General features: G+C 37.3%; 4 protein-coding genes and 1 long non-coding RNA gene across 6 annotated transcripts in view; 3 read left to right on the forward strand and 2 right to left on the reverse strand.

Moving 5' to 3' along the window:
- The first annotated feature begins 3,123 nt into the window (after positions 1–3,123).
- Positions 3,124–11,042, forward strand: LOC113677318 (nuclear receptor subfamily 2 group E member 1). Its single transcript, XM_027194117.2, has 4 exons — positions 3,124–3,443; positions 4,121–4,354; positions 7,339–8,100; positions 8,714–11,042. The coding sequence occupies exons 1-4, from the start codon at positions 3,392–3,394 to the stop codon at positions 8,953–8,955; spliced, it is 1,290 nt and encodes a 429-aa protein (XP_027049918.2). The 5' UTR covers positions 3,124–3,391; the 3' UTR covers positions 8,956–11,042.
- A 641-nt stretch (positions 11,043–11,683) lies between these two features.
- LOC113677292 (sodium/hydrogen exchanger 6) lies at positions 11,684–30,420 on the forward strand. 2 transcript variants are annotated; one of them, XM_089210754.1, is made up of 16 exons: positions 11,684–11,982; positions 14,578–14,765; positions 15,669–15,746; positions 16,286–16,362; positions 17,445–17,551; positions 18,368–18,473; positions 19,299–19,437; positions 19,791–19,896; positions 23,128–23,216; positions 23,764–23,877; positions 24,574–24,685; positions 25,367–25,520; positions 25,830–25,887; positions 26,954–27,036; positions 28,005–28,113; positions 28,846–30,420. In XM_089210754.1, exons 1-16 carry the CDS (start codon positions 11,721–11,723, stop codon positions 29,023–29,025), a joined length of 1,962 nt encoding a protein of 653 aa, XP_089066880.1. In that variant the 5' UTR covers positions 11,684–11,720; the 3' UTR covers positions 29,026–30,420. The 2 variants fall into 2 exon arrangements, with proteins under 2 accessions (XP_089066880.1, XP_089066881.1); XM_089210755.1 differs by having other exon boundaries at positions 25,830–25,878.
- Positions 30,421–32,775: 2,355 nt separating this feature from the next.
- LOC149043838 (uncharacterized) lies at positions 32,776–33,930 on the reverse strand. Its single transcript, XR_016188004.1, has 3 exons — positions 33,693–33,930; positions 33,395–33,485; positions 32,776–32,881 (listed from the first exon to the last, which is right to left on the reverse strand). It is a non-coding gene; the product is annotated as an uncharacterized LOC149043838 (long non-coding RNA).
- A 753-nt stretch (positions 33,931–34,683) lies between these two features.
- On the forward strand, positions 34,684–56,964 carry LOC113677306 (sodium/hydrogen exchanger 6). Its single transcript, XM_027194102.2, has 16 exons — positions 34,684–35,015; positions 43,303–43,496; positions 44,364–44,441; positions 44,973–45,049; positions 46,057–46,163; positions 47,204–47,309; positions 48,135–48,273; positions 48,624–48,729; positions 49,552–49,640; positions 50,236–50,349; positions 51,044–51,155; positions 51,861–52,014; positions 52,329–52,377; positions 53,517–53,599; positions 54,578–54,686; positions 55,649–56,964. Exons 1-16 carry the CDS (start codon positions 34,739–34,741, stop codon positions 55,784–55,786), a joined length of 1,932 nt encoding a protein of 643 aa, XP_027049903.2. The 5' UTR covers positions 34,684–34,738; the 3' UTR covers positions 55,787–56,964.
- Positions 56,965–71,227: 14,263 nt separating this feature from the next.
- Positions 71,228–71,749, reverse strand: part of LOC113677298 (trace amine-associated receptor 7d) — a 4,298-nt gene continuing 3,776 nt past the window's right edge. The window contains exon 2 of the mRNA XM_027194091.2: positions 71,228–71,749. This exon is cut by the window's right edge and continues 2,414 nt beyond it. The gene's annotated coding sequence lies outside the window, so the exon portion shown is untranslated.

Below are 71,749 nucleotides of genomic sequence, written 5' to 3' on the forward strand. Positions count from 1 at the left end.
TCGTTACTAATACAATACAATACAATATTTATTTGCCATATACGACATTTACAGATGGAAAAAAAAATTAAGAAAATTGATGACAGAGAATAAATGGTGATAAAACCTGAAAGAAACCACGAGGCTTATAACAAGTTAGGCTTTCTCACTTAAAATAACTAATCTTATATTAGAATTACAATATGGACTTATGGTAATTAACTTTGAGTACAGATTACTAATTACAGAGACGAGAATTAATTATCAGAACTTAGGAGTTAAAGGGTTAATTTATGCGCCTTTTGGTTAATATTTCTGAAAAAGCATTATCTAGTGAATTATTCCATACCAAAGCGAGCCTCTCATTTCCAATGGTGCTTGAAAATCATTGTTTTTCGCCAATTGTTACACCATTTCCTTTCGTTACTGTAGAAAGGGTGACTTCTCTCAGTCAACTTATTCAAATCATTTGGAAATAGAGGATCGCCTTCTTTCTGTTTAAAAATAGGGAGCTTTTTTTATGACTCGACCATCACCAGCACTGAAGCTCTCTTTCTATACCCACAATTGGCAACAAGAAAGGAAATAGAAAGTTACAGTGCAGAATGCTCACGAGGTTTAAAGAGGGTTTCACTATTTTCCTAGCATCTACAATTTAATGAATCAATACCACTATAATTTTGCAATTTGGAAGTCAGTAGCGGCACAAATTCTTCACCAGAATCACGCTGCTTTAGGTCATTTCTTCGACGCAAGTTACTATAGCAAAAAACAAAGTCTTCAAGAAACACCCTTAATGTTACCAGTAGGCGCCTGAACTTGGAAAAATTGCGGTAATCCCGCTTTTTATTTATTCTTTTTTTTTTTCTCAAGTTGTACGATAATTTCCAATCAGCATATTAAGACTAGTTTTATGTAAAGTTTTCAAAAAAAAAATTTTATAGTGGGAGCAACAGATTATAAACTGTTGCGTGAGATCAATTTTTCGTTATTCTGAGGAAACTACAAACCTTCCCAGGTAATTCAAGTGAAACTGCGGCTAAGTGTATGATAATAATTATAAAAAACGTAGACAAATTTTAAAATACATTAAAAGAGAAAGCTCGCAAAAAGTTTGCACTCTCTCCAATCCAGTATGTCATTATTTCATTTTACATCACAGTCATTTCATTGGATCTCTTTTGAAGGTAGAGCGCATGAAATAAATATCATTCCGTTTTCAGTTTTGGCCTTCTTGACAATGTGCCCAAAAAGAAATGCTTAGATGAAAGATCTAGTAAACTTAGGATTGTTTAGGACTCGGTTTTGTTAAACAGCGGCTAAACTATGTTTAAATAACCGGCCCATTGGCCTCTGCTCTCTTTGCCGTTTATTTGTCCACGTATACCGCCCTATTGACTTGCTAGATTCTCATCGTCTGGTCGCAGACAGTCTGATAGGCTCATCTCTAAATGGTTCCCTTCGATAAACCAACCCTTGCGTCTTTGTGGGAACACAAACACGTTGAAAGGTCACAGTCATTGATAAATAAGAGCTATTGTATTTCAACCAAATTTTTCTCTGGGCCGACGTTGTCAGAGAAAATTTTTTCGTCTTTGTAACATTTTTGGTTTGTCCTGGTCGCAAAACTGGTCGCAAAAAAAAAAACCCAATAATTTCGTAGCCATTGGATTTCAACCAAGTTTTCACTGGACCGACGTAGTTAGGGGGAAATCTTTTCGTCTTTGTAATATTTTTGGTTCGTCCTAGTCGCAAAACTGGTCACAAAGGACAATAATTTCGTAGATCAGAAACATTTGTGATATTTTGGTCTACTTCGCTGTGGGAAATAACTTTACTCGCTGAAAACGTGTACGTAATAAGGTTGCAAAACTTGATATCAGCACTCTCCGTTTCAAATAACTGTTTTGATAACACAGTGTGTCGAAGGGAATCGCCAATAAAGTAAAAAAAAAAAAGGTTCATTCGTAAAAAAGTATTATTTCCATATTAGAAGGCAAAAGCCGTTGTAAATCATCTTCATTTTCATTGAAATAATTTCCTCTCGGTAAAATTTCACTTACAGGGGTTGGCGGTAATTTGCTTTTATTTTCTTGCATCAGATTAACTTTGGCGGTTTCGTCAGAGATTTCCAAAGACGTGAAAACATCAAGAGCCTTTGTCATAAAACTATCAAGATTTGTTATCCTTCAGTTGCCTTTTTAATGGCTTCATCGATTACAAGATCGTATGGGCATCTTATATAAATAAAGCACTCCGGTTTTGGTCTTAGTGGGGCAGTTCGGAACATCTGCAGCCTTTGGAGAGAGCCTTTTAATTAGATCAAATATTCCTGTCAAAGCATCTTTGACAGACCACTAGGAAACATGACCGCACTACTGCTGTTTACATTATAGGGCAATTTTAAAATTAATAACAATTTTTCCTTTGAGGGAGCTAAACCTGAAAATATTTCACAACTGGCAAAATTAGGCTTTTCGCCGTGGTAACCGCCTGTATTTCAACTGAAAAGAGACCTTAGTGACAATTAAGTGAGTTTAATCTTGTTTAACGGTGGTGAATTTTATACCTTCGCTCATTAAGCTCTTTACCTGCCAAACTTTGCATAAATTTTTAACAACTTTGTTCTAGCAATCGACGGTAATAGCGAAAAGCTGGACATGCGTGGTGCGCTTACTGCCAGGTGGAAAATGATTAGACTTTGTGTTCTTCGCTGCACGTGCCAGTAAAAGAATTATAATGGAAATTCCACTGGTTTTAAATTGTCTTCGATTCTTTTGTATTAACAAAGCTCTCTCGTTCCTTCGCCTGCGTCTTTGTCAGCGCAATTTTTAAAGGAAGCCTTCAGAAGGAAAAATAATTAATCTTGAAAAGATCTCATTAAATCTTATGCAATCAGTCGCGATGAATAGATTCCAAGCTCTTTGGCTTTGTGGTTTATAACCCTTGATGCAACTTCTCGCACACAACGCTTCATGCCAGGGAACGGTGTGATTTCGAGCTTTCAATTCCACGCTTATCTTTGAGTGCAATAACGCACGATCCGTTGCTACATTCAATAAAGAAACGGCGTAAACTATTGATGAGTAATCTTATTAGCATGTAAACAGATATACAGTTTGTCGCTATCATGTCTATTTCTACACACGGCAATCGCTACCTCTCTTGTATGGGCAAACGACTACTTCTTCCTCTCTAAGAGCGGCCAATGGGAAGCGTCGAAATGTCGCAATAATCACCCAGTGACCAATCAGGCTGCAGCTAGACGCCCGCACCTGTTCGTTTTCATTCCCGTGGATAAATTTCACTTAACTTGTCCGTTTGCCTGGAGAAATCGCTTAAACACCTCAGCTGCTTGCCTAGTAAATTAAAAGCAAGGTGTTGTCTCTTAAACACAACCAAAGGATCGTTTATGGAACATTCTTCACTTCAGCTCTCCTTGGAAACACAACAGACAATGCAAGGTATGCGAAGATGTAACAATTTTAGTGACTCTTTTTAACTTGCCTTTTCACGCCGGTATTTAGCACGTGAAGTCAATGAACGGTCTCAAAGATATTTTTACGTTGAATTTCCTCTTTCTGTGATGCACCGCAAATAATTAAGCTAATTTCCTTTTAACTAGATGGGAAGCAACGTGTGGAGAAATGTATCTAGTTTTGAAAAGATGAACTTTAAGGCGTGTTGCATGCTGGCATCACATTCTTGTTTTGATTCTCGCCCGCTCGAAATATCGACGCAAAGTGTGAGAAGAGTGTTGTTTAAAAAAAACAAGGCTCGCATTTAGGGCCAACGAAGCTCATTTGAGGCTATTAAAAGAAATCGCAAAAAGGCTGCAAAATTTTCTGACTTCTTTTGTTGTCAGGGATGCGCGATTTGTTCGCGATTACGACGCGGTTTTTCATTCGCACTGATTTCGCATGGCCACTAGTTGATCGAATGAAGTCGCAAGCACTTCTTAGAGAGCAATAAGCCAGATTTGTCCTCATCAACATCTTACCTTTCATCTACGGAGCCTTTCTGCAGAAACAAAGCGCGGTTTCCAGGAAGGTGATTGGCTCACTTCGGCTCTTGTTGAGAAATTTTTTCCAAATTAGCGCTGGTTAGCTACTGAATAAAGCTACTGAATTCGTTCTTTCAGCCTTAGATCGCAAGCCCATCATCCTGTGCCGGGTCTGCGGCGACAGATCTTCTGGAAAACACTACGGGGTTTTCACCTGCGACGGATGCCGAGGTTTTTTCAAGAGAAGTATCCGTCGTAATTTAACATATCAGTGCAAGGAAAGAGGCAACTGTACTGTGGATGTAACGCGACGAAATCAATGCCAGGCTTGCAGGTTAAAGAAGTGCTTTGAAGTTAAGATGAACAAAGACGGTAAGCGAACAAAGTTCAACACTATTTCTTGACTTATAATGGTTCTTGACCGTCTTGTAAAATTTGGCCATCGATTCTGCAAACGCCGGAAATTCGACTAAGTTGTTTTGGGTTTGCGTGTCTTGGTAAAATCGCCGAGGCGTGCAAGCACGATGCAGAAGTTTTTATTTGGACGCAAAACGGAGCGTACAAACTGCGAAGGTTTAAAATCTATTTAAAGTTCTCTAAATGAAGCATAATCGAGAACTAATGATCTCTCTTTGTATCCGAAAATCTAATTTGAATTATTTTGAGGAATTTAACCGGACTTCTAACTACGAATGGCGATCAGTGCTCGGCAAATCTCACCCGCGTTTAAATTAATTGTTTACTAAGAAGAAAACCGTTTCATCATTTCTCGTTTTATCTACTTCTCCGTGAAAATGCAGTTAAGAAAATTGATTTACTGCGAAAGAAAAAGATAAACTTGGAAATTTATTTTCACGCCCAAACGCATCAGCTGGACATCGCGGATAAATTTATCAATTTCATCACAAGGCTTGTAATTGTGTTCTTTATTACCTTAGGGAACTCATTTAGCGCCCAGGCGCTGATATCATAAGGTAGAAAAAAATATGGATGGATCAAACAAACGAAGTTACAAAATGTTGAGTCTACTTAATAATTCTACGATCGAGTTTAGAAGAAATAAATCGTTCTCCGCTCAGCTCGAGAACGAAGTTCCGATCATTGCGCTAAAGGAAACATCTGCATTTCAACAGTTCAAACTATAGAGAGCGGGTCTCATTTATTATTAATGAAATCTTAATTGCAGATCTTTCCCTTTTTCCCTTTAGAACTATACTCGCTAATGAAAATGTATCGAATTACGTTTGAGTTCTGCTCTCTTTTTTCAAGTCCTTTGGCATGGCACTATTTTGAGCCGGAGTTCACTTTGGAATTCCTTGCTTTATAACTGATGCCTGCGGCCGATAGGCAGGTATCAAAACATTTATAGGCTGCGGTTTTCGGCGACCTAAGGGGTGTTTTTGGTTTAGAATCGGTCGGTGTTTAATAATTCACAAAAGCCTCGTTTGACTCAACATTCAGGCGTGATCAAGTCGTGCGGGCGTCAACCCAAAAGCTGGAAGAAAACAAAAGTTATGCTAACAACTGCAGGTCTTAGTGGGCGTATTCAAACCGCGAATCGTGCACGACTTTGTCGTTTCTTTGGCATCATAAAGTAACGGAACTCTGCCAAATTAAAGATGTTGTCCATAGGTGCGACAGATTACTAATCTGCCAGCCTGTTCATTGTGTATCTTCAAGACCCGTTGCTTAGGCTTTCAGAAAATTTATTTGGCAACTCTTCAATTTCAAAAACAAGCCATTATCTATATCTGCTAAAACGATCAATGGTGTCTCCAAAAGACGGCGCAATATTAGTTTTCATCTAAGGGTCATGGCAACCGAGTGTAATTTTCCCAAATTAGCAATTCCCCCCCCCCCCCCCCTCGATCGTTGATTTACATCTGAAAAGACATGGTTTCAGTTTTAGAAATGTTCTACTAATCCTGGTAATGCCTGTGAAATTGTGGAAAAAAATACCTCTAAACCGATCAAAAAAAAAAAGAGGAGTATGGTAAATATTCTGACTTTTATAAAGTGTGCTCGATATAGATCGAGTGTCAACCAACGTCAAGCTGTTGTCGGCATAGAAAACACCTTCTAAACTTCCTGTTTTCAGAGCATCAAAATTTTTCAGTCTTTTATCTTTCCTTTTCTCAAACGCCCTGAGTTATTGTTTTTATGACAAATCTCTGTCTAGCAGTCCTGATTAAAGACCAAATGAGAGACACCTCGATTTTGCTAAGCTTGACTTTGGAACTTGTTGTTGTTGTTTTTTTTTTGGATAATTTTTGCTAATACAACCTTAACAATTTTAATGATAGCTCTCATCCAATTATGACATAATCCGTTTTCTGAAGACAACTTTATTTTGCATTGAAAAACTGGCGTAATTTTCATTTGTGCAGGCTGTCTCTCAATTAAACTTCAACTATTAGGATTCAATGCCAATAGAGGGATTTAAACGAAAATTTTGCTCACGTACGTATTTGCCAAAGAATGACTTAACCTTTTCTTTTTTTTCCCGAATCTGTTGCGAGACTTTAGTGGGCGCTGTATTGCTATCCAAAAAAAAAAACGCTCTCCTTTCATAATTTCCAGCTCGCGGGGTTTTGTATTAGGACTCGTGTTGCTCTCTCTAAGTGTTATTTTCCATGGATACGAATTAAATTAATAATTACAAAGAGAATATAAACTGTCTATATTCTCTTCAATTACCAATCTACAGCGCATACCTCACGGTATCTACGTTACGAAATATAGAAAAAGTTTGGTAATTTCAGGGAGCGATGCGATGCGGTTTTTAGTTGGTGGCTGTAAAAATAATTTGAAAAATGATAACGACGTTAATATTGCGGTAAACATGTGAAATTCTTTTTGCCTAGGGATAGAGAAGTTTTACAGCGGAGTAAAGCAACGTAGTGACTGATTTCATTCTAAGACATTTTTTAGTGAAGTTACTTATTTTCAAATGAAAATGCAACACTTTAATTTTTAGAGGAAAGGAGGCAAAAATATCGCCCATGGATGAAACTGTTGATGCAATACTGTAAGACAAACTGTTGGGAAGAAATACGCTCGGACCAAATTGGCGAACAAAGTTAATTTTATGATGTTATGATCAATTTCGCAGACGGGAACAAATTGAACAGACCTTAGTGCCGCGAAACTTCAAGCAGACTTTTAAGAATCTCTTCAAAGAGACAATCCCTATCTGTTTCGCGATCAAGTTATATGAAATCGTTCTTGAAAAATATATATATTTTTGTCCAGTTCTGAACTTTGAATAACCGATACCGAGTTTGACCATTAACATGTAAACATTGGATAAAATTTCTGAGTTTGAAATTTGTTTTCTTGTTTCTTTCTTTCTGCAGCCGTCCAACACGAGCGAGCCCCACGCTCCTCGCAGGTTGTCCCAGTTGTCCCCACGTGCTCAGTGCTCAGTGGTTCGTATGAACAACCTCCTGCACACGCTATCCCAGAACAGCTATATTCTTATTCCAAAAGCAACCCGGGTGACAGATCACAGCGCCGGGGCAGCCCTGAGCGAGAACTGGACTCGAACAGATCGAGCGACATATCACGCTTCTCGCCCCCAGTCCCTCAGTACCACGGCCAGAATAACAACCAGTCACCAGACTCCTCCAAGAAGCGCAACTTTCTTTCCATAGCAAGTCTGATCGACACAAAAGACAACTCTGCGCAGCCTTCACCAAGTACTACTGACACTAGCCCTAAACACGAGAGTGAAGACCCCAGAGGAAGGTCACCACTTGTGTACCAGCCCTCCCCAGAGTCTGTATACGAGTCGGCTGTGCAGTTATTGTACATGTCAGTCACTTGGGCAAGAAACATACCAACATTTTTGGATCTTCCTTTCCGTGATCAAGCAATCTTGCTGGAGGAAGGATGGAGTGAGCTTTTCGTTCTGAGTGCCGCCCAGTTCTCTTTACCAGTAGATATGGGGCCACTTCTGTCTGCAGCTGGTCTACAGGTAGATAAAGCTCCCACAGATAAAATCGTGGCGGGAATGGCAGACATCCGTCTGTTACAAAATGTGGTGGCGAGATTCAAGCGGGTGGAGATTGACTCTACTGAGTATGCGTGTTTGAAAGCCATTGTTCTATTCAAGCCAGGTAAGAGGGAATTTTCAGCTTGAGAATGTCGTTGAAAATAGGAATTAATGAAAAGTTGGTGGTCAGTGTCTTGTTTTCCTTCCCACTCCTTCTTTTGTTTTGGGGGGATTTTTTTTTCCATTTTGATTTCTGTAAACGTGCGAATTTTTTGCTCATTGCTGCACAAACCTGTTTCTGTCAAGTCGCAGTATTTCTCGGATATTTTTGTGCTGTTATGGACGCTTTGATATTATTACTTTCTTCAGCTGGCGTCGATTTAGCTAACAGACCATGTGTTATAGAATAAGATTATGAGCCCGTGATTTCTATCGGATTATGGTTGATGAAGTCGAAGACAAAACCAGCAATCGCAAATAGAAATAGAGATTGAACAATCAAATGGTTTTAGTATAAATCTAGCTACTGTTAAATAAAAAACTTAACAATCTGTAAACAAGACAAGTTGATCTTTTTCTTTTGTTCTGTTTCCAACCGCACACTGTTAAGTTATTCACTGTTTACCACGGAAAAAATGGTGGCTGACCAGTGAAATTGCGGCATTTTGGTAGAACGTTGGTAGATTTATAATAAAAAGCGATTAACTACCTTGCTCTGTGTAAATTTTTCATTGTAGACCTTCGTGGTCTCCGAGCACCTCACATGGTTGAAAGACTTCAAGATCAAGCACAAGCCATGCTGGGAGAACATTGCCGCAGCCAAAATCCTGACCAGCAAGTGAGATTCGGAAAGCTGTTGTTGATGCTACCATCATTACGATCAGTCAGTCCCAAGATGATAGAAGACTTGTTCTTCCGCGGAGCTCTTGATAACGTACCCATCGAGAGAATGCTGTGTGATATGTTTAAATCTAGCTAAGCTGAATGGTATGCTTTCGTGCAAAATACAGTGCTTCTCGGTTTCCGTTATAAAGAGGTACATGTTATTCGTAAGAAATGTTGAATAATAATTAACTCAGTAGGCCTAGATGATATCAGCTATCAATTTCAAAAGAGCGCGAGCTCCAACAAAGCACTCGTGTAGTGTGGACACCCTGTGCCGGGCGCGGGATACGAGTGGGGCCTTTGCGCTAAGCGCGGGAAGCAAGGGGGCTAACTGTGCTAAGCGCAGGAAATAGTTGACGTCAATTCCAAATTAGTTGAAATCGATTCAGTTGAAATATAATTTAATTTTAGGCCTCACGTTTGGTAATATTGCAAAGAATCAAGTTAAAAATCAAAATAAGTCGAAAATAACTGTAGTATGTGCACATGTAGACAGTTACTTTATTTGTAGTTTTCTGCATGTTTCGGTACATGTGTTGTTTTTTATGGGATGGAAAACAGGTAAGCATCGGTGTTTTTCCTTTGTCATTTTCTACCAACTTTTCAGCTTTGATATCTCTATTTGAAGGCTTTTAAAGCGACGTTTTTTGGAATAGTCCATGGTGTAAAAATTTTTTTTGTCTTGAGTTCAAGTTTTGTTTCGTAAACATTAGCTTAAAAGATTCATTGCCGAGATAGCTCGCAAGCATTCAGTAGATTTAAAGCTCTGCGAATGCGAACAAATGTAAATTATCTCTTTACTGTTCAGCTGAATTGTGGGGATTTCCAACAAGAAATGAGTTTTATAATGTTCCTATCTAACGATATTCTGGATGAATTCCTTTGAAATGAAAAGGATAAACTAAAAGGAGAGTTTGTTAAGATAAACGAAAACCAGAGTAATAAAAGTATAAATAAATATGAAGAGTCACTTCGACTGAGAGCAGAACTTCGTAAACATTTTGATAGGAAATGTTCACTTTGTATCTGAAAATTTTTTTTTAAACGTTTGGTTACGAAGTATTTATAGAATAGCGAAAATATTTAGTAAACTTATGTATATAATGTAAAAATTTGTAGCATACAGTATTTCAAAACATTTAAGTGGATGTATCAATTTTTTTTTTTCAACTTGTCTGATTCTAAGTAATACATTCTATTATTTCCGCCTGATCAAATGGAGCGGTTTTGTAATAGATGTAGTGAGGCTGCGCGGTAAAGACTTCAGTCGAGTTTTTAAATATATATTCATAAGCATTTTTACTGCAAATGGTTGCTATGCCTAATGAGAACCTGCATTTGTAGCTCTGAGCCTCCGTTTCCTTAGATAAAGACAAGGGAAAAAGTAAAAGTCTTTTATTGCCTTCTAAGGGTCCTTCAAAGAATGACCCGACTAAGGAAGAAGAGTGTCACAAGGCCTGAAAGCAACCTCGTACTCAGGCTCCTTCCGAAAAAATGGAGGTCCATAGCAACGAGGTTGTGCTAAGACATTGAGCCAAAATTTAAAACGACACTTTTGATTTTATTAAATCTTCTTTATTCTCAGTTTTACTTGTTCCATCTTAGTCTTTTGTTCCCGTTTGTGATTTCCTGTCTCACCCATAATATTTTAATCTCGTCTTGAAGTTTAGGGAAGCTATACATAGGGCTAAAAATAACTTGAAATATTAACACTTGGCCTCTTTAACTTCCATGATTAAATTTATCAATTAGCTTAAATAGCATGCTACAAATTACGCCTTAGACAAGTTTTATCTGGCAAGGAAACACCAAACCTGGCCCATTTTTATTAGATATTTAAATAATCGAAAACCCGACGAAGTCTGCCGTTCGTAAAACGCAGTCAGTTCGCTTTTGTTTTTTTGTTTTTTTTTTTTTTTACATATTTGTAAGTTTTTAGTTAGTCTGGTTAAGTTTGTCTTTTTTCAATTCTTACTAAATTTTATTACAAGTATATTGCATTTCAGCGACTATTTTACGCAACAGCTTTAAACTGCTTTTAATAACAATTGATAAAAAAATCTTGTGCTTGTACAAAGGGATTTTTCTTAATGTAAATAATAGATATTTGCAGGAAATAAGCACGACATAAACGCTTGTGATAATATTTATTGCTGAAATAAAAATCATCATATCTTGCAACGTAGTTTGTTATGAAAGCTATTAAATCGGTGGCGATCGATGTTCTTATAGTTCAAAAAGCCCATTCCGTTTTCATTGCCGTGAGCTAAATGTACCTTACGTTACATCTTCTGAATCATGGTCTACCGGCGGTATTCGTGATAAATATCTAAAAGTTTTGCTCCATTGCAAGATCCTCCTCTTCAAATTTTCCCCTATCTTTAAAGAAGATGAAAACGAAGTGTCCATGTTACCAAATCCTACTTGAAATGAGCTTAACTTAGAGCAGTCAGACTAGCTGAAAAAAAACGAAACAAAACAAAACTAAACAAAAAACCAAAACAAAACAAAACAGCAACAAAAACGAAACAAAAACAAAAAAAAAAGATATGTTTGAGTGATTTTTTTTATTTAGCCGCAAAGTTGGCTTGTAACTTCAACTTCAAAAATCATTTGAATGCACAATAATCCTCGGAAAAGACCGAGCGAATGCTCTTTGCATTAGGACGAAGGGTAAAATCTGGTCGTCTTAAATCTACCCTACGGTCTCAGATGGTGGGAAATAAAACTAAAACCATCGCAAAATGACAGAAAATTGCGCACTATCTCCCCTATCGATAGACCCAAGTTTCGAGTTAATGCCGGCGGAATTTATTGGCCGTGAGAGCCTGAATTGAGTCCTGTCACCGGGGTGTCAAAATGGCGGTCGGCCGATCAAGGTTATCGTTCTTAGCTTATTTTTTACTAGTTTCATTTTCCACCATCGTAGAAGCACAAAATGAGGACAGCGATTTAGTCAAAGAGAAGGAAGCTGCGGAGAAAGAGAAGAAATACAGTGAGATCGACACGGCATTCCTGCTTGTCATGATGTTTTTGTTGATTATCACCGTGTTAACTGTATGGTTGTTTAAAGTAAAGCGTTTCCGCTTTCTGCACGAGACGGGAGTTTGTATGATATACGGTGAGTTTCCTATTATAAGTTTGTTCAGTTGATGAACTGGTTGGCATTGCAAAGTATTTGAACAGAGATGCTGGCGATGTGTGAGCTCTTGATAGAAGTGAAACCTTCGTCACCTGCACCGATTGATCAAGTCCGCTCACAACTGACCACCTGACGTTTCAGATATCCGGCATATTGCCAAAACTTGCCTTCGAAACTGATAAATTTGTCTTCGTAGCTTGCATGCATTTCAATGAATGTTCAACATCCGTGGTAAGCTTTCATTAAATTTTTGTGGGAAAGGCTTCAACCCTTGCGTCTCAAATTCTGCACTGAGTTGTCGCCACCAATCACCAAAAGCGCAGAAGACTTTACGAGGTGAAAAGATCGTATACAAACAAACACAAAACAACAACAGCAAAAAAAATAGAGTTCATTTTTCAAATTTAGTGGTTAAAAATATACCAAGAAATGCAAATGTTTGGAGTAATTTTCAGAAAAAAATATTTTCCTGATAGATTTATTTATATAAATAATAAAAATTCCATAGAAACAATACTTTTGAGAATTTACCTGTTTAGGTCTGCTGTGTGCCGTTAAGCTTCCTAAGAATAAATACCCAGACAAATTTTTCTTTTGATGTTTTTTTTTCTCGTTTGGACTAAGTCACACAGGATCTAGTTCTGAGAATAGTCTGAATGCATTTAGACTTACTTGGATTTCACAAATATTCCAATGAGAAGAAAAGAATCATTTGTTCAAATGATTCATATTTACAGTGCTTTTGTACATTATGTCATTCAATTGGAATAGAAGGGCAACTAAAATTTATACATATTTTAACCCTTTCACTACCAAGATATCTTTATTTATTCTCCTGTCTGCCATCATTCTCACCATGTTTGTTTAGAGAATTTGGTATTGGATCAACTAATCATACCTTCATTGATATTTTTCTTTATTCTCATCACTTGTCTGTTTGATATTGTATTAATGTTATGGGGAGAAGTTCTGTCTTGGTCACTTATGGGAGTTAAAGGGTTAAGCCCTATTCAAATGGTCATGATAATTGATGATAGCTGATGATAGTTTCAACTTTCATTCACTTTGCATTCAAACAGTCCCTAATATGTGATGATAGTTGAGAAAATCATGCCATGATGAGATCGTGTAATTGTAAACAAATATGGGGCATGCTGATATCAGTAATTTTGATGGTATTTAAAATTTTAGTTAAGAAGTTGCAGTTTGAAGATACATGCACTGAAGCCTACCAGGAGAAGATGAGATTGAATCATGAGAGAAGATGAGATTGAATCATGAGACATTTTGCAAAATTTTTACCATCACTTTTGTCATTTTAGCATTTGCCATTTAACCAAAAAACTTTCATTCACTATCATCAAGAATCATGTTGAATATGAACTTATCCAAATTGCATGATACTCAATGACAGTTGATGATAGTGCTTGATAGTTTGTGTTCAAACACATGTGACCATTGAAACTATCATCAACTGTTTGTTTGGGGCTTAATTGTTACCATGGATTCCTTAAAGATGATTCTTAGATTATGATTATGTGGTGCAAATCAATATCTAAGCCAAGTTGAAAATAAGAGGGGGTCAGGGATGCAATCTGACCTAGACCTGACCTTCCTTTTTTGACCAAACCAAAACCCCTCGCTTTTTCCACTGTGCCACCACTAATTACTAATAACTTCACACCTATGCTCTGTTTTACTAACTGAATGCCTGGAAAAGGCTATGTTCCAAAGTTTGTTTTTACCATTTCTGGAACAAAATAGTTGGCAAAGAGATTGCAATGTTTTGGAATAACAAGCCAAATCTTTCTCAAATATGATAGTTTGGTTTTATCACCTGAGTTGATGATATGAATTGACCACTGTAAAGAGTTTTTGAAGGTGGCATTCAAGTATCAGCCATCTGTTAGAGCATCATTTTTATTTTTCAGTCATCCTGACAAAGGGCCAGTGCTCTAAACATCAGATTTAGAAACTTCTGTTGTGGTCAATTTAGATTATTAACTTAGTTTAATAAAACCAAATTATCTTGTCATAATTCCAATTATAAAATGTTCAGAGAAATGTGTGTGCTGTGATTGGTCAGAACAAGCATGCGCCTTACTTCACATGAGTGCACTTTTTAGATATAATGCATGCAGCCTATGTCATTGGTATGAGCTCGTGCAATTCACAATATCGAGAAGTGTGAGAAGCACTCACCTTTGGCTCGTGGTTCTCTGCACTTCTCATGTTCTTAAAAATTCCTGTGTGCTTATATAACTCAACAATGCACTTGGTACATTTTTTTATATCTTTGTTGATGCAGCACCGCAATTTCTGAAACTTCCCTCCAGTATTTTTTTCCCAAAGACCCAAACTTTCATCCCCTGCCCCTCCTATACAATATTACTCTTTATTTTCATTGATCACAAAACAGCGAGTTAAGGGAAGCAGGGGGGGTGGGGTGGTTGTATTTTTCAAATTTCACTTTTTAATTCTTCCTTTAAATTTGCAAGGTGCATGATGTGTTGCCTACAGTTGGCATGGATTGGTTGATGGGTAAATTGTGCTAAGTTTTTGTTTTTTTCCCAGGTATGATAATTGGTCTTCTCATAAAATATTTAAGTAGAAATAAGAGAGTGGAAGTTACTTACCCAAACTGTACCATAAGTACTGCAAGAAAGAAGCTGTATATTAGCACTTCAAATGGTTCTCAGTATTCATATACATTGTCTGGAGCAGTGCAGAATTCTGGTCAAGAAAGTGAACTGGAGCAGATGGTAGGTACAATGAAGAATATTTACATGCTGATGATAAGCTAATACAAGGTTTCCTACACACATTTTTATGTTTTTAAAGTGATCCAGTTCAAAAAGTAATATGTTTGCAATCTAATTAGTATTTTTTAAAAGCAATGGTGCATAAAGGTCTGTCCCAGGACAGAAAACAGGAAAACAACCTCAAAAGTTTTGAAACCTTGTAGCTAAACTTGGTAGAATGAAACTGCAGGTCATGTTATGTATGCACATGCATACATAAGGATTTTTGCCATCATGGTAGCTCCTCAAGAACTAGGTTAGACTTGCACATGTGCTATGTTGTAATACTGTGTTGTGCTCACCTTGAATCAAGCAAGTCTTTTCATCAAGCTAACAACAGTTTGATGCAAATCAAACTAGTTAGCTGCAAGTGTTTTATAGTAAAAAAAATTTATACATGTTGTGCTCCCACGACGAACAGAGAGTACAAGTGAGAAAAAAAAGTCAGGGTAAAGGAACAATGTATTAACCCTTTTCACCCAAACATCAGTATAAATATTCTCCATACTATTCTCTGTACACTTCCTAATGTGCTGACAAGGAGAATTGTGTTAACAATCAAGAGCTTCTTTGTTTGGTGATCATTTCCTTTATTCTCATGACCTTAATGTTGGATTCAGGGGTAAAATTGTAAGAAGAAATTAAATACTAATCACTTTAAGAGGTCAAAGGGTTAGATAACTGTAAACTCTTAAACAAATTTAGAGTACAAAGCATAACATGCCAGGTAGTAAAGATCTCAGAATTTTTGTTTAATATATAAATGATCATTTAGTATCAGTAAAAAGCACTTTGTTGATCAGAAATGAGAGTTGAAAGCCTTTTGAGATGTACAGTTTACATTTTCCAATTTTTTTCCTGCAGGCTGTTTTTGATCCTGAAATATTTTTCTATGTTCTACTGCCGCCAATTATTTTCTATGCTGGATATGACATGAAAAAGGTGATAACCAAGTGAACTTTTGTTATAATCTAAATGTGTACTTCACATATTTCCTTTTACATGAATATAATTAAAAAATAGTATGAGAGCACACTGACATCTCACTTAAGAAAATTATTCAGAGCAAACAGAACAAGCCCCATGACCTTCTTCTTGCTTGTAACACATCAAGTACTTTGAACCTTAGAAACAAATGGAGGTTTAGGCCCATGGTCAAGATGAAAAACTGTTTCAATAGTTTTATCACGTTAATGCCCTTAAATCCTAAACTATTTTACTTAAATTTTATATTTATTTTACATGTTTTGTTTACAAACCTAACGGAAATACAACAAATTTTTCCCCACTGAACTTGCTGTAAACTACTAGTAGTTCTTGTTATTATTGATATTACCTTTGGTAATAATTGTATTATTCAATTTGTTAGTTTCAGAGAAATTATATGTAAACTTTTTATTTATTCATCTCTCACACCTTCTTGTATAGAATTAGTACTATATAGATTTATTTATTATTTTTAATCTATAATACGCTTTCAGCGCTTTTTCTTCCGGAACATTGGTGCCATCCTTACATATGCATTTGTTGGAACAACTGTCTCGTGCATGGTGTTTGGGTGAGTAGATTTGGTACCTACTATACACAGTGCTGTGCAACTCAAAGATAAGGGGGTATTGAAGACTAGTATGGTACCATTCCCTCATCTGATGTGCATGTGTTTGCATACAGACTGTTATTAAAACATGTTACGATGAAGTGTATGACTGTGCTATTGTTGCTCATTGTCATGTAACTTTGCCTTGTGTGCCATTGTGTCCAATTGTGTCCCACAACTAAAGCGATGGTAATGTGAAAGGGCCAGTCCGCAAGCATGAAATTCATGAAGTAATTATGAAAATTGTTGAATACAAATTGTTGAACAAATGAGTGGGTTAATTTGGAATCTCTTATACTTTTCTGTAAAGTTATGAAAGGAATGGCTTATGAACATCAAGCACTTGCTGGAACAGCACAACTCTAACTCTTTGTTTGATGTCATAATGGCATTAAACAGGAATAGTGGCTGATGAGGAAACATACATACACATACATTTACATGTAAATTAAGCATGTAAAAGTTACAGATATGATGATGGCTAAGAATTCTTTTCCTAAACTGCATGGCTGATTAGCATTTTTGGACTTGTTATGATTTCATATTGATAGTATTATAATAATACTTAATATGCTTTTTGTTGTTTGTTTTTCTAATAATATAATAATGCTTCTGATACGCTTATAGTACTAATGATATTAACCCTTGAAAACAGTCATCTCTCTCAATTCAGAAGGAAAAGTATGATTGTTGGAAAGGAAAATAGTAAATTAAATTGTGTGCATTTTGATTAAGTGATGTGAAATTAAAACAATGTTATTGCAACAGCCAATCATAGGGAAGGAATCACAAAAAGCCAATGAGAATGTTAAGGAAAGACAAGTTGCAATTTGTTTTAAAATTGAGTTTGATTGGCTGAGAGGTTGGTACAACCTTTTTATGTCAATCACTGAGTAAAGTAAAGCAAATCCAAAGAAATCCTGGATAAATAAAGAAACTTGCTTTTAAAGTTTGAGAAATTATTTTAATATACTTTTACAATACTTCCTTACAATACTTCTTGCCAGCTGTTGTGTAATGAATTTGTACTGTCTGTTAAACAGGGGGACAATGTATGCCTACACAAAGTTCGATTCTCGTCATGTACCCAAAGAATTTGGTTTCCTGGAATGCCTCTTATTTGGAGCTCTGATATCAGCCACAGATCCAGGTTTGTTGGTTTGAATTACTCAGAGCAAGGAGCAAAATTTTCACTTGTATTACAGTGCACCAGTAAATAACAGATTAAAAATTCAACTATTATTTCATATTCATAGTATTTTAGCTTTTAGTTTGCAAAATGCTCCTACACCCTTATCTGGGCATCTCATTGTTTGCATAAGGCATAAGTGAAAGAGGAAAGCAACACAAAGGAAACCATCTTAGTGTTCTTTGTGACCATCAACAAAATCTGATAGACTTAAGAGCTTGTTTCTTACAAAGTTAAGCCTAAAAGGCCAAAAAAAAATTCAAAGTTTGAATCAAGCAGCCAGCCATTTTTTTGCACCTGTTTCAGTAAGTGTAATACTGTAGCATAGCTTGTGTGTTTGGATTCCCCTATATGGTAAATTATCGTAGTTCCACCAAACAGTTCTGGTGTATATGGTTCTCTGAGTTTCACAGTAAGTACACCGTGTCCTATTTTCATAAAAAGTTAACTGCTTAATCCCTAGCCTGCTGAATATTCCATGTCAATTTATCTTTCTATGCAATGATAGAATTCATTTGATCAAAATGTTCACTGCATGAATTTATTACTGTTTATTTGCTCTTAACTCCCAATAACCTGAACTTTCCATCACCATCTCAAACATTTTCAGTTTCTCTTTAAGTTTCAAATTATTGGGAGGCAACTCTACTCCATCACTAATTGTGAAAAGTTGCTCTTTTCCATTACCCTTCTCAGAGTTTATTCTCTTGTTTGCACCTTTTGTACAGTAGATCCATCAAAAACTCAAATGTAATATTACTGTGATTTTTTTTTCAGTAACAGTGCTGGCCATTTTTCATGACCTGCATGTGGATGTGGATCTGTATGCTTTGGTATTTGGTGAAAGTGTCATGAATGATGCTGTGGCAATTGTTTTCTTCAGGTAGGAAGTAGTGTGGGTGAGAATTTGGATTAGATATTTATTGTAACTAATAGAATTGTTTGTTGTGTCAAGAGCACAGCACAGTTGATGAAGCAGTATTAGCTCACTTTTGGCAAACATTAGGAAACTACTATAATAATATGTGGTTTCTTAATGATCCAAAAAACAAATCAAATACAATACTTGTGACAGCTCTTGTGGTAGAAAGATACATTATACAGCAACTGTAAAGAGTATGTGGAATACAGATATTGCCATCTCAATTCTTACAACATGTGTGAAGGTATTTTTGGTTGTGAAGTTGAGTATTTCAAGGCAATTTGACCAAGAAACAATGGACAGGAAGACTTATTGAGCCACCTCCTGAATTGTCCACTGTTAAATCATTATTTATTTATTTAATATTTAATTATATTTGAGTGTGACTCTACCTGTCTCCACCCAAAGAATTGTTTTTGAGAGGAAGTGCACCTGACACATACATATATTTTCATGCCATGTCAGGCATGGTTTGAATTAACAAATAAAGAAGCCTTGACTGTGCTCTGTTTTGTTGTAAAGCACACAGGAAGTAGCTAAAGCATTCAAGAAGTGTAGGAAGAAAAAACGAGACATGATTGAATGAAGTCCGCAAAATGGTCTGACATAGTACAAATTGGCAATTGGCGTGACTGAGCTTTAGCTCAGTTCTGTGTTTTGTACTATCACTGGTAGAGCACGCTCTTTCAACCAATGACAGCGTGCATTATATCCGAACTTTTTTATAAATGAATTTAATCAAAATTAGAAGTCTCAATTGTTCTTCAATACTGCTTGTCTTTTCAGATCTGTAGAGACGTATCTGTTGGACAACGCAGGCACTGGATTTCAAGTTGATAAGTTCTTTGAGTCAGTGGGTGTTTTCATTGGTGTTTTCTCGGGTTCTTTCTTTCTCGGTTTTGCTATGGGTCTTGTTACTGCTCTTGTATCCTTTCAAAAGTTTATTTAACATTATTATAAACAATGGAGGATAAAATCTTGGGACACTTACGGAATCTTACAAAAATAAAATCCATCCCCTTTCCCCTCCCCCCCCTCAAAAAAAAAAAAGATGAATTTTGTGTGCTTTGTAAATTTTACCGAGATGTGGTGACAATTTTTTTTGAGGGGGGGGGGAAGGTGATGGGAAGTTTTTGTTCATATGCCTGAATTGGCAAAAAGTGGTGTTTTGTAATATATTTGGATATAGAATTTGTTGTCAATATCTGTCCCATGGAGGTTTGATGTTCGTTATGAACATTTTGTGGTTTTAGACACTTAACATCACAACAAAAACAGGTGACAAAACTCACCAAAATCTCAGACTTTCCTCTCTTAGAGACGGCTTTGTTCTTCCTACTGTCATGGACCACATTTCTCATGGCAGAGGCAGCCAATCTAACAGGTAAGTGTCTAAAAGTTCACGGAATACCAAAGAAATGGAGAAAACCTTATTATCATATTAACTGCAGTGTCATACAGGAATTTCCGGCCCTGGGAAAAGCCGGAACAACACACGTGAAAAAATATCGAATTTTTTTTTTTACGTGTGTTGATATAGCCAATCAGCTGCTGACACGTCACACGCCTTTGGCGCCACTCGGTCAGTTTGATGAATGAACGGCAAAGCCTTCACGATTCACGAGAGATGCCATGTAATATCCTCTATTTATCACATAAACTGCGGTGTTATATATATATGTTATTTGCCGGCTGGGAGGTCCGTATGGTGAAAAACTGTGACCGAGGTCTTGAAAATACTGAAAAAGCATTTTCAAGACCGAGGTCACAGTTTTTCACCATACGGACCGACCCTTAGCCGGTAAATAACATATTTATTGTCTTTAAACTTGACGAAATTCTCGCCGAAAGATTCCGAATGATTTAGGGCTGTTAATACGGCAAGATCTTCCATAAACTGAACAATTTTTGAGCGAGTAAATGGTAGTTAAAATAGAGGTGAAGCAAATTAAAGAGAGATGCCTCAGCGAAACATTTTCATTTCCGTAACGATAAAGGTGATTTAAAAGGCTTCCAAACAAACTTTGAAACATTATTTTTACAAGTATCTGTCACAATCTGACACCTGTCAATTAGAGAGCGCGTAAGAAAAAAAAAAGCATAAGAGCATTTGAAAAACAACGGAACTAGTTTGGCAAGGACTGTCACGACAATGTTTTCTTCAAAATCAGTCAATAATCTAACGGAAAGTATTATTCACTCTCATCGACGATTCATTCATGTACGAAGATTTACCTCTGTTCATTAAGTAAACGGCGAGGAAAGTAATTGTGAGTAAATTCAACTTTTTTATTTTGAAGTTGTGAGAGTTCGCTAGTTTGTTTGCTGCAATGGCGTGCGTAAATCTGATCTTTCCTTCACAAAAACTAAATTCGAACGGCACACTCCAACGAGACACAAGGGAATTTAATGCGGCCTTTTCTCAAAAAATTCCTTCAGTTTCTGTTGTGTAATTTACGGTACAAATGTCCAAATTGAACGGAATTGGAAAGACTCACCGGGAGCCTATATTTGTTGTAGAACTTAAATTAAAACTTTGCTCGCTCTTTCTCTACTAACAATTTTCTCGAGAAAATTCAGATATTAATTTAAAGTTCCATCGTTCAGTTTAATTGTAATCAAATACCTCACGTTTTAACTTTCTGGGTACTTTTTGTGAACGATTAAAATTAATTGCAGACAGTTTTTAGGCCGCTTGTCAACCAACGTAATGACACTATTGTTTATACAAATTCATTCTGAAACCAATATTTTTCTGTCAACTAAAGTGATTTGAGAGAGAGAAAAGAGAGGATTCACAAGTTATTTATCGGCTTGAGGTAGTGACCGACGTGTTTGCTTTAAAATACTGCCCAGCCGGAAAACGAGGTATATTTATGAAAAATGACAACGAAAGTTGGGATGTACTCGGCGATTCACGAAAGCGTTACCGTGGCCCGTGGGCAGAGATAGGAAAATACTGACCGGGTAAAGAACCAATCAGATTGCAGGATTCGTTACCGTGCCCTCTAAAAAAACAATAAAGGGTTTTCTGGCCTTGAGAAAAGCCGTAACAACACACGTGAGAAAAATAGATATTTTTTTACGTGTGTTGATATAGCCAATCAGCTGCAGACACGTCACTCGCCTTTGGCGCCACTTGGTCAGGTTGATGAATGAACAGCAAAGCCTTCACGATTCCCAATACAAGTTGTTTATCGGAGCTTTCTCGAATTATGGCGGCTAGCACACTATAAAATCCGTATTGCTGATAGACAATAAGGTTCAAACTTTTCTAGAAGGAGAAGAAAACCAATATTCTGAGAGAAAAACCGAAAGTTACGTATTCAGTGGCTTTGCTGTTAGCATCTCTCTCGGCTGAGAATGAAAATCGACAACTGGAAGATTTGCCACTAACCGATTTTTGCCGCTTACCTGAAAGACTTCTTCTTTGTAAAATGAGAATTTTGTAAATTGAAAATTACGACCATTGTTGTTTTTGTAATCATGATTCAACGCATTTTTCCATTTTAAGAGTTAGCGCCAACGGCGGGCGTGAAATTGCGCCTAATACAGGCGCCAATGCGACTAAATTTTTCACTTTGGCGACCAAATCCTAAAAGTTAGTTGCCAAATTGGCTAGACGACTAGAACGTTTCATCATAACCTTACCAAGAGATATAGTGAATTAAAAAGACTTGCAAAGATAAATCCGCGGCAATCTTCCTCGTTAAGTTTGTTTCCAAAACGTAGCACATGCATCTCGATCGATAACTAGACGCCATCTTGGATTTAGATGAGCCTGAACGTTGTATATCATCCATCCTAGTGTCCACTTTGCAGCACGTTAAAGAATCTTTTCCCTAACGTAATTTTGGAGGGTCTATCTAGAACGCTGACAGCGTAAAGAAAGATTTTGTTTGTCTTTGAAAATGGCGACCAACTTTTTTGAATTGGCTACCACTTTGAAGAATTTAGGAGCCAAGTGGCTATCAGAAAAAAAAGTTAATTTCACGCCCTGCAACGCACTCTACGATTGTTATTCGGGGATTGTCGATTCATTTATTTTCATTCATTGATGAAATCGGCTTTTCTTCTCAGTAAAAGGCTCGTGTTCAACTCGCTGCGCTAACTCGTGAGCTATCGAGTTAAACACTCGAAGAGAAATTCCATATCTACGCGCGCCCATGTATTATTCTCTATTTATCTTGGTAATCACGATGAAAATAATGTTGAGAATGTAGTAAATAAATAAAGCACTGGCTAGTAATTCTGCATAGTTATCTTTATTACCATAAATTTGAGAATTATTACTTCTCATTTATTAACATGCAAAAATACACCTGATGGATTAATATAATTGTAATCATTGCAATTTCCGAATTGGGCTCCACTCAGTCCCATCACCATCACTAATTTTAAAAAAAAATAATGATAGTAATGATAGTAATGAGAACACTCATGATAATGATAATAATATTAAAAGTATAGTAAATAGTAATTGTTATTGCTATTCTTATCTTTTATGTGGATATTTTATGTGTATTATTATTATCAGCATTACCATTACTGTAATAATTTTTTATGTGTATTGTTGTTGAAACCGTAAAATCATTTTCATGCTGTTTCCCTCCAGGCATTGTTGCAGTTCTTTTCTGCGGAATTTCTCAAGCTCATTACACATATAACAATTTGTCAGAGGAGTCAAAACAGAACACAAAACAGGTACTGTACTTCTAATAACTTTGGCTTGTCATTTACATGTGTACTGTACTTATCCTAAACATATTTTTTTATATATTTTTTTGTTAAGCTTCAGGAAAATCATACACTTCATGATACTACGGGAAAAGTAATTTCCGAGCCCGAAAGGAGAAGCAGCGGCAGTGAACTAAATGTTCGCTCGCATTATGTGATTATTCCACTATTTCTTCACCATTTAGCACTTTGATTTTAGTTTTGCGAAATACGCCCTACCGCCTTATCTTTGCATCATATCGATCGCATAAGGAGTATACAAGGGACGAAAACAACACGAAAGAAATCAGTACTGTGTTTTTTTGGGATAAAAAAAAAATCAATATCGCGCTTAAGATTTCGTTTGTTTAAACATGAAACCTAAAAACGAAAAACGAATCAAAGTTTTGGGTCGTTCATTACGGTCACTCTGTTGCTCCGTAGTTTTGCCCTGTTCTGTCGTGTTATACTTTGTAATTTTTCTACCGAAAATTACAAAGCTAACCTTGATATGTTTTCCAACGTTTCTTTGCAGACGTTTGCACTCTTAAATTTTCTAGCGGAGAGTTTTATATTTTCGTACATGGGGTTATCTCTCTTCACCTTTCAACATCACCAGTGGAAGATTGGATTTATATCATGGACATTTGTATCTTTTTTTATTAAATTGGAGTGGTTACTTGGAAAGTAACACCTAACACATAACTTCTGATCGTTCGAAAATTTTGAATAATTTTTACGCGGCTGTGTTATTATTTCTGGTTCGGAAAAAAATTGAAAAATCAAACAATAGCCCCCATGTGAATCTGTACAGAAAATATTTTTAAACTGTCAACTTTTTAAATCAATTGTTTGTTTTTCTATTTTATTATTACTTTTTAACGTTTAAGATTTGTGATACCATGAATTATTTGCACAAACGGGCTCAGTTTATGCAGAGCTACTTGAAGTAGATGTGAAGAGCTTTGAGGAGCGGTAAAAATTCGGAGATTAAAGCAACGGTGCTAGTTTTATGTTGACAGCACCACGAGAGAGCTAAATCTTTTGTTTCTGTGTTCACTTTTTGTGTTATAGTTAATTTATTAGAAGTTTAATTGGTCAATCAGTTTAAAAGGATCGAGAAGTTAATGAATGTTGTGTACCTCAAAGGTACCAGCAAAAGCATGCAACGAAGACAATTTTTCGGTTTTCCCTCCTTCTCGCTATCGTTCACCAATTGATACAGTTTATTAACGATGAACATACCTAAGCGAGAGCCCGCTTGGGTCATGCTGTAATGATATCTGACTGAATGAACGTTCCTAAGCCAATCATCGTTATTGATTCTTAACTGTTTGATGTACAGGTTGCCATGACTTTAGGAAGGCTTTTAAACGTTTATCCATTGTCGTTTTTACTTAATTTGGGAAGGCACAGGAAGATTAGTTACCAATTTCAGCATATGATGATGTTTGCAGGTGAGTAATCTGAAGGTTGTTTTTTTCAAGGAAAAGAATATAGAACAAGGGTATCATTTTTGATGATGATCAGTGTTATAGGTAGAGTACAATTCGGTCTGAAATTAAACGAGTGATTAACAAAATTGTACAACAGCGAAACGAGAGTCCAATTTGGTAACTTCGTAAATGATTACATATAGAATCGGAAGACACAAAATCCTATTCGAAATTAATCGATAGAGTATGCGTATTCCCCCCTTTTCGGCGAAGTCCGTCGCGCGATTAAAAGAAAATTGATGTCAGCGCGTCCCGATAGTTCTAGTAGTGACGTCGATAAAAGTATGTATCAAAAATTGTGATACACACCGTGGGTTAAACCTCTTCTACCAATGAAGACTCAACACGAGATAATAAACTGGTGTAGAGTCGGTGTTGTTAAACGCCCGATTTTTTCTATTAAAAATGGTGGAATGAAGTGTACTCACGGAGAACTCAGGGGAGTAATTTCAAATCGCCTGAGGGTGAGGCTGTCACTTTTTTTAGAGTGACAGACTCAACTACAATTACCGTAGGCATCTTACTGAGTTAAGTCATGCCCACTCACTCAGGCTTTGACGAGGTATTAAGTACTCGTTTTTTACTAACAATCTTCCATTAATGTATCAGTGTAATTTTACACCTTTTATCCGTTCAATGAAGGTTTGCGAGGTGCCGTTGCATTCGCTTTGGCCATGCGCAACACGGAATCAGTTTCTCGTCAGATGATGTTGACGTCAGTACTAATTGTGGTTTTAATAACTGTTATTATCAATGGAGGTGCTACCATGTCGGTACTCTCTTTTCTGAGGATAAGGTAGGATACTGTTTTAAACTTAAAGCAACTAAATCCAGTGGCAGACATTTCCATTTACAGCAATTTGTCAAAGTTCTTTGAAATCACCTCTGACCGTTGCAATCTAATTTGATCCAAGAGTTTCAAATTATTCGCTAGTCACTCTCCTAAGAATAGCTTCACTTTTTCTTAAAGAAGATATTAATTTTTTTAAAGAATTAAGTATTTTTTTCTAACGACGGAATCACAGTATACGTAGTACGTTCTTAAGTGGGTTCTGTTGCTTTTGAATCCAATTTTTAAAGTAAACATGCTCCATTTGTTTTTCAGGGTTGGCGTAGATCCTGAAGAAGAAGATAAGCGGTCTACCTATGTTTCGGTCAGCACTGTAGGTTCTTTCCGTATTAGTGTTCAAACTTTCTTGCCTTTTTCGGGGCAACTATGTTTAATTAACTCGAAGACCACATAAATAGATACTAGAGTCGGGTCTTCTTTGCTTTGTGGAGCGAGGCCATGAGTCCTTTTCTTCCTGAATTTTGCTTTTATCTATCTCTGTTATTACCACTTCCACCATCTACTAGCAAAGTTAGCCATCACTTTCTTTTGCCTCAAGTCGTCAAATGTGCTTTATTATTTTTCTTGTTTCGCCGGGTATGTTGAGTCTCACAGTTGTGCCAGTTTTACGCTTGACTCTCTCCTCTGGCCTCAAATGATTGTTTCATCTATACTCTGCAAACGGCCATTACCGTCGATTGCATCTATCCTTCTACGCACATGTTCTGTTGGCGTAGCCAACTTCAAGGTTTTGACAGCATTGCCAGCCCACTTGAGAGGGTTTTCACGCTTGCTGATAATGATCGGAAATGGCAGTTGCATCAAACAAGGCCAAAATATGTACTTGAACTTATGCCTTGTTTGTCTTTTTTTTTTATTTGTTTGTTTGTATTATCAACCACCGACTTACGAAATCAAGAAATTAAATCTCGCACAGCTAGATAACAGCAAGGAACACAACATTACCTAACGCTCAAATCACAGTTTCCGTGGAAATATATTTGCGTACATTCTCTCGACCTCTTGGTACACACTTTGAACTTTTGCTGTCAAAACGTTGAAGTTTGATAGGCCAACACAACATGTTGTCATCGCGTGCGTGGAAAGGTAGACACAAACGACGGTACCTGTAGAAAGAGGTGTTAAGTTAGGCATTAAAGAATTAACCAAACACACAAAATATAGAAGGTTGTTGCCTGTTCTTTTTAATTTGATGAAATCATACTGTCGAGTCTCCTTGATTACTTTTCTGTGTTTAGTGCTTTTATTTTGATTGTTATTATTATTATCCAAGTTTGTTTGTGAACAATTCAAGTTCTTTTCGTTTAGTTTGTACTTGTCAATTATTATGTTACCATCTTTTTTTTTTTTTTTTTTTTTTTCATGTTCAAATAATGTAGGAAGCCGACGACAATCTCAGATCTGCGCAGTCTCATTACGAAAGAGCTTGGATCTTTAGAAAGTGGTACGACTTTGATGTCAAATATCCTTTGATGAAAGAGTTGTGTTACTTGCGTTGCATTTTAATTGTGCTTTTGTAAAGCGAGATTGATGCTGTTGTATGCAGCAAAGCGTACTGTGCATGTCAGAAACTTTTTATTGAAAAAGCTCAGCAGATTAAACTCGTTTGCTTTCATTGGTATATGGAGGTTTCGCCCATTTCAAGTTTGCCCTTTACCCTCTTTGAGAGTACGCCCCTGTAACAAAGCAGGTTCGCCCCCACCTATACCAGTTCTATGTCATGAATGGAACTGTTAGCGAGGTTATTCTTTCGCCCATTTCAACAACGCCCTCTACCATTTTAGAGAGTTCGCCCCTGAAGCAAAGCAGGTTCGCCCAACCTATACCAGTTTCATGTCATGGATGGAACTATAGGGGAGATTATTCAATACCGACCAATTTAGTTCTGGAATGATTAGGTGTTTTGAGTGGATAATCGCTATTTACTTTCTTATCGGGTTTACTTTAGTTTTTATCCCATAAACTTGGTGAAAAGGTCTTAGTTAAACAGGTCATATTGTTACGATGATTATTGTAAACCACTTCCAGAATGGAGTCAAGATTCCTGATTTGTTGGTAAATGTGGTAATTAGCCTTTTGGAGCAGTTCGCCTAGACAAACAGCATGAATGGGTATTTTAACGAAACCTTGAGGGTTTTTATCATTAAAAAAAGGGTGATTAGAAAGTTAGGGTTCGTTCGTTGTAGGGCCATTGCGTTGGCTCAGTTTTAGTCGAAGCGCGAAGATAAGTTCGACACGAGAAGTGTTGCTATTGCACTTTGATTACAAGTTTATCCAGCCTCCGACAAACGAAAGAGAATGGGAAGAAGGAATAAACTCTCTTCCCTTCCTTCGCGCAGAACAGAGCACGTTGCATTGGAGGTCAATTTATTGGTGAAGGGTAAATGCAGTGAAAACGAGACTTACTTTCATTTCCTTGACAAACTTTACGTATATGAAACCTATTTTTACCAACTATGGCCAGCCTCTGACAGAGACTTTACCGGGATGGTGCGCTCCTCTTGCAAGATTCCTCTCAAGATCGCGGCCTGATGCAAAGGTACTGTTTCAAATTTAAGCGGAAGGTTTTTCTAGATAAATGAACGTCTAATCGTTTTTCTCATGGTGTAAGAGTCAGGCTAATCAATCGTGTGTTGATCGCGACGTTAAGACTGCTACACTGCTAGTTTTTGTCAGGCGACGAGGTTGGTAGTTTACATTTTGCTCTTTATAGTATCTTACCTTGTTATTTTGTTATCGCTGTGTCACAGCGCGCTCTCATTGGTGCATTTCGATCATCAGTGTCATTCCGTCTATTAGATGTTTGTCCCTCATAGTTGGGTTTTGTCTCTGATTGGCTGTCATGGTTTTTGATTGTTCGCATCCATGTTTAGGGATTTCGATTCCGTTATCCCTACTCTTTTTGTAAGGATAAAGCGTTATGTGATAGGCTTCTTTAACCCTTCCTTTGTGCCAGGGAAAGTCATGATCAATAAACCGAACCTGGTCCTTAACAGCAACATGTCCTGTTTCAATGTCGTGTTCCGAAATCGCCGAATTCTGAGTGCGAGCTGGTGCTATGTCTCTTTCATGGTTTTTAATTTTATCTGTCATCGCAACGGAAGTGGAAAATGTTCAAAACGGGGAGATAAAATTAAATATGGTGTGTCCCTGCAAATGTTTTGCATTATTTTGTATATTAACGTTCATCCATATAAACTGCCATTTAACAACCGTAAGTAGGCAACTATTGGTGTGGACCCCAGCTTTTACGGGTCTTGTTTCAATGTAGGCAGAAACCGTGGTAACAGATAGCGACGAAGACATGCTGAATATAAATGGAGAACTGAGTTTTACCAGCGAAGTTATGGTCAGACCCGCCAGCGGCAGTGTGAACAGTGGTGAGCCGCCTGATCAGATATTGGAAGGAGACCTTGGATTAGGTGCTGTGCAAATGACAAGCAGAGCATGAATCATTTTTATTAAACCAAAGGTTCCTGTAAGTATTTAACTACCATAACGACAGCCAAGATCCAGCCTCAGATAAGCGCTTATCTGTTAGTTCAGAAGTTAAAATTAAACCTTCTCGCCCTGGTGAAATAGGATCACGTCTAGGAGAAAAAAAATAGTTTTTTCCTTCAATTAAAAGTGGAATTGCTTCTGGCATTGTCAGGTATGGAGGCCTCGGTTATTCAGCTACTTCATGCACCCTATGAAAATTTCGGGAACCTATATCGTGCATCTCAGATTCTAACTCTAGCCTCCTATGTAGTCGTCAAGGGAGTCGTCACACTTCTCAGTTACAAGCAAACTCTCTTTTTTAATCATGCATTTCGTATCGATTTCTAGTTTCTTGGTCTGGTCAGGTCGTTGTCACAGGATGTCGACTTAAAGGAGAGCTTAAAAACTGTCTCTTTTACAGTGAAAAGCGCTGATTGTAAGCTAACTGTCTTTAATTGTTAAATTGTAAGTAGTAAGAGTGTTTGGGATATGTGCTTTGGCCAATTAAGGTCAATTTATTGGTTCGGTCTTATGTAGTCTTGTAGAAGTTTAAAGTATTTCGCTCCTCGTGATTGGTGTTATACTGTCATTGACTTTTTTACACTCTGATTGCAATTTTTCTACCCCTTTAATGAATGTACAATTTTGAAATAGTCTTTCCCCTCGTAACACTATATTCGAGAGGAATAATTTCTTGATGGTTTCAAACATGTTAAGTTCGAAGCCGTATGAGAAGTGGAATTTTTTGCAAAGTTAGTTTGCTAATCTGCTATAACTAGATTTAATTTCAATTATATTGATGAATAGTTAATTTTTGAAATTCACAAAAATTACTTAAAAAGGCGATATTCGTTATATGAGGCACACTTCAAGTTTAAATGGAAAATGATTACTCGACATTCTGTTTTAACCGATGGACGTGAGCCGACAAAATTAGGATAGGCTCATAGAGTCTTATTTTACTGATTGTTCTTGTTGAGATTAGTTTGTCAATTTTCTTCTGACTCATGCCTAAAGCTATTGCACGTAAGTAGTTTTCCTTATAATAAGTATTACTCCTTAAACTTTGTAAGCTTTTCATTTCAAATTTTCTACCTGTTCGTAGTGTAATCGGTCACAGGTGTTTTCCTTCAAATAAAGCGATTTTTTTTTCTAGTCAATATACAGGAAATTGTACTTGAAAGGTTTTGAGTAAGTCAGTTAATGCAAATTTAACATATTTTAAAGAAACTCGTATCTTCTTCACTTTGCCCTCGTCAAGTTAAAAATAAGAAGATTTTGTCTAAGCCACCGAGAATTTGTAAGAAGAATTTTATCTAGCGAAAATGAACTTTAATAAAATAAAGATTAATAGTTTATTGTCAAATTTTGTATGGTTTCACATTTAATTGGATTGGTTACTTTTTTTTATATTGTCGTTGGAGCTGTTGTTGTTGTTGTTTTTTTTCATAATTAGACTAACCTTTGTTTTAGTGCAGATGTCTTACTCACTCAGTTTTGGATGGTAACACAAGATTACATATCTCCTTGATTATATTCCAAGCATAAATTTCCACAGATCGAGCCATTTCAGTTTTTTAAGGAAAATTTCTTATGTGGGTAAATATTGTCATTTGATATTTATGGAGTGCTTTATTGGTTATGGTTATCTTGAATGCACTGCATTGGTATCGTCGAAAGCAGACTTAAAGTATGTTTTTATTCCTTATTCAATGTAGTTGATAGGGGTAGTGGAAAGCTCTTATCCACAAAAGTACAAACAATAAAAAAGATCTCATGCTCTCAAAGTTCATTTTATCACAGTGATTGTAGGAAAATGGAAAGACTCAAATTGTGGTCACCTTTTCAGCTACGACTGCGTTCAGCTTATCTCCCTGCTGGAGAAAAAATTGGGAATGAATTCCACTGAACTGGTTTATCATAATTTTAAGCCTTTGGAAGACTCTTCCGTGATAAAAACTCGGGCATTTTTCGGACAACAAATTTCTTCTTTTGGAATAATATTTTTAAAAGCATAAGGCACTTACAGGAAAAAAGACGATGCAACTATATTAAATATTTTTGATTAAATTGTAATTGTTGAATAATTCGAGAAGAAATGAAAGAAAATCAAGTGTAATTTGCTGATGATCCATTTTTAAACTCTGGAATATATGTCTTTTGACCATTTAAATCACGTCCTCAACCATGATGTCGATTAATCTAATCAGAAAACTTGCAATACATTTTTCATTAAATGCTTAACTATTCCGAAAACTCACCTGGTTTTGCATATATTGGGTTTTTTCACAACCCCCCTTAAAGCTATATGTTACATTCAGTGATTGGAAACGCTGTATCAGGAAATATGACTTTTTATGTGTCACTGTTCGTTTTGTTTGTTTTCTTGCTCCTTCAGAAACTGGGAATATCCACGTTGGCCTTGTTGTCGCAGAACTCAGACCTCGACTTAATGCTAGTCAGATCTGCAGAACTCGCTGAAATTTTATTTTTTGCATATGTTGCTAGAGGGTGAACCTTTCCATGTCAGACTTCAATTCAGGACGAGGTTTGGCCTCTGCAGCCTATTACTATCACCAGCTTGCTTTCCACTCAAAGACATTTCGACTGGGCTTATACATACATACATACATACATACATACATACATACATACATACATACATACATACATACATACATACATACATACATACATACATGGGATTAGGTTACATGTGCGGACTTGCACTATCGAAAGAGATCGATGAATTATAACTCAATGAAACATTGATAAATAAAATAGATAAATATAAATGACAAAAATTAAACTGACAGCAGACAGTACTGTTTCGGTCTTCTGGGCCTGATCAGTGCAGTGATCTTCGATAAAGTACTTAATTTGGACATAAAACCAAAGCTTGGTATAGTTAAATTTTAACATTTTTCTTTTAATATTCCTGTTCCAGCTGATGCATATTAACATGTTAAAATCACCTACGGGCAAGGCATACCCTTTCTGCCAAAATTGCTTCACATCAAGTACATCATCAAATACATCATCTAGTACATCATTACCATCTTCAGGTATTTCTAATTTACTTGTGAAAATCACACAAATCACAAGATATATACAGCATACAATTAGCTAAAAATAATTATAAAGGAATGCAGTAATCTTTAATAATAAGAATACTGAGTAGCTAAATGACAAATAGCCCAATCAAAATCTGCCGGCAACCGAGGATTTGGCCGTCTGCAGCTTACTTCACGCTTGTTAGACTTCTAGTCTGGACGAGGTTCAGCCTCTAGATAGATAGATAGATAGATAGATAGATAGATGGTGCCAATTTCCTCCCTTGCAGCCAAGGGCTGAATTGCGGAGGAACCAGAGAGGTGAGATCGGACGTCAGCATATTAAAGGCGCCTCTGGCAGCCGCTTCAGTCCATTGTGATCACACCTCACCCACCCAGACCTACGACGGCACAAATCGAGATAGACCACAACACCGGGCACTACGTGCCCTACTCTTTGCGAACAGTGCGTGCGTTCTTTTACGTCCCACAATTTATTTGTAACATAGAACGGTTGTGAGACGGGACCTCCGGCTTTACGTCTTATCCGAGAGACGAAGCAAAGTGGGTAAAGCATCTTGCTTAAGGATACAGCGACATTCCCCTGGTAGGACTTGAACCCGGGCCCTTCGACCCAGAGTCCAGCGCACTAACCACTGGACCACTGACGCCCTCTACTTCCTATGACTGTAGCCAGGTTGCCTACTTCTCAAAAACATTTTAACTTGGTTGAAAAAATGTTTGAGTGAAAAATGGCCATAACAAGGCAACTTACTGCAAAACAAGAAACACAAAAGAAACATTTCAAACTAAAACAGAATAAAAGCCTTGTAGGGTTTGGCTTTCGATAAAATTAGTTAAAATAGCAAATCTGGAGTTTTACTGCTTACTCAAAATGGGCTGCAACCTGCGATTTGGCCGCGTACAATTAAGTATCTTCCGCTGACTTCACACTTTTCAAACTGCTTTTCCGAAACAGGTTTGGTCTCTGCTGTCTATAATTACTACAGCTAGCTTGTCTACTACTCAAAAACATTTCGACTGGGCTGTGCAAGTCTTACTAGCGTATTAAAAGCACCTTCAGGTAGATTACAGCGAAGCAGACTTTGTACCAAAATGTTATGCATTAAGTACGTCATTACCCTCTTCAGGTATTTCTAGTTTACTTCTGATAATCCCACAAATCACAAGCTAAATTACATCATACATTCCAGCTGACAAAGCAATCAGGGGCAAATTTTTTTTTAATAGCATGCAATATTCTTCAGTATCATGATTAATTGGTACCTATATAGTAACATGTTCGAGAGAAGGAATAACCGCAAACATTTCTCTTTCTCATCAGCATCGACTTACAAAAACAATGTATAATGACCACCTAAAACAAAGGGAAAAAATGAATCATATTTGTGATCTCACAGGGCTTTAATAGGACAAAAGTATGCATTTTTTTATTTCCTACAACTTACAAGTGGCCGAAAGAGCTGAAATGGCATTCACGTGAACACAACAGAATCCTCTGCGATTTATTTGGTGTCGAAATTACATCCCAAACGTCGTGATATTTGCCTGAAACTCAACTTACCCAGCTCTCGTTTAGACTTCGAACCTTACTGCTTTCTCACCACCGTTTCAATGTTTTCCTGTTGTTCAGAAGGTGGTTGAGCCATTGCAGATAGTGATCTCTTTTACTTGAGAACCAGATTACAACACCCAAGCCTTATCACGCTAAAATACTAAACTACTGAGATTTCCTTCGCAGCCGTAAGCCGCCAGTTTTTCTTTTCGGTATACTTGTTCCCAGGCTTTGAGTTCCGACGGTCCACAGCTGGCCCAAGCTCCAACTGTGAGATGATCATCTTGCGCAATAACAGTCGTGGCAGCATTGTAAGAGTTTGGATAGGAATATCTACGACCGCTCAACGAATTAAAAACTACGTCAAACTCTCAATGAAAATACCTCATCTTACTTGCACAGCGTATCACTTGTTATCTGACCGCTTACTTTCATGAAAAGAACCCATTTTAGCAAGTTGTCCATTTCGAGGTTTTCCACGTACATAGGAAAAGCCCGCCCAAGCTCCAGCTGTGAGATGATCATTTGCGCGATAATATTCATGGCGGAATTATAAATATTTGTATGGGAATATTTACGACCGCTTGAAGGAATAAAAAAATATGTCAAATTCTCAATAGAAATACCTCACCTTACTCTCACAGCGTATCACTTGTTATCTGACCGCTTACGTTCATGAAAAGAACCCATTTTAGCGAGTTGTCCATTTCAAGGTTTTTCACGTACATAAAAAACCTCAAAATGGACAACTCGCTAAAATGGGTTCTTTTTATGATAGTAAGCGGTCAGATAACAAGTGATACGCTGCGCAAGTAAGGTGAGGTATTTTTATTGAGAATTTGACGTATTTTTTACTTCGTTAAAGTAGTCGGAAATATACCTATCCAAACTCTTATAATTCCGCCATGACTTCTATTGCGCAAGATGATCATCTCACAGCTGGAGCTTGGGCCGCCTGTGGACGGTCTCACACAAAACAAGCCATGAAGTTAAGTTATGCATAACTTTAGGGCCAATTAAGAAGTAGCGATAATCATAACTTTGGTATCGAGATCATGTTGCTACACATAATGGCGGTCTCCCGATCGAATTTATCGCTCTTAGCGTGTTTTTTACTACTTTCATTTTCTACCATCGTAGAAACACAAAATGAGGACAGCGGTAAAGTCAAAGAGAAGGAAGCTGCCGAGAAAGAGAAGAAATACAGTGCGATCCACACGGCATTCCTGCTTGTTATGATGTTTTTGTTGATTATCACTGTGCTAACTGTGTGGATTTTTAAAGTTAAGCGTTGGCGCTTTCTGCACGAGACAGGATTTTGTATGATATACGGTGAGTTCCCTATTATAGGTACCGTAGTTTCTCGGTTATAAGGCGCACAGTTTTTTCAAGAAAATTCTGTCTTATTGTTGAGAGGAAAAGCAGAGCTTTTTGGTCTGAGGTGTAGCGAAGATTGCATCAAATTCAATCCTTAATTCCTATGAATTAAAAAGGAATACTGCTTCCAGAACACTCACCAACTTCCATAGAAAAGTTTACATACGTGCTAAGCAGCACTTGCTCGCTAATATGATATCCAACTCAGGTCCTTCGGTCGGTAGCGTTCTATGGATGCACATTTTGTTATCCGCAGCTCACCAGAAAACAGGAAATGTTTCCGGTTGTGTCATTTTCTCTCCATGAATTCTGAAATGCCGTATTCACGGTCAATTTCACGATTGTTATTGACTATTGTCAGCAACAATTTTCAACTTGACGTTGAGATCATACGAGTGACGGCGAGCGCTTGGCATATTTGCGATCGAACACGAAGTTGAAGTTAAACTCTTACTGTTTATGATGAGTTTGACTGAGTTTTAAATCAGTTGGTTGATGTTAATAGAATGAAATCGGATCATTGAATATTTATTATTTAATTTTGTAAATAGAAGCATGTTTTCTAAGCAGGAAGGCTAAAACAAACGAGTATGCGTTTTATGTTTCTTATTACAGGTGTGAAATTTTAGCCTTGGTTTTTACGTAGATCATTAAATCTGTGACTTTTTCACTTTTATTTACGTTAACAAAAGAGTTTGCATGCCAGTTGTGTAGGGATAATTGTTCTCAGTTCCATCACTTCCTTTTGTTAAGTCTCAACCTTTTGGTACTTCAAATAGCCGAGTATTTTCACATAATTTTCAGTTTGGGAACTCGGTTGAATAAGTTGCTTAGTTTGGGGTGCGCTTATAACCGAGTGCGCCTTATAATCGAGAAACTACGGTATGTTCAGTTGAAGCACTGGTGGTAAAATTTTATCAAACAATACATAGCCTTTAAGAAAACAGATTTGTTTTACAATAGTATGGGGCTATGCGGAAGTTGGTGAAATTTCCGCACAGCTCCTTACTTATTGTAAAACAAATCTGTTTTCCCAATGGGAATGTATTGTTTTTGTCATTGATTTCTGTAGCCAAGAACTGAATGCATAATTTATGATGGGGCTATGCGGAAATTTTACCCCGTTTGATCAAGTCCGCTCACAACTGACCGCCTGATATTACAGGTATCCGGCATATTGCCAAAACTTGCCTTCGAAATGGATAAATCTGTTTTCATAGCTTGCACGCGTTTCAATAAATGTTTGATCCCCGTGGTAAACTTTCATTAAAATTATGTAGGAAGGGCTTCAAGCCTTTGCTAAAATCAGGGAATAGGGCTCTTGTGCAGAAAAAAACATTCATTAGTTTGTAATTTGATTGTTTATTATCATTATCGCACAGTTAACAGTAAGGAAACTGTGACCGGAGAGAAGATTTTAAGGTCACATGTGGCGTGCTTGTTGACGCACAAGTTCCTGTGTGTAACAACTTCGGCTTTTCGAGACCGCGGATGATGGGAAACTCTGCCCCCCCTCATTTGAAAGTAAATATCAATAGCGCCATAACATTCATTAACTGTGCCATGTTTCCAGAAAATAAGATGGGAACATGCTTTTTTCCACTTTCCACCATCAAGAAATTCCACGCAGAAATAGTATTTGAAGCGTGACTGGGTAATCTTTCAGGAGAAGTAAAAATTGTTTATCTTTTATTTTTAGAAAACTCTTCTAGAAAGTGTTTAATCCTTCTGTTATTTTATTTGCCCTTTTTTTGACTGCAAATATCGTCTGCATTCGCTATTATTTTTGCTGCTTGTCATGGCCTTTCCTGCGTGCACGTGCGAGCCAGTTGGTACACAGCACTCTTTCGAGTCTCTTTGCGTGGTGTCGGGCTTAAGTGTGTAGCAAGGGGGCATTGGGGCCCATTAGAAATCGCAAAACCGTAGGAAAAATCATCTAAAACCGAAAACCGTAAGCAAAACTGTCCAAATCGATACATTTTCACACCCCAGTTGTTAAAACCCTGATCGATCCGATAGAGTGGTGACAAGTGGAGCATACAGAGTTAACTACACTAATTTCATGGCAGGATTTATGAATACCATGGACTTGGCATTCGTATCTTCTAGTATCTGCTTAAATTAACCGCTGCGCTCTCGAGGACCTCGAGCGTGGTCTCTGCGGACTCAGCAGCTGGTAATGGAGCCTAATTAAATTAATGAAATTGGCACAAACGTTCTCCATAGGATTGCAATTTTGCAGTCGCAAAAAGCTATAGCTATGGAAAGTTTCATCGAAGTTTCTAAGACCTGAAAGTTTGGAGATTCTATTGGAACGTTGAATCAATCAGTCACGTATGACTTGTAATTTGGTTACCAACTTCGAGGTGGCGTTGACGTTGATAAAGTAACTCTGGCAATGATCTATGCTTAGCCTTACCCTAAGTGTAGCCGTACCGTCCCCCCCCCCCCCCCATCTTAGTGAAGGGGGAGGGTAAGGCTACACTTAGGCTACCTAGGGATCCCTGCGATATTTCAATTGGTTTGTCACGCATTCCTCTCGATAACATTTGCGTTTAGCGGCTATTCGAGATCAGTGAAGGCGCGTGATTTCGCGAAAACCGAAAACCAAATGCTTAAAGACGCAAACCGCAATGAACACTAAACCCGAAAAACCGACGTGTTTTGGCACAAAAACCGAAAAACCGATCTGAAAAATAGCCAAACCCGCAAACCGAAAATCCCAATGCCCCCCTTGTGTAGGTCTGGCTCAAAAGATATCTGTACGCTGCAACATGGGTTCCTATGTTTTCTCCTTTTCCTTTATTTGTATTTTTATTCCCTTTCTCGTATTATCACACATGTATGTTTTTTTAATTCCCTCAGTGCGTTCCCTCAGAGTTGGAAGTAGACTATGAAAAGCCAATATTGACCAGAACTGAAACCTTTTCTATCACTATTTGTTTCAAAGAACCCCTGTTATTTATAATTTTAGTTCTCAAGAGAATGTGTAGTTATTTGCTATTTATTTCCATTAGAACACGAAACTAGGTAGAGATAACTTATTTACTATTTGTATATGAGCAGGCTTATTTACCCCACTTGTAAAACTCCTTGATGAAGTCTACTATTGTTAGACGAAACGCGTGGGAGATAAATACAGGTTTTTACTTTCTCAGATCGTGCAGTGATGCTCACTGTTTCGGCAAAACACTCATCAACTAAGATCCGCATTTGCTGATCAACAACAACTCTTTAATCAAACCTCATGTATGTGTACGAAGACAGTATTCTTCAAATATGGTCATGAAAACCATGTCCGTAATATCTCCCTTTCTTTAAAAAAATAAAACAACTCCAACAGAACTTGCCTAAAAATCTGGCTGACTTAAGTTTACCAAAAAACTTGTCGACGCTGAGACTAAACCTAGTCCCTAATCGAACTTACTTAACGCCTTTACTAACGTTTCTTATCAAAGTCTTTGAATCTGGACGAGTACTTCGGGTTCTTGTCTTCTGAGACACTGGTAAAGCTCTGCTTGTGCTGGATGAATGCTCCGCAGGACTCGTGGGTGGTGAGCTTACTGGCTTAATACTTAAAGAAAGGTGTGGCAGGCCATATCGGTTCCGTGGGTACTTTCTTGAGATTAACACCAGGTAAGGTTGTATCATCCTTGTTTCTTTGCTTGTCTTGAGTTGTAGGCTCTGCTGCATGTCTCAAGAACTGCCTATTCCTTCTGAAGGTCTGATCGCCTGACTTGACCATGTAGGACCTGTCTGAGAGTTTCTCTACGCAAGCAGTCTGCTTCCACGTTTGATTCTTTTGCAAGAGTTCAATTTCAGGCAACTGTTTTGCAGTACGGTCATAGTAAAACTTGGCCTTTCGCCTTTCCCCTCTAACTGCTCTGTGGAGTCTGGAATTATTTCGGGACGGGGAAGACTTGCTGCTGTAGGTAGCAGAGTTCGTAGACTTGCTGCTGTAGGTAGCAGAGTTCGTGTTCTTCTAGACATAAGCCTTTGACTAGGGCTGGTTCCTAGACCTTCTGTATGGTTGTTCCCATAATCTAACAAAGCTAACAAGGGGTCTTTACCATCACGTTCAGCTTCCTTTAATAACTGTTTGACCGTCCTGACTGAAGATTCAGCTTTACCGTTAGCCTTTGACGTCACGTGGTTGAATTTCCAGCTGCGTAAAAACTCGTGAAATTTCTGACTGCTAAACGGTGTACCATTGTCTGAAACAACAGTATCCGGAATCCCATGTCCACTGAATTTCTCAGGCATGAAGCAATTCCTTGATGGCTGGAGTGTATTCTTGAAAGCCTCTCCGGCTTCATAGCTTTCGGAACTAACACTCTCTGACTCTTAAACAGAATTAATAATAATAAAGGTCTTTATTAAGCACTCTAAACAACAAACGTGTTTAGTTACAATGACATGAAATCAGCAAGTATAAAACTAATAAACTAACTAAATTACTAACTGAATAACTAATAAGAGAACAAACATCTATTAATAAAGGTCCTTTTGAAACGTTCAGTTCTGACAAGCGGGAGAGTATAATTATGGCGCCTCTTACGTAGCGTATCCATTGTTCGCTCTGGTGGCAAAAGGTCATCTAAAGCTGTTGGAAAATCGCTGTCGGTGATCTTGGCCCACAACTTCTTATCTTTTAGAATAATAATATTTTCAATCGAAAAAAGCTCTTTACAGTAGCCAAGCTTAAAAGCTCTCTTGAACAGCCTGTCTATGCGACTCAGATACTTATGATAGTACGCGCAGCCCCATACTTCTACAGCATATGTAAATATAGGTAGAATAAGACTGATAAAGAGAAGATGAAGATGATCGAGCGGCAGTCCATAGAATTTACAAACACGTAAGATGTACAGACGACTACTGGCTTTCGATATAATATTATCAAAATGTAAATCCCAGTTACACGGATCAGATTGAAAAGTTACACCCAACAACTTCAGACATGGTTTACGCTCTATAGAAACCAGAGGAGCAGGTAAGGCCTTAGTGGATTTGCCTCTAAGAAGCATCTCCCACGTTTTCTTGAAGTTTAGTTGCATACGATTAGCAGATGTCCATGCGACGATCGATCGGACCTCCTCAGCTGCTAAATTGCCGTTATTAGCCAGCGATTTTACTGGAATACTTAATGTTAAATCATCAGCATATTTCACAAGTAAATTCTGATTTGGTAGAATGGCCTTAATATCATTGACCATAATAGAAAATAGTATAGGGCCTAAAACTGTCCCCTGAGGGACACCTCTATTGATATTTACATAGTCCGTGACAATGGCATCAACAACAACTCTTTGTTTCCTGTTCTGTAAAAAACTAATAATCCAATTGGTCACGTATGGATTTATATCAAGTGTTTTCAACTTAGAGCAGAGGATATCATGAGGGACCGAATCAAAAGCTTTGCTGAAATCAAAAGAGAAGATTCTAACACAATCAAAACCCGACTCAAGCCATTTCAGCCAAGCATATTGACACTTAATTAAGGCCATTGTCGTATTGTGGCCTTTGCGGTATGCAAACTGGTCGAAGCTAATGAAGTTCTTCATATATTGAGATAATTCTTGTCTGTATACAAGACGTTCAAAAACCCTCATTATTACATTAGTCAGCGAAATGGGCCGCAGCTGTGTGCAATTTTTAAAGTTGGGCTCTTTAGGCAAGGGAGTTATGTCGGCCAATTTCCAAAGATCAGGTACAATGTGATTTTCCAAAGAACAGTTGAAAATATGGGTAACAACAGGAGCGAGGTCGTACGCAAACTCTTTCCAAAACCAGTACGGGATTCCATCTGGACCAGAGGCAGTTCTTTTTAATTTCAGTAGACTCCTGGTAACACTGGAGACCGTTAAAACAGGCATCTCGCTTGATTCCGGGATAGTGACAGTGTCAATGGGTTTATAAAGGGGATCAGTGTTAATGGAACAGAAAAAATTATTGATCTCGCTCGGGGAGATAATTGAGCTTACTTGCGAGTTGGTAGACTTCCTTCCTGTCAGGGAATTGACTGTTGACCACCAAGATTTGGATCCTGCACTATGTTTCTCAAAATTCCCTTTAACTGCTCGAACTTGATTATCTCTGATCAACTTGTTGATTTTCTCTTGAAGAGTTTGGATCTCAATCGAAACAGGATTTCCTGACATGTTACTTCGCCGAATCAATTTTCGCCGTTGGTCCAGTAGATGTTTGATTAGAGGAGAAAAGAACGGGGGGTCCCTATTAGACACACGTACTGATATACCCGGAAAACACTCATCAAACATGGACTTAATCTTGGTACAAAAAAGATTAAGTTTTCCATTCACATCTCCGCATTGATAAACATTGTCCCAGTTATGAAACTTCAACAGTTTATCCATATCCAGTTTATGATGATCACGAACATCTCTGAACATCACAGTTTTCCTTTCAGCCTTAAGTGGGATTCTGGGATATACCAGGACCACAGAGTGGTCAGATCGAACTAGTCCTTGAGTGACCGATACTTTCCTCCAAAAATGTGGGACGTTAGTAATCAAAACATCCAAAATTTTGTTCTTTCTTGTCGGTGTATTTACCATCTGGAATAAATTTAGTTGTGTAAGAAAATCATTGTAATCTAGCTGATTGAGGTCACCACAAATTATAAGGTTGCTGTTAGGATTACCAGTCAATAAATGATCACAACTATTTGTTAGATGTTCCAATAAATCATCAGGACAATATGGCGGATCTGGAGGATGATAAACAGCAGCCACATAAAAGCTTGAGTTGGGAGTTGTAATTTTAGCCCACAAACATTCAAAGGCATTATAAAAAACGCTGTCTAATCGTTCCAACAACCAATCGCTCCTACAGACAATAGCAACACCACCGCCTGACCGGTCAGTTCTATCCTTTCGCAAAATTGAGTAATCCTTCGGACAAACGAGATGAGATGGAAAATTTGGTTTAAGCCATGTCTCGGAGATGATGCAAATATCGCAGTTGTTTGAGTGCAATTCCATATGCAAAGCAGAAGCAGCATCAACTTTCACAAGTGATCTTGCATTAATGACCATACATTTGGGGATTATTCGGGGTAAAGAAGAAGAGTGAGTAGAAATGAAATGCAAATTTGTATCCTTGGGTCGAAGTCGTGCGCGTTTGGTCGTTGATAAAAAACAGTGGTCAGTGACACGAACTGGAATCTTGTGATGTTGTTGACGAGGTCCAAATCTAAGAATTGCATTGTGGAGCGAAATCTCTTCTATATAATTCCAGTAATCGCGAACTTGTATTGGGCATTGCTCTCTTTTCTCTGGCCATCCCGTTAGCACAATAGTTTTTAAGGTTTCGAGAACGAGGTCTTGCACTGTAGACTTCTGCGGTTGATCTAGCCTTTCTGGATGGAATCAAAGGGGGTGAGTGTGTCAAGTTCTATGGCGAAAACTTGGAAATTGTCTGACATCGACGTACTATCATTAAGTGAGACTCTGGACAAATTATCGGCCACATACATCTGTGCACCAGGTTTGTTCTTGACTTCTACATTAAAGCGTTGTAACCGCAACATCATTCACCCTTTTAACTGGCAAAGTTTCATTGAAATCGGTGAGATGGCATGAGCACGACTGCCTGGTGCTCTCTTGGACACACTCTCAATTTTTCAAATTTATTGGTGAAAGATACACCAAGAAATGAAAATGTTTGGAGTCATTTTCAGCAAAATATTTTGCTGATAGATTTATCAATACTAAATAATAAAAATGCTGTGGGAACAAGACATATTTATGCTTCCTAAGAATAAATACCCAGACAAATTTTTCTTTCTTGTTTGGACCAAGTCCCACAGGGTCTGTTATGGGAATTGTCCGAATGCATTTAGACTAACTTGGATTTAGAAAATTTTTCAATAAGAAGAAAAGAATCATTTGTTCGAGTAATTCATTTTTACAGTGCTTTTGTCATTTACCTGGAGTAGAAGGGCAACTCCAAGTTATTCATATCTTAAGCCCAGTTCAAATGGTCATGACAGTTCATAATAGTGGACGATAGTTTCAACTTTCATTCACCATCACTGACCATCATGTTTTCTGTCGCTCGCTTTGACTGTGTACTCTCGGTTGCATAGTGACTTGCAATTCATTTCAAATTCCACTTTTTAACACTTCCTTTAAGTTTGCAAGGTGCATGTTGTGATGACCATAGTTGCCGTGGATTGGTTGTTGGGTAAATTGTGCTAAGTTATCATTTTTTTTCCTAGGTCTGGTAATTGGCTTTCTCATAAAATATCTTAGTGGAAATAAGAGAGTGGCAGTTACTCACTCAAACTGTACCATAAGTTCTGCAGCAAAGAAGCTGTATATCAGCACTCCAAATGGTTCACTGTATTCATGTACGTTGTCTGGAGCAGTGCAGAATTCTGGCGCTGATCAGGGAAGTGAGCTGAATCAGATGGTAAGTACAATGAAGAAAATTCAGAGGCTGATGATAAACTAATAAAAGTTTTCTTACTCGGATTTTTTGTTTTTAAAGTGATTCCGCTCAAAAAGCAATATGTTTGCTATCTAATTAGTATATTTTAAAAGCAACGGTGCATAAAGGTCTATCGAAAAAGAGAGAGAACAGGAAAACAACCTCGAAAGTTTTGAAACCATGCGGCTAAAGTCGGTGCAATTAAACTGCACACGTCATGTTATGTATGCACATGCATACATGAGGATTTTTATCATCAGGGTAGTTCCTTAAGAATTAAGTAGGACTTGCGCGTGTGCTAATTTATAATACTGTAATGTGAACACATTGGATCAAGCAAGTTCTTTCATCAAACAAATAACAGTATGACGCAAATCAAACTAGTTAACTGCAAGTGTTTTATAGTGAAAAAAAAGAAAGACAAAGACAGGCAAGAAAAACAAGTTAGAGTAAAGGAGCAATGTATCAAGCCTTTTTACCCAAACATCAATATAAATATTCTCCATACTTTTCTCTATATTCTTCCTGACAATGGGAATTTGTTTAACAATCAATAGCTTCTTTGGTTGATGATTTTTCCTTTATTCTAATGACCTTAATGTTGGATTCGGAGGTAACATTGTTAGGAGAAATTAAATACTATTTACTCCCAGGGGTAAAAGAGTTAAATAAATTTTCTGTTGTTAGAGTACTAACCATAACATGCTGGGCAGAAAGGATCTCAGAATTTTTGCCTAATTTATAAATAATTATTTAATATCAGTTAAGAAATACTTTGTTGATCAGAAATGAAAGTTGAAAGCCTTTTGAGATGTACAGTTTACATTTTTCTTCTTTTTCTTCATGCAGGCTGTATTTGATCCTGAAATATTTTTCTATGTTCTACTGCCACCAATTATTTTCTATGCTGGATATGACATGAAAAAGGTAATAACTAAGTGAACTTTTGTTATAATCTTAATATAGTTCACATCTCTGCATTTACATAATTATACAGTGGTATTAAAGCACACTCATGTCACTTAAGAAAATTATTCAGAGTAAACAGAGCAAGCTCCAAGACCTTCTTCCTGCTCATAGCATCAGTACTTTGAACCTAAGGATTAAATGAGAGTTTAGGCCCATGTTCAAGACGAAAAAAATTTTCAATAGTTTTATCACTTTAATGACCTTAAATCCTAAACTATTTTACTAAAATTGTATATTCATTTGACATATTCAGTTTACAAACGCGACAGATATGCAAACAAAGTTCTCTAGAAACTTGCCTCAAACCACTAATAGTTCTTTTTAATGTTATTATTGCTATAAACTTTGGTAATAATTGTATTATTCAATTTTTTAGCTTCAGAGAAATAAAATTATAAGTAAACTATTTATTTATCTTTCACACTTTCTTGTTTGGAATAAGTACAACATTATATAGATTATTATTGTATATCTATATTACACTTGCAGCGCTTTTTCTTCCGGAACATTGGCGCCATCCTTACATACGCATTTGTTGGAACAACCATCTCGTGCATGGTGTTTGGGTGAGTAGATTTGACTAGATTTAGTACGTGCACTTTGCGGTGTAACTCAAAGATAAGCGGCGGACATCGAATACTAGTACAGTACCATACCCTCACCTGAAGTGTATGTGTTTATGTACAGACTTGTATTAAAACAGGTTAAGATGAAGTATATGTGCTATTGTTATTCATTGTTATGTAACTTTTCCTTGTGTGCCATTGTGATCCACAACTAAATAGACGGTAATATGAAAGAGCCGGTCCGCAAGCATGAAATTCATGAAATAATTATGAAAATTGCCGTACACAAATTGTTGAACAGATTTAAAGTTGAGAAAGAAATGGCGTATGACCATTAAGCACTTACTGTAACAGTGCAGCTCTAACTGATGAGGAAACATGCATACACATACATTTACATGTAAATTAAGCATGTAAAAGTTACAGATATGATGATGGCTAAGAATTATTTTCCTCACCTGCATGGCTGATTTGCACTTTTGGACTTGTTATGATTTCATATTTATACTGTTGTAAAAATACTTATGCTTCTTGTTTGTTTTTCTAATAATATGATGATGCTTCTGTTACACTTATAGTACTAATGATATTAACCCATGAAGAGAGTCATCTTTCTCAATTCAGAAGGAAAAGTATGGTTACTAGAAAGGAAAATAGTCAGTTAAATTTTGTGTGCATTTTGATTAGGTGATGTGAAATTAAAACCAACGTAAACGCAACAGCCAATCACAGGGAAGGAATAATATTATATTACAAAAAGCCAGTGAGAATGTTAAAGAGAGACAAGTCGCAATTGGTTTAAAATTTGAATTTGATTGGTTGAGAGGTTGATACAACCTTTTTATGCCAATCCTAGAGTAAAGTAAAACAAAACCAAAGGAATCCTGGATAAATAAGGAAATTTGCTTTTAAAGTTTAAGAAATTCCTTTAATATACTTTTACAATACTTCTTTACAACGCTTCTTACCAACTACTGTTTAATTTATATGTTCTGTCTGATAAACAGGGGGACAATGTATGCCTACACAATGATTGATTCTCATCATATAGACAAAAATTTTGATTTCCTGGAATGCCTCTTGTTTGGAGCTCTGATATCAGCCACAGATCCAGGTATGTTGGTTTGAATTATTCAAACTGGCTACTCAAGGCAATACCAACCTTATGAGCAAGGGGCAAATTTTTACTTGTATTACAGTGTACCACTGAATATCAGATTCAAAATTCCACTTTTATTTCATTTTGTAGTGCTTTAGTTTTTAGTTTGCAAAACGCTCCTATTTCTTTATCTGAATATCTCATTGATTGCATAGGGTGTACGTGAAAGGGGTAACAACATGGAGGAAACCATCTTAGTGTTCTTTGTGACCGTCTACAAAATCTGATAGGCTTAAAAGTTTGTTTCTTTAAAAGTCAAGCCTAAAGGCAAAAACAAATGTTGCCCTCCATGGGAAATCGGAAACTTACACTTTACCGTTAAACGGTCTAGAGAAACGTTTTTAAACAGATACTTAACGGCCAAAGTCCAAAAAGGGATAGCTTAAACTACGAAACGGTTGACCAAAATCGACAAACGGAGAACTAAAAATTAATGTTAAACGGTTGTAGTTGAACCGGAAAGTTTTGAGGAGAAGTTTGAATTAAGCAGTCGGCTATTTTATTGCACCTCTTTCGCTATGTGTACTACTTTGGCATATTTTGTGTATTCGGATGCCCTTATATGGTAAATTATTGTAGTTCTACAAAACAGGTGTACATGGTTTTCTGAGTTTCATGATGAAAGCACTGTGTTCTATTTTCAAAAAGAATTAACTGCTCAACCCCAGCCTACCAAATGTTTCATTTCAATTAATCTTTCTATGCTATGATAGAATCAATCTGATTAAAATGCTCACTGTATGAATTTATTATGTTTATTTGCTTTTACCTCCCAATAGCCTGAACTTCCCATTCTCAAACATTTTTAGTTTCTCTCGAAGTTTCAAATTATTGGGAGGCAACTCTACTCCATCACTAGTTTTTAAAAGTTGCTCTTCTCCATCACCCTTCTCCCCCTTCTTTCCCTAACCCCTCCCAGTGTTGATTCTCTGGTTTACACCTTTTGTAGATCCATCATAAACTCAAATGTAATATTACTTTGATTTGTTGTGCAGTAACAGTGCTGGCCATTTTTCATGACCTGCATGTGGATGTGGATCTGTATGCTTTGGTGTTTGGTGAAAGTGTTATGAATGATGCCGTGGCAATTGTTCTCTTCAGGTAGGAAGAAGCGTGGGTCAGAATTCGGATTAGATATTTATTGTAACTAATAGAATTAGTTGTGTCAAGTGCACAGCACAGTTGATGAACCAATAATTGCTCACTCTTGACAAACAAAGAAAACTACTATACGTGGTTTCTTGATGATATTGAAAACAAATCAAATACAGTACTTGCGAGAGCTCTTGTGATAGAGAGATAGATTATACAGCAACTGTAAAGAGTATGTGGAGTGCAGATATTGCCATCTCAATTCTTACAAAATGTTTGGCAATTACTTAAAGGTATCTTCGGCTGTGAAGTCAAGAATTTCAAGGCAATTTGACTGAGAAGCTATGGACTAGAAGACCCATTGAGCCACCTCCTAAATTGTCCACTGTTAAATCATGAGTTATTAATTTACTTATGTTTGAGTGTGAATTTAACATTTACCTTTCTCAACCCAGAGAATTTTTTGTGAAAGGAAGTGCAACTGAAACATACCTGTACATGTATCTTCATGCAATGTCAAGTATGGTTTGAATTAACAAATCAAGAAGCCTTGACTGTGCTCTCTTCTATTGTAAAGCATGCAGGAAGCGGCGAGAGCATGAAAGAACTGCATGGGGAAATATGAGACGTTGTCAAATGTTTCTCCCTTCTTCTTTAGTAGCGTGAAGTCTGAGAAATGGTCTGACATAGTACAAATTGGTAACTGGCACGACGGCTTTAGCTCAGCTTTTTGTTTTGTACTATCGCTGGTAGAGCACGTTCTTTCAGCCAATGACAGTGCGCATTATATCAGAATTTTTTTATAAATGAATTAAATCAAGCTTGCCTTTGCAGATCTGTGGAGACATATCTGTTGGACAGCACAGGCACTGGATTTCAAGTTGATAAGTTCTTTGAGTCAGTGGGTGTCTTCATTGGTGTTTTCTCGGGGTCTTTCTTTCTTGGTTTTGCTATGGGTCTTGTTACTGCTCTTGTATCCTTTCAAAAGTTCATTTGACATAATTACAAACAATGTTGGATAAAATCTTGGGACACTAACGGAATCTTACAAAAATAAAATCCTCACCCCCTCCCCTCCCCTCCCCTCCTCCCCCCCCAAAAAAATTATGAATTTTTGTCCTTTGAAAATTTTACTGAGATTTGGTGACTATTTTTTTTTTGGGGGGGGGGGAGGAGGTTCTGTATTTATGCTTGAATTGGCAAAAAGTGGTATTTGTATTATATTTGCATGTGGAGTTTGTTGTCAATATCTGTCCCATGGAGTTTTGATGTTCATTATGAACATTTTGTGGTTTTAGACCCTTGACATCACAACAAAAACAGGTGACAAAACTCACCAAAATCTCAGACTTTCCTCTCTTAGAGACGGCTTTGTTCTTCCTACTTTCATGGACCACATTCCTTATGGCAGAGGCAGCCAATCTAACAGGTAAGTGTCTAAAAGTTCACTAAATACTAAGGTGATGGAGAAAACCTTATTATCTAGGTAATCGTGGTGAAAATAATGCTGGGAATGTAGTAAATAAAGAAAGCACTGGCTAGTAATTCTACATAGTTATCTTTATTACCATAAATTTGAGAGTTATTACTTCTCATTTTGATAACAGGCAAAAAGAAACCTGATGGATATCTTGTCATTAAAGCTCTATTATTAATGCTCTATTATTAATATAGTTGTAACCATTGCTGTTTCCTCAAATGTGATTGGTGCAGTAGCTGCTTTATTTTTCACTAATTATTATGTAAAGTTGTAATTGGACAGCGTAAGGGAGTAGTTGGTTGTACATTGTGTAATCGAACACCTGTATTCAGACAGTTCAGGCAGCCAATCATATTAGGTCAACTCAGCTAAATCCACCAATCACAGAATTGATTGTCTGTTAGCGTACTCGTAATTATTAAATCGAACGGTCGAGTGATTTTTTTGAACGCTCGCGTGATTACAGACTGAATTGGACTCCACTCAGTCTTACATGTATTGCCATTACTAATTTTAAAAAAATGATAATGATTATAATTGTGAGAACACTCCTGATAATGATGATAATATTGATAGTACAGTAAATAGTAATTGTCATTAATCTTCTTATTTTTTGTTGTTGATGTTTTATATGTATTATTATTATCATCATTACCATTAGTGTTTTATATGTATTATTATTATTATCATCATTACCATTACTGTTATTATTTTCAGTTATGTAGATTGTTGTTGAAACTGTGCAATCATTTTCGTGCTGTTTCCCTCTAGGGATTGTTACAGTTCTTTCTTGTGGAATATCTCAAGCTCATTACACATATAACAATTTGTCAGAGGAGTCAAAACAGAACACAAAACAGGTACTGTACTTTTAATTACTTTGGCTTGTCATTCACATGTGTACTGTACTTATCCTCAAAACATATTTCATTTAGCTTCAGGAAAATCATACACTACATGATACTCCTGGAAAAGTAATTTATATACCGTATTCGATGGTCTAACAAATAACACAAGAGGATATTTTGCGACTTGCGTAGTAATCGAAGTCGCAGCAATGAACTAAATGTCCGCTCGCATTATGTGATTTAATTCCACTATTATTTCACTGTTTAGTACCTTGAATTTAGTTTTGTGAAATACGCCCTACCGCCTTATGTTGGCATCATATCGAATGCATAAGGAGTACGCAAAAGTCGAAAAGAACATGAACAAAACCACTGTGTTTTTTGGGACCCAAAAAAATCTGTCGCACTTAAGAGTTCGTTTGTTTAAACATGAAACCTAAAAAACAAAAACCGATCAAAGTTGCGTCGTTCATTACGGTCACTCTGTTGCTTCGTAGTTTTGCCCTGTTCTGTAGTGAAATGCTGTGGAATAATAGATCTCTCGCAGCTCTCTTCTACCAAAAATTACAAAGCTAACCTTCATATGTTTTTCAACATTTCTTTGCAGGCGTTTGCACTCTTAAATTTTCTAGCGGAGAGTTTTATATTTTCATACATGGGGTTATCTCTCTTCACCTTTCAACATCACCAGTGGAATGTTAGATTTATATCAGTCACATTTGTATCTTTTTTATTATATTGGAGTGGTGACTGGGAAAGTAACACCTAACACTTGTCACTTCTGATCTTTCGAAAATGACGTTTAATGACCAACATTTTGATTATTTTGAGGCATTTTTACGGGGCTGTGTTTCTGGTTTGAAAAGAAAAAATTGAGAAATAAAACAGTAGCTTTATGTGAATCTGTGGAGGAAACATTTTAAAACTGTTAACTTTTTAAATCAATCGTTTGCTTCTGTATTTTTTATTACTTTTTAAAGTTATGGGCTCAGTTTATGCAGAGCTACATGTAGAAGATGTGAAGAACTTTGAAGAGCGGCAAAAATCGGAGATTAAAGCAAGGGTACTGTAGTTTATGTTGACGGCTCCACGAGAGAGCAGAATCTTTTGTTTCTTTGCTCACTTTCTGTTTTATAGCTAATTGATTAGAACTTTAATTGGTCAATCAGTTTAAAAGGATCGTGAAGCTAATGAATGCTGTACACCGGTACCGCAAAGGTATCAGCAAAAGCATGCAACAAAGACAATTTCACGGTTTTCCCTCCTTCTCGCTATTGTTCACCAATTGATACAGCTTGTTAACGATTAACATACCTAAGCAAAAGCCCGCTTGGGTCATGCTGTTGTGGTATCTTACTGATTGAACGTTCCCTAGCCAATCATCGGTTACTGATTCTTAACTGTTTGATGTACAGCTTGCCATGACTTTGGGAAGGCTTTTAAACGTTTATCCATTGTCGTTTTTACTTAATATGGGAAGGCACAGAAAGATTAATTACAAATTTCAGCATATGATGGTGTTTGCAGGTGAGTAATCTGAAGATTGTTTTTTCAAGGAAAAGAATGTAGAACTAGCGTATCATTGTTGATGATGGTCAGTGCTCTGAGTGGAGTACAATTCGGTCTGGAATCCTTCGAGTGATCAACAAAATTGGACAACAGCGAAACGGGAGTTCGATTTGTTAACTCTGTAAATGATGATTACAAATAGAATTGGAAGACAAAATCCTATTCGAAATTAACTGATAGAGTACGAGCAGTCCCCTTTTTCGGCGAAGTCCGTCGCGCGATTAAAAAAAATATATCATTGAAAACACAATTAATGTTAGCGCGTCCCGAGAGCTATTGGAGTGACGTCGATACAAGTATGTATCAAAAATTTTGATACACTGTGGGTTAAACCACTTTTATGAATAAAAACATAACACGAGCTAATGAATTGGTGTGGAGTTCGTGTTATTAAACGCCCGATTTTTTCCTACTAAAAATGATGGTAAAACTGAATGAAGTGTACTCACGGAGAACTCGGGGGAGTAATTTCAAATCGCCCAAGGACGAGGCTGTCGCTTTTTTTATAGTAACAGACTCAACTGCAATCACCGTAGGTATCTTACTGAGTTGAGTCATGCCCACTCGCTCAGGCTTTGACGAGGTATTAAGTGCTCGTTTTTTACTTACTATCTTCCATTAATGTATCAGTGTAATTTTACACCTTTCAGCCGTTCAATGAAGGTTTGCGAGGTGCCGTTGCATTCGCTTTGGCCATGCGCAACACGGAATCAGTTCCTCGTCAGATGATGTTGACGTCAGTACTAATTGTGGTTTTTGTAACTGTTATTTTCAACGGAAGTGCTACCATGTGGGTACTCTCACTTTTGAAGATAAGGTAGGATACTGTTTTAAACATAAAGCAACTAAATCCAATTACAGACATATCCATTCACAGGAATCCGTTAAAGTTCTTTTGAAATCACCTCTGACCGTTGCAATCTGATTTGATCCCAGAGTTCCAAATAATTCGCCACTCACTCTTCTAAGAATAGCTTCACTTTTTCTAAAAGAATAAATTTTGTTTTTAAAAGAATTTAAAAAGAGTTTTTTTTCTTACGACGGAATCAAAGTTTACGTAGTACGATCTTTAGTGGGTTCTTTCCTCTTGAATCCAATTTTTAAAGTAAACATGTTCCATTTGTTTTTCAGAGTTGGCGTAGATCCTGAAGAAGAAGATAAGGGGTCTACCTATGTTTCGGTGAGCACTGTAGGTTTCTTCCGTATAAGTGTGCAAATTTTCTTGCCTTTGTCGGGGAACTATGTTTAATTAAATTGAAGACCACATAAATATAAATAATAGAGTCGGATCTTCTTTGCTTTGTGGAGCAAGGCCATAAATCCTTTTCTACCCGAATTTTGTCTTTATCTATCTTCTCTGTTATTACCACTTCCGCCATCTACTACCAAAGTTAGCCATCACTTTATTTTGCCTCGAGTCGTCAAATCTGCTCTAATATTTTCCTTGTTAGGGTATGTTGGGTCTCGCAATTGTGCCAGTTCTACCTCACAACTCTCTCTAGCCCTCCTCTGGCTACAAATGATTGTTTCATTTATACTTTATAAACGACGTTTACCGTCGATTGCATCATCCCTTCCACGCACATAAAAAAGGGGAAAAAAATGTACTGTTGGCGTACCAATCTTCAATTTCTCAACCGCAATACTTCAGTTTTGCCACCCATTTGGGTTAAGGTTGTGCATTGCCTACCCACTTGAGAGGGTTTTCACGCTTGTTGATAGTGGTCGGAAATGGCATTTGCTTCAAAGAAGGCCAAAATATAAACTTGAAATTTCTGCCTTGTTTATCTTTTATTTATTTATTTGTTTGTACCACCAAAAACCGACTTTCGAAATCAAGAGATTAAATCTCGCACAGCTAGATAATAAGAACAGAACATTAGCTAACAATCAAATCATAGTTTTCGTGGAAAAATATTTGCGTACATTCTATAGACCTCTTGGTACCCACTTTGAACTTTTTCTGTCAAAACGTTGAAGTTTGATAGGTCAACACAACATGTTGTCATCACGTGCATGGAAGGGTAGATGCAAAGGATGGTACTTGTAGAAAGAGGTGTTTACACAGGCATTAAAGAATTAGCCAAACGTACAAAATTCAGAAGGTTGTTATAAGCCTGTGCCTTTTTAATTTGATGAAATTATACTGTCGATTCACTTTGTTTTCTTTCCTGTTTATTGCTTTAATTTTTTTTATTATTATTGGTATCCAAGTTTGTCTGTAAACAATTCAAGTTCTTTTCGTTTAGTTTGTACTTGTCAATTATTTTGTTATCATCGGTGGTCGTTCTTTTCTTTTTTAATGTTCAAATCATGTAGAAAATAGATGACAATCGTAGATCTGCGCAGTCTCATTACGAAAGAGCTTGGATCTTTAGAATGTGGTATGACTTTGATGTGAAATATCCTTTTGTGAAAGAGTTACATTTCTTGCGTAGCATTTTAATTTTGCTTTTGTAACCTTCGCGATATTGATGCTGTTGTATACAGCAAAATGCACTGTGCATGTCAGAAATTTTTTATTGAAATAGCTTAACAAATTAAACTCGTTTGTTTTCGTTGGTATATGGAGGTTTCGCCCATTTCAAGTTCGCCCTCTACCCTCTTTGTGAGTTCGCCCATGAAGGAAAGCAGGTTCGCCCCACCTATACCAGTTTTATGTCAGGGATGGAGCTATTGGGGATATATTCTTACGCCCATTTCAACTACGCCCTCTACCATTTTTGAGAGTTTGCCCTAAAGCAAAGCAGGTTCACCCCCACCTATACCAGTTTCATGTCATGGATGGAACTACTGGGGAGATTATTCAATACCAACCAATTTAGTTCTGGAATGATAATTTGTTTTGAGTGGATAGTCGCTATTAACTTTGTTATTGAGTTTGTTTTAGTTTTTATCCCATAAACTCGGTGAAAAGGTCTCAACATAGTTATACACGTCATATTATTTACAATGATTATTGTAAACCATTATCAGAATGGACTCAAGATTCCTGATTCCTGATTCCAGATTCCTTTGTTGGTCAGTGGGTTAATTTTCTTTTTAGAGCAGGTCGCTGAGATAAACAGCACGAATGGGTATTTTTACGAAACTGTTGGGTGATTGGAAACTCAGAGTTAGTTCGTTGTAGGGCCATTTGAAATGCCCCTACAACGAAGTGAAGTGCCTACAACGAAGTGAAGTACACATCTACGATCATTTCCCATGCTGATTAAAAATTTCATCCAGCCTCTGACAAACGAAAGAGAATGGGGAGAAGAAATAAATCCTCTTCCCTTCTTTTGCGCATAGCAGAGCACGTTGCATTGGAGGTCTTTTTATTGCTCTAGGGTAAATGCGGTGAAAGCAAGACTTACTTTCACTTCCTTGACAAACTTTACGTATATGAAACCTATTTTTACCAACTATGGCCAGCCTCTGACAGAGACTTTACCGGGATGGTGCGGTCCTCTTGTAAGATTCCTCTCAAGATCGCGGCCTGATGCAAAGGTACTGTTTCAAATTTGGGCAGAAGGTTTTTCTAGATAAATGAACATTTAATCGTTTGTCTCATGGAGTGAGAGTCAGGCTAATCAATCTTGTGTTGAGCACGACGTTAACACTGCTACACTGCTAGTCTTTGTCAGGCGACGAGGTTGATAGTTTACATTTTGCCGTCTATAGTACCTTACCTAGTTATTTTGTTATAGGTGTGTCACAGCGCGTTTTACTGGTGCATTTAGATCATTATTGTCATTCCGTCTATTAGATATTTCTCCCTCATAGTTGGGTTTTGTTTCTGATCGACTGTCATGGTTTTTAATAGTTTGCATCCATGTTTCAGGGATTTCGATTCCGTTATCCCTACTCTCGCTCTAAGAATAAAGCCTTATGTCAATGACTTCTTTAACCCTTCCAGTGTACCAGGGAAAGCTATGATCAGTAAACCTAACCTGGCCCTTAACAGGAACGTGTCCTGTTTCATTGTCGTGTTCGAAATCGCCGAATTGTGAGCGCGAGCTAGCGCTATATCTCTTTCATGGTTTTTAATTCTCTCTTTCATCGCAACATAAGTGGGAAATGTTCAAAACGTAGATTACATGTAGCTGTGTGTAACAGATGTAGTTTTTGATATGTTTCGCGAAAGAATATGTGCGTGCGAGTCACCCTTGTCATGTAACTCACAGGTAGATTAAGTATAAATATAGTGTGTCACTGCAAATGTTTTGCATTATTTTGTATAATAACGTTCATCTATTTAAACCGCCATTTGCAACCGTAAGTTGACAACTATAGGTGTTTACCCCAGCCTGCAGTGCAGGCGTCTCGTTAGGACGAGTTACCGTTAAGGAGCGTGCAAAAGTTTATTCAACCGTGAAGAAAACTCTTTACGGTGGCAAATTTACGTTATCAACTCATTTGATAATTCTGAATTGCCCTGTTAAGCTCTTACGGGTTTTGTTTCAATGTAGGCAGAAACAGAACTGAGTTTTACCGACGAAGATACGGTCAGACTTGCCAGCGGCATTGTGAAAAGTGGTGAGCCGCCTGATCAGATAATGGAAGGAGATGTTGAATTAGGTGCTGTGCAAACGACAAGCAGAGCATAAATCATTTTCATCAAACCGAAGGTTTCTGTAGGTATTTAGTTGCTAGTTGCTTGGTCTGGTTAGGTAGTTGTGACAGGATGTCGACTTAAAGGAGAGCTTAAAGGAGAGCTTAAAGGAGAGCTTAAAAGCTGTCTCTATTACTGTGAAAATCTTTGATTGTAAGCTAGCTGTCTTTAATTGTTAAATTGTAAGTAATAAGAGTGTTTGGAATACGCGCATTGGTCAATCAAGGCCAATTAATTGGTTCGGTCTTACATAGTCTTGTAAAAGTTTAAAAGATTCCGCTCCTCGTGATTAGTGTTATATCGTTATTGACTTTCTACACTCTGATTGCAGTTTTTTTTACCCCTTTATTGAATGTACAACTTTGAAATAGTCTTTCCTCACGTAACACTTTATTAGAGAGGAATAATGTCTTGATGGTTTGAAAACATGTTAAGTTCAAAGCCTCATGAGAAGTGGATTTTTTTTACAATGTTAATTTGCTAATTTGCTATAATTAAATTTAATTTCAATTATGTTGTTGAATAAAAATTGGGATAGGCTCACAAAGTCGTGGTTCAAAAGTGACCTTGGAAAAAAACTTGAATTAAATTTCAACAGAGTCTTATTTTACTGATTGTTCTTGTTGAGGTTAGTTTGTCAATTTTCTTCTGACTCATGCCTAAAGCTATTAAACGTAAGTAGTTCTCCTAACAATAAGTATTACTCCTTAAACTTTGGAAGCTTTTCATTTCTAATTTTCTACCTGTTCATAGTGTAATCGGTCACAGTTGTTTTCCTTCAAATAAAGCAATATGCAAGAAATTGTACTAGAAAGGATTTGAGTAATTCAGTTAATACGAATTTAACATTTTTTAAAGAAACTCGTATCTACTCCACTTTGCCTTCGACAAGTTAAAAATAAGATTTTGTCACAAAATCGCTTAGATTGTGATTAATTGAATCATCCATAGAACACTGTGTTTATCCAAGTTTTTTTATCCTTCACAGCTTGAACGTCCTCTTTAACAGGACTTTAAAATAGTTATACCATAATCCTCAATGTTTAGTTGCTAGTTTTAACATAGTAGATCTTAAGAGAAAGATACCAACTAAGCCACCAAGAATTTGTAAGAAGAATTTTATTTAGCGAAAATTAACTTCAATAAAATAAAGATTAATAGTTTATTCTCAAATTTTGTATGGTTTCGATTTTAATTGGATTGTATTTTTTTTTATATTGTTGTTGGAGTTGTTGTTGTTGTTATTCTTTTTCGTAACTAGACTAACCTTTGTTTGGTGCATATGTCTCACTCACTCAATTTTGGATGGCAAGACAAGATAACATATCACCATTATTATAAAGGAATACTTTTTTTACGCTGGTAAATATTTTCATTTGTTATTTATATAGTTCTACATTGGTTATAGCTGTCTTGAATGCACCGCATTGGTATCGTCGAAAGCAGATTGAAAATGTATTTTTATTCTTTATTCAATGCAGTACAGAGGAGTAATGGAAAGCTTTTATCCACAAAAGTACAAACAACAAAAAAAGATCTCCTCATGCTTTCGACGGTCATTTTTTTACCGTAATTGTAGGAAAATGGAAAGAATCCAATTGTAGTCACCTATTCAGTTACGACTGCGTTCAGACTATCTCCCTGCTGGAGAAAAAATTAATAATGAATTCCACTGAATTGACTTGTGATAATTTTAAGCCTTCGGAAGCCTCTTCCGTGATCAAAACTCGGACATTTTTCGAACAAAAAAATTTATTCTTTTGGAACAGCATTTTTTGAAAGCCTAAGGCGCTTACAGAAAAAAAGACGATGTAACTCTATTCTAAATATTTTTTGATTAAATTTTAATCGTTGAATAATTTGAGAAAAATAATACAAAATCAAGTGTAACTGGCTGATGGTCCACTTTTAAACTTTTGAATATATGTCTTTTGACCATTCAAATCACGTCCCCGACAATGATGTCGATTAACTAAACGTAAAACTTGAAATAAATTTTCCATTAAATGCTTAACTATCCCGAAACTTACATTGTTTTGTAAATATTGGGTTTTTTTTTCATAAACCCTCCCTTAGAACTGTATGTTACATCCAGTGATAGGTGACGCTGTATCTGCGAATATGATGTGTCACTGTTCGTTTCGTTTGTTTTCTTGCTCCTTCGGAAACTGTGAAAAATATTCACGTTGGCCTTGTTGTCGCAGAATTCTGACCTTGATTTTATGCTAGTCAGATCTACTGATCTTCTCGCTGAAATTGCATTTTTTGCATGTGTTGCCAGAGGGTGAACCTTTCCTTTGCTATTTCCCCATTTGCGCTTCTTGGAACTTTTATTTCGATCTGCGGCAATGGTCGTGAGGTGGGATGAGGGTTCGTACGGTGGAGAACCACATGGAACGAATGAATCACGAGAACACTTGTAAAGCGTTGGATCGGAGATGGATCTTCCAAGAGTCGCTTTAAGTCCCTGGTCAACTTTTCCGGCGGTGTCAGGAGAAGCGGATGTTGTCAATATCGAGCTGGTTGTTTTCCCGTTGTGTGCTGATAGCTGTATTGATGCCTTATCGTTTAATTCGTTTTTCTTAGAGGATTGAGTCGCTTCAACGGATTGTTGAATATTCTTTGTTGTTTCCATTCCCAACAACTCTTTAACGGCGTTTCGAAAACGACGATCTCGGTAGAAGTACAAGACAGGAGTTAATACAGAGTTCAGCTGCACAAATACCTCTGATAATCGGAAAGCGGAGTTCATGCTAAATGCGGGTAAAAAGGTACCAGACGTGGTAATGACGATCGAGGGAACAAACGAAATCAGAAGTCCAGCCGTTAATAAACCAGTTGTCTTGGCAACTTTAGATTCGAGTTTTGCTTTCATCATGATAGTAACCTGGCTAGTTTGGTTTTGCTTTCGCTTCCGCAGCCCGAGGAACAACATGATGTAAAAATATACAGTGGCGAATAAACTAGCCATGACCAGAATGATTCCAAGTGCAAGCCACAGACCGAGAACTGTTCGGTCTACACCAACGATGATCATCGCAACGGTTGGAACCAGTTTGAGGATTGGCAACAGCCAAGCAATGGCTCCGAGATTTTGAAGGAGATGTTTGGTTACTTTGTTCATGTAGTCCTTCCAACATTTTATGGCCATGTATCTCTCCCAAGCAATTGCAGTTAAGTGATACAAAGATATGTTGGACATTGTGAATAGCAAGAGTTTGTTTACCAAGGAATCGAACGTGCACACATGCTCTACTGAAACCCGGGTAAGCATTAGAACATCGACGATGGCTGACATCGGCATTGTTATAGCTCCTGTTATGAGATCAGTGACGGCCATGCTGCATAGCAAAATGTTGGAGAGCTTTTGCAGTTCTCTGCTTTTGTTCAAAGCGACGACTACCAAAATGTTTAGGACAGTAGTGACAGGGGCAGCAGTGAATATTACGCCAACTAAAATCCATGGTAACGTTGTATTGGTCAAATCCCAGGTGAGGTATGGAGGTTTTTGGCAGAAGTACAATGAAATACTGGCAGAGGTGAAATCATAGCTGACTGTTGTGTTATTTTCCGCCATTCTGTGGCCTACTTTTGTCTAAGTGAGTATTTAGTTCCTGGACTTTTTTGTTTTGTTTGTCTAAGTTTTTGAAAAATGACCTCCACCAAGGCAGTCCTTTCCTTCCCGCTTCTGTTTCCTTCACGATGGCTTTGCCTTGCTTTGACTCGACGCTTTTTTCTTTTCGTAACTCAACAGTTATCTATAAAGGTACATGACAGAATGCGTGAATATAGCTATATTATCGAAAAGCATCAACTTCTATTTTCAAGTTAATGAGACGTTAGCTTATCTTCTTCCTTTTTTCTTTTTCCTTTTTTTACCCAGAAAGATGAACTGTTTGCAAAGCCAAAGGCGTGGATTAAAGCGCATCTGAGACAGAAATGGTTTTAGATTTAATTTCAAAGCCATCAGCATTGTTTGAAAAAAGGTATAAGAAATTAAGGTGCAACTGTTTAATTTTTCTCGATCTTACTTTAAAATGTGTCTTTTGAGAACATTAAATTAAACCTGTAAACACTACATTTATTGGGCTAAGCTTCCAATTTATTCATTTCGTATGAAGCAACTCTCCGTATTATTTTCGGCGAAGGGGATTTTCAAATTGGAAATTTTGTTGTTAGTGAATTTAACGATAGAAAGTAGATTACTTACCAGTATATATGCAACCAATTTCTCTATGTCTCATTTCACCCTACTAGATGATTTTAGCGCGAAAAAATCATGGTGGCCATTTCTTAATCTAGATCTCAGCGTCCTGTACTTTTCAGGAAATATTATTTCAAAGATATAATTTGACGCTGTCGCTAAAGCTTGTAGAAAATGTACATATTAATAAGATTTTCTCTTTAGACTGCCGCTTAAGAGGGCGATTTCTAAAGAATGTCAATCTACCTACTAAAGTAAATTCAATTCAGCCTAAATAGTAATCCACCTTTGCACTGGTTTTGCCATATTGCCTTTGTGATTGGTGCGGCAAACTCACTCCACTATTAAATAATCAGGTACAGAACTTAAACAGCTGTTACTTGGACACTGACGTCTTCCTGTCCTGAAGGCGATTTAAAGGTTTTTTTCCCTGTTTTCGAATTGGTCGCATGTAATATTTTCCTTTGAGCTCATTTGTCACTATGATTATTTAGATTTCAGTGTTACAAAAGCGTTCCTTTGTATCGTTGAAGGCTTAGTACCCTGAGGTGTGTTTGCGTGGCTCTTTTTAATACGCATGTAAGACAAAAGCAAAAATCAAACCTGACTAAGGGTAATGATAATTTGTTTTTTTCAGCTGAGTTAATAAATAAATGTGAATTGGCCGCCTTAAAGAGTTTCCAAACATGACGTTTCGTGGGTTCGCTCTTCTTCAGAGCGAGTTAGTTAGGTTTAGAACTTACCAAAGATTAGCGCTTAACCCTTCAAATTCTAAGAGTGACTAGCATCTAATTTCTCCTCACAATTTCAGCCTTGAATCACACATGGAGCTTATGAGAAGAAAGGAAATGGTTACCAGGGAAGGAACCTTTTAATTGGCAAACAAATCCTCCTTGTCAGCACTTTAAGAAATGTATGAAGAACAGTGTGGAGAATATGCATACTGATGTTAGAGTGTAAAGGGTCAAAATGTCGGCCATCGATGACATTCTGTTTTTTCATGTTCAAATCACATAGGAAGCAGACCACAATCTTAGATCTGCGGAGAATCCTTAAGAAAGAGATTGGATCTTTACAATGTGGCACGACTTTGATGTCAAATATCCTTTTGCGAAAGAGTTACACTACTTGCGTTGCATTTCAATTATGCTTGTGTAACCTTCTCGAGATTGATGCTGTTGTATATTGCAAAGTGCTCTGTGTTTGTCAGAAAAGTTTTATCGAAACAGCTCCAAAAATTAATCTTGTTTACTTTCGTTGGCTTATGGAGGTTTCCAACTCATGTGAAGTTCGCCTTCCATCATCTTTTAGAGTTCGCCCCTGAAGTAAAACAGGTTCGCGCCCTCACCTACATCAGTTTTGTGTCGTAGATGAAAGTATTGGGGAGAATATTCAAGACCGACCAATTTAGTCCTGGAATGATTACATATTAGTTTTTCTCCCATAAACTGGGTGAAAAGGTCTCAACATAGCTATACAGGTCATATCATTATGATGATTATTGTAAACCACTTTCAGAATTGTTGGTAAATGTGTTAATTAGCTTTTTGGAGCAGTACGCCAAGATAAACAGCATGAATAGATATTTTTACGAAACTTTTGGGGTTTTTATCATTAAAAAGAGGGTAATTGGAACTTTAGGATTTGTTCATTTGAAATTGCCCTTTAACAGACTGAAGTACACATCTACGATCATTTCCCATGTTAATGAACTCAAGAGCGTTCTCTTGCAAGCTCCTGGTAAATTTTTGATGAAGTTTAAACCGCGTTTTTTACTAAGGATGTAAACACTTCTAAGTGCATTTTTAATTTCTGCTTTTACGTTCGGGAATGAATGGCCTTGATTAAGCTTCTGTGTGGCGTAGACTCGAGAAGAAGACGAACTGTATGTCTGCAGTTAACATGCACTTTGCAGAGGCCATTTTGAAAAGCAAAAATGTTTGTTCTGCTGCCAATATGAGGCCGAGTAGATCAGGCAGTAGTGGTAACCAATATCGGGGAGGCACGGGTCCAATCTTTGAGACTGGTTAATTTATTAAACTTAGTTCCCGACCTATTTATCTGCGTTGGCTCAGTTTTAGAAGATAGGTTCGTGACAAGAAGTGTTGCTATTGTAATTTAATTAAAAATTTATCCAGCCTCCGACAAACGAAAGGGAATGGGAAGAAGTGAGAAACCCTTTTCCCTTCTTTCGTGCAGAACAGAACATGTTGCATTGGAGGTCTTTTTATTGGTGTAGGGGTAAATGCAGTAAAAGCAAGACTTTCTTTCATTTCCTTGAAAGACTTTACTTATACGAAACCTATTTTTACCAACTATGGCCAGCCTCTGACAGAGACTTTACCGCAATGGTGCGGTCCTCTCGCAAGATTCCTCTCAAGATCGTGGCTAGATGCGAAGGTACTGTTTCAAATTTGTGTAGACGGTTTTTCTTGATAAATGAACATTTAATCGTTTGTCTCAAGCTGTAAGAGTCAGGCTTACTACTGCTAGTCTTTGTCAGGTGACGAGGTTGACAGTTTACATTTTGCTGTTTATAGCACCTTACTTTGTTATTTTGGTATTGGTGTGTCACATCGCGCTTTTATTGGTGCATTTCAATCCTCATCGTCATTCTGTCTATTAGATGTTTCTCCCGCATAGTTGGGCTTTGTTTCTGATCGGCTGTTATAGTTTTTAATAGTTTACATTCATGTTTCAGGGATTTCGATTCTGTTATCCCTACTCTCCTTGTAAGTATAAAGCCTTGTTTGAGAGGCTTCTTTAACCCTTCCTGTGTGGCAGTGAAAATCATGGTCAATAAACCGAACCTGGTCCTTAACAGGAACGTGTCCTGTTTCAATGTCGTGTTCCGAAATCGCCGAATTCTGAACGCGAGCTAGCTTTCATGGCTTTTTATTCTCTCTTTCATTACAATGAAAGTGGAAAATGTTCAAAACGCACATTACATCATAGCTGAGCGAAACAGATGTAGTTTTTTAAATGTTTCAGGAGAGAATATACGCGTGCGAGTCACCCTTGTCAGGTAAATCACAGGGAGATTAAATATAAATATGGTGTGTCCCTGCAAATGTTTTGCATTATTTTGTATAATGACCTTCATCCACTTAAACCACCATTTTGCAACCATAAGTAGACAACTATACCTGTGGACCCTAGCTAACAGTGCGGCGTCTTCTTAGAGCGAGTTAACGTTAAGAAGGCTGTGCTAGTTTATTTAACCGGCCATATTAGATTTGGAGTTAGAGTTGACGGAGAAGGGGTGAGGAAGGGCGAAAATAGGTGTAATATTCACTCCCAACCCCTTTCCTAACTTTTTACTGTCTCTTACCCCCTTGGTACAAATTTCTTTCTCTCCCCAGCTTTCTACTGTCATTAAAATCAAAGATGGCTGCCAAAATTTTTGCTAAGAAAACGCTGAGCTCTCGCTCGCCAAAATTACGCTTCCTCGGCAGGCTAGTGGACCCTAAGCTTACCATTAGACCGAATTGTAGCCAAACTTACACGAAATGCTTTCGCGCTCAAAATGCAATAGTTCACGGCTAAATGTCGGCAATGACTCAAGAACAAAATTAGTGTAGCGAAAGTTTTTAGCTCAAGCTTTAGCCTTCCTCTTACGGCTCAACTTAGTAAAAACCGCGTCGCTCTTTAATTTTTTAGTTATTCCTCCAGTTTGGGGTGATGTTGCCTTGGTTTCACACGTGAGCCTTACAAAATGACATGCGACGACGATTTTCGGCTCTGTCACCCAGCATTAATTAGTACCAGTTAACTACCTGGGAAAAGTGTGCTCAATTTGTTACATTCGCAGAAATTCCTTAAAAAGGTGATATTTGTTATATGAAGCACACTTCAAGTTTAAAAACGAAACGATCATTCGACATTCTGTGTAAACCGATGTACGTGAGCTGGCAAAAGTAGGATAAGCTCAAAAAGTCGTGGTTTAAAAGTGACCTTGGTAAAAAAATGTTAATTTAAATTTCAACAGTCTTAATTTACTGATTGTACCCGTTGGGGGGGTTAGTTTGTCAGTTTTCTTCTAACTCATGCCTAAAGCTATTGAATGTAAGAAGTTTTCCTAACAATAAATATTACTCCTTAAACTTTGTAAGCTTTTTATTTCTAATTTTTCCACCTGTTCATGATCTGATCGGTCACAATTGTTTTCCCTGAAATTGCTTTTTTCTAGCAAATATGTAGGAAATTGTACTTGAAAGGAATTAGGTCATTTAGTTCATGAAAATTTGAACATGTTTTAAAGAAACTTGTATCTTGTTAGAGATAGTTGTTGTTGTCGATAGTTAGTTGTTGTTGTCGTTGTTTTTTTTTTTTCATAACTGGACTAACCTTTGTCTTAGTGCATATGTCTCACCCACTCAATTCTGGATGGCAAGACAAGATTACATGTTTCCGTGAATATACTTCGAGCATACACTTCCATCACAGATCAAGTCATTTTAGATTTTTTAAGAGAACATTTTTATGCAGGTAAACATTATCACTTATTATTTATGTAGTGTTTTATTGGTTCTAGATGTCCTTAATGCACTGCATTGTTTTCGTCGAAAGCAGATTGAAAATTTATATTCTTTATTCAATATAGTAAAGAGGGGAAATGAAATGCCCTCATCCACAAAAGTACAAACAAGAAATCAAACTATCTCCTCATGCTTTCAAAGTTTATTTTTTCACGGTAATTGTAGGAAGTGGAAAGACTCAAATTCTAGAAATTCTAGTCACCTTTTCAGCTAGATTTCGTTCAAGTTATATCCCTGCTGGAGGAAAAATTGGGAATGCATTCGACTGAACTGGTTTGTCATAATTTTAAGCCTTAAAAGGCTCTTTCGTGATAAAAACTCGAAAGCTTTTCGACAACAAATGTTTTCTTTTGAAATAGCATTTTTTAAAGCCTAAATCACTTACAGAAAAAAAAAAAAGACGACGCATCCATATCTAGATTAAATTTAAATTGTTAAATAATTTGAGAAAAGTAATAAAAAACCAAGTGTAACTGGCTGATGGTCCACTTTTCAACTTTGGAATATATGTCATATCACATATTCATATATTCATATCACGTCCCCAACCAATGACCGTAAAACTTGCAATGCATCTTCTATTAAGTGCTTAACTATCCAGAAAACTCATCTGGTTTTGCAAATATTTGTTTTTCTCACCACCCCCCTTAAAACTGTATCTTACATTCAGTAATTAGTTACGCTGTATCTGGGAACATGATTTCGACCTTGGTTTTATGCTAGTCAGGTCTGCAGACCTTCTCAGCGAAATTGTATCTTTTGCATGTGTAGCTAGAGGGTGAACCTTTCCTTTGCTATTTCCCCATTTGCGCTTCTTGGAACTTTCATTTCGATCTGCGGCAAAGGTCGTGAGGTGGGATGAGGGTTCGTACGGCGGAGAACCACATGGAATGAATGAATCACGTGAACACTTGTAAAGCGTTGGATAGGAGATGGATCTTCCAAGAGTCGCTTTAAGTCCCTGGTCAACTTTTTCGGCGGTTTCAGGGGAAGCGGATGTTGTCAATATCGAGCGGGTTGTTTTCCCGTTGTGTGCTGATAGCTGTATTGATGCATTATTGCTGAACTCGTTTTTCCTAGTGGATTGAGTCGCGTTAACAGATTGTTGAATATTCGCGGATGTTTTCATTCCCAACAACTCTTTAACGGCGTTTCGAAAACGACGATCTAAGTAAAAGTACAAGACAGGAGTTAATACAGAGTTAAACTGCACAAATGCCTCTGACAATCGGAAAGCAGCGTTCATGCGAAATGCGGGTGAAGAGGTACCCAATGTGGCGATGACGATCGAGGGAACAAACGAAATCAGAAGTCCAGCTTGGCAACTTTACATTCGAGTTTTACTTTCATCATAATAGTAACCTGGCTAGTTTGGTTTTGCTTTCGCTTTCGTAGTCCAAGGAACACCATGATGTAAAAATATACAATGGCGAATAAACTAGCCATAACCAGAATGCTTCCAAGTGCAAGCCATCGACGGAGAACTGTTCGGTCTACACCAACGATGATCATCGCAACGGTTGGAACCAGTTTGAGGATTAGCAACAGCCAAGCAATGGCCCCGAGTTTTTGAAGGAGACGTTTGGTTACTTTGTTCCTGTAGTCCTTCCAACATTTTACGGCCATGTATCTCTCCCATGCAATTGCAGTTAGATAAATATATGATGGACATTGTGTGTAGCAAGGGTTTGTTTACCGAGGAATCGAACGTACACACATGCACTACTGAAACCCGGGTAAGCATTAGAACATCGACGATGGCTGACATCGGCATTGTTATAGCTCCTGTTATAAGGTCAGTAACGGCCATGCTGCAAAGCAAAATGTTGGAGAGCTTTTGCAGCTCTCTGCTTTTGTTCAAAGCGACGATTACCAAAATTTTTAGAAGAGTGGTGACAGGGGCAGCAGTGAATATTACGACATCTAAAATCCATGGTAACGTTGTATTGGTCAAATCCCAGGTGAGGTATGGAGGTTTTTGGCAGAAGTACAACGAAATACTGGCATAGGTGAAATCATGGCTGACTGTTGTGTTATTTGCCGCCATGCCGTGGCCTAATTTTGTCTAAAGGAGTGTTTAGCTCCTGAGATTTTTGCTTTGTTTGTCTGAGTTTTTGAAAAATGACCTCCACCGAGGCAGTCCTTTCCTTCCCGCTTCTGTTTCCTTCACGATGACTTTGCCTTGCTTTGACTCCAAATTTGACGCTTTTTTCTTTCCATAGCTCAATAGCTATCTATAAAGGTACATGACAGAATGCGTGAATATAGCAATATTGTCGAAAAGCATCAACTCCTATTTTCAAGTTAATGAAGCGTAAGCTTATCTTCTTCATTTTTTTCTTTTTTCTTTTTCTTTCAGAAAGATAAAATGTTTGGAATGCCTAAAGCGTGGATTAATGCGGATCTGAGCCAGAAATGGTTTTATATTTAACTTCAACGTCATTAGCATTGTTTGAAAAAGGGTATAAAAAAATTAAGGTGCAACTGTTCAATTTTTCTCGATCTTACCTTAAAATAGTTTTTTGAGAACATTAAATTTAACCTGGAAACATTCACATTTATTGGGCTAAGCTTACAATTTATTCATTTCGTATGAAGCAACTCTCCGTATTATTTTCGGCGAAGGGGATTTTCAAATTTGAAATTTTGTTGTTAGTAAATTTAGCGATCGAAAGTAAATTACTTACCAGTATATTTGCAGCCAATTTTCTATGTCTCATTTCACCTTAATTGATGATTTTAACGCTAAAAAATCATGGTGGCCATTTCTTAAGCTAGATCTCAGCGTCCTGTACTTTTCAGGAAATTTTATTTGAAAGATATAATTTGACGCTGTCGCTGTAGCTTGTAGAAAATATACATAATAATGAGATTTTCTCTCTAGGCTGCCGCTTAAGAGAGCGATTTCTAAAGAATGTCAATCTACCTACTAAAGTAAATTTAATTCAGGCTACAAAGTAATCCACCTTTGCACTGGTTTTGCCATATTACCTTTGTGATTGGTCCGGCAAACTCGCCCCATTATTAAATAATTAGGTACAGGACTTAACCAGCTACTACGTGGACACTGACGTCTTTCTGCCCTGAAGGCGATTTAAACGTTTTTTTCCCTGTTTTCGAATTGGTGGAACCTAGTATTTTCCTTTGAGATCATTTGCCACTACGATTATTTAGATTTCAGTGATACGAAAGCGGTCCTTTGTATCGTTAACGGCTCAGTACCCTGAGGTGTGTTTGCGTGGCTCTTTTTAATATACATGTAAGACAAAAGCAAAAAATCAAACCTTACTAAGGGTAATGCTAATTTGTTGTTTTCAACTGAGTTAATAAATAAATGTGAATTGGCCGCCTTAAAGAGTTTCCAAATATGACGTTTGGAGGGTTCGCCCTTCTTTAGAGCGAGTAAGTTAGGTTTAGAACCTATGAAAGGCTAGTGCATAACCCTTTAAATCTTAGGAGTGACTAGAATCTACTTTCTCCCTACAATATCAGCCTTGAATCACACATGAAGGTCATGAGAATAAGAGAAATGTTTACCTTTTGATTGGCAAACAAATTCTCCTTATCAGCACTTTAGGAAACGTGCGAAGAACAGTGTGGAGAATATGCATACTGATGTTAGGGCGTAAAGGGTTAAAATGTCGGCCATCGATGATCGTTCTGTTTTTTTATGTTCAAATCATATAGGAAGCAGACCACAATCTTAGATCTGCAGAGAATCATTACGATAGATTTTGGATCTTTACAATGTGGCACGACTTTGATGTCAATATCCTTTTGTGAGAGAGTTACACCACTTGCGTTGCATCTAAATTGTGCTTCTGTAGCATCGAGGTTGTTGCTGTTTTCTATTGCAAAGTGCACTGTGCTTGTCAGAAACGTTTCATCGAAACAGCTCCACAAATTAACCTTGTTTACTTTCGTTGGTTTATGAACGTTTCGCTCATGTGAAGTTCGCCTTCCACCAACTTTTAGAGTTCGCTCCTGAAGTAAAGCAGGTTCGCCCCCACCTATGTCAGTTTTGTGTCATGGATGAAAGTATTGAGGAGAATGTTCAAGACCGACCAATTTAATCCAGGATTGATTACGTATTTTAGAGTGGATAATCGCAATCTACTTTCTTATTAGATTTGTTTAGTTTTTCTCCCATAAACTGGGTGGAAAGGTCTCAACATAGTTATAAAGGTCATATGATTATGATGATTATTGTAAACCACTTTCAGAATGGTTGGTAAATGTGTTAATTAGCTTTTTGAAGCAGTTCACTGAGATAAACAGCATGAATGGGTATTTTAATGAAACCTTTAGGCTTTTTATCATTAAAAATAGGGTGATTGTCCCTTTAACGGACTGAAGTACACATCTACGATCATTTCCCATGTTAATGAACTTAAGAGTGTTCTCTTGTAAGCTCCTGGTAAATTCTTGATGAAGTTTAACCCGCGTTCTTTACCAAAGATGTTAACACTTTTAAGTGCATTTTTAATTTCTGCTTTTGCGTTGTAAGACTCGAGAAGAAAACAAGCTGTATGTCTGCAGTTAACTTGTACTTTGCAGAGGCCATTTTGAAAAACAGAAATGTTTGCTCTGCTGCCAATATGAGGCCTGGTAGGTCAGCAATAGTGGCAACCAACCGATATCAAGGAGGCACGGGTCCAATCTTTGAGACTGGTTAATTCATTAAACTTAGTTACCGACTTATTTATCTGCGTTGGCTCAGTTTTAGTCAACGCGCGAAGATAGGTTCGTGACAAGAATTCGAAGTGTCGCTATTGTAATTTAATTAAAAATTTATCCAGCCTCCGACAGACGAAAGGGAATGAGAAGAAGTGAGAAACCCTTTTCCCTTCTTTCGTGCAAAACAGAGCATGTTGCATTGCTTAGGGGGTCTTTTTATGTGCAGGGGTAAATGCAGTAAAAGCAAGACTTTCTTTCATTTCCTAGAAAGACTTTACGTATATGAAATCTATTTTTACCTTCAACTATGGCCGGCCTCTCACAGAGACTTTACGGGAATGGTGCGGTCCTCTCGCAAGATTCCTCTCAAGATCGCGGCCAGATGCGAAAGTACTGTTTCAAATTTGGGCAGAAGGGTTTTCGTGATAAATGAACATTCAATCGTTTGTCTCATTGGGTAAGAGTCAGGCTAATCAATCGTGTATTGATCGCGACGTTAAGACTGAGACACTGCTAGTCTTTGTCAGGCGACGAGGTTGGTAGTTTACACTTTGCTAGTTATAGCACCTTATCTTGATATTTTGGTATAAGTGAGTCACATAGCGCTTTCATTGGTGCATTTAGATCCTCATCGTCATTCTGTCTATTAGATGTTTCCCCCGTATAGTTGGGCTTTGTTTCTGATCGGTTGTTATAGTTTTAAATAGTTTGCATCCATGTTTCAGGGATTTCAATTCTGTCATCCCTACTCTCGTTGTAAGGAAAAAGCCTTATGTGACAGGCTTCTTTAACCCTTTCTGTGTGGCAGTGAAAATCATGGTCAATAAACCGAACCTGGTCCTTAACAGGAACGTGTCCTGTTTCAATGTCGTGTTCCGAAATCGCCGAATTCTGAACGCGAGCTAGCTTTCATGGTTTTTAATTCTCTCTTTCATCACAATGAAAGTGGAAAATGTTCAAAACGCACATTACATCATAGCTGAGCGAAACAGATGTAGTTTTTGAAATGTTTCGAGAGAGAATATACGTCAGGTAAATCACAGGGAGATTAAATGTAAATATGGTGGTGGTGCAAATGTTTTGCATTATTTTGTATAACGACCTTCATCCATTTAAACCACCATTTTGCAACCATAAGTAGACTACTATACCTGTGGACCCTAGCTAACAGTACGGCGTCTTCTTTGAGCGAGTTAGCGTTAAGAAGCCCGTGCTAGTTTATTTAACCGGCCATATTAGATTTGGAGTTAGAGTTGACGGAGAAGGGGTGAGGAAGGGCGAAAATAGGTGTAATATTCACTCCCAACCCCTTTCCTAACTTTTTACTGTCTCTTACCCCCTTGGTACAAATTTGTTTCTCTCCCCAGCTTTCCACTGCCATTAAAATCAAAGATGGCGGCCAAAATTTTTGCTAAGAAAACGCTAAGCTCTCGCTCGCCAAAATTACGCCTCATCTGCAGGATAGTGGACCCCAAGCTTACCATTAGACTGAATCGTAGCCAAACCTACACGAAATGCTCTCGCGATCGAAATGCAACAGTTCGCGGCTAAATGTCGGCAACGAAAGTTTTAAGCTCAAGCTTAACCCTCCTCTTACGGCTTAACTTAGAGAAAAACTGCGTCGCTATTTAATTTTTGAGTTATTCCTCCAGTTTGGGGTGATGTTGCCTTGGTTTCGCACGTGAGCCTTACAAAATGACATGCGACGACGATTTTCGGCTCTGTCACCCAGCATTAATTAGTACCAGTTAACTGCCGGGGAAAAGTGTGCTCAATTTGTTAAATTCACAGAAATTGCTTAAAAGAGTGATATTTGTTATATGAAGCACACTTCAAGTTTAAAAACGAAACGATCATTCGACATTCTGTGTTAACCGATGTAAGTGAGCTGGCAAAAGTAGGATAAGCTCAAAAAATCGTGCTTCAAAAGTGACCTTGACAATTTTACTGATTGTACCCGTTGGGGGGGGGGGGGGTTAGTTTGTCAATTTTCTTCTGACTCATGCCTAAAGCTATTGTAAGCTTTTTATTTCAAATTGTTCCACCTGTTCATAGTGTAATCGGTCACAAGTGTTTTCCTTCAAATAAAGCGATGCTTTTTCTAGCCAATATGCAGGAAATTGTACTTGAAAGGAATTCAATTATTTAGTTGATGCAAATTTTAACATGTTTTAAATAAACTTGTATCTACTCCACTTTGCCTTTGACAAGTTAGAAATAAGATTTTCTAGAGAAATCGCCCAGATAGTAATTAATTGAATCATCCGTAGAACACTGTCATTATCCAAGTTTTTTTTATCCTTCACAGTTTGTAACGTAACTCTTTAAGAAAAAGATACTAACTAAGCCACCAAGAAAGATGAATTTTATCGAGCGAAGATTAACTTTAATAAAATAAAGATTAATAGCTTATTTTCAAATTTTGTATGGTTTTGCATTTACTTGGAGTAGCTATTTTTTTTTCATATTGTTGTCGGAGTGGTTGTTATTGTTGTTGTTTTTTTTTCATAACTGGACTAACTTTTGTCGTAGTACATAT

This window comes from Pocillopora damicornis, chromosome 6 (assembly GCF_964200805.1).
Source record: "Pocillopora damicornis chromosome 6, jaPocDami1.2, whole genome shotgun sequence".
NCBI classification, from domain to species: Eukaryota; Metazoa; Cnidaria; class Anthozoa; order Scleractinia; family Pocilloporidae; genus Pocillopora; species Pocillopora damicornis.

Coding starts and splice junctions, on each gene's coding strand:
- LOC113677306 (XM_027194102.2), top strand. CDS start 34,739: ATGTTGCTACACATAATGGCGGTCTCCCGATCGAATTTATCGCTCTTA. Junction 51,156..51,860: donor GCATATGATGGTGTTTGCAG/GTGAGTAATCTG, acceptor CGTTCAATGAAG/GTTTGCGAGGTGCCGTTGCA. Junction 52,378..53,516: donor AGGGGTCTACCTATGTTTCG/GTGAGCACTGTA, acceptor CAAATCATGTAG/AAAATAGATGACAATCGTAG.
- LOC113677292 (XM_089210754.1), top strand. CDS start 11,721: ATGGCGGTCGGCCGATCAAGGTTATCGTTCTTAGCTTATTTTTTACTA. Junction 14,766..15,668: donor AAAGTGAACTGGAGCAGATG/GTAGGTACAATG, acceptor TTTTTCCTGCAG/GCTGTTTTTGATCCTGAAAT. Junction 23,217..23,763: donor CAAAACAGAACACAAAACAG/GTACTGTACTTC, acceptor GTTTCTTTGCAG/ACGTTTGCACTCTTAAATTT.
- LOC113677318 (XM_027194117.2), top strand. CDS start 3,392: ATGGAACATTCTTCACTTCAGCTCTCCTTGGAAACACAACAGACAATG. Junction 3,444..4,120: donor AACACAACAGACAATGCAAG/GTATGCGAAGAT, acceptor TCGTTCTTTCAG/CCTTAGATCGCAAGCCCATC. Junction 4,355..7,338: donor AGTTAAGATGAACAAAGACG/GTAAGCGAACAA, acceptor TTCTTTCTGCAG/CCGTCCAACACGAGCGAGCC.